A 72,089-nucleotide genomic window follows, 5' to 3' on the forward strand; every position below is an offset into this window, starting at 1 on the left:
GCGAGAGAGAGGGGGGGCGCGCGAGAGGAGAGAGGGGGGGCGCGCGAGAGAGAGGGGGGGCGCGCGAGAGAGAGGGGGGGCGCGCGAGAGAGGGGGGGCGCGCGAGAGAGAGGGGGGGCGCGAGAGAGAGGGGGGGCGCGCGAGAGAGAGGGGGGCGCGCGAGAGAGAGGGGGGGCGCGCGAGAGAGAGGGGGGCGCGCGAGAGAGAGGGGGGCGCGCGAGAGAGAGGGGGGCGGCGAGAGAGAGGGGGGCGCGCGAGAGAGAGGGGGGCGCGCGAGAGAGAGGGGGGCGCGCGAGAGAGAGGGGGGCGCGCGAGAGAGAGGGGGGCGCGCGAGAGAGAGGGGGGGCGCGCGAGAGAGAGGGGGGCGCGCGGAGAGAGGGGGCGCGCGAGAGAGGGGGGGCGCGCGAGAGAGAGGGGGCGCGCGAGAGGGGGGGCGCGCGAGAGAGGGGGGCGCGCGAGAGGGGGGCGCGCAGAGAGGGGGGGCGCGCGAGAGGGGGGGCGCGCGAGAGGGGGGGGGCGCGCGAGAGGAGGGGGCGCGCGAGAGAGAGGGGGGGCGCGCGAGAGGGGGGGCGCGCGAGAGGGGGGCGCGCGAGAGGGGGGGCGCGCGAGAGGGGGGGCGCGCGAGAGGGGGGGCGCGCGAGAGGGGGGGCGCGCGAGAGGGGGGGGGCGCGCGAGAGGGGGGCGCGCGAGAGGGGGGCGCGCGAGAGGGGGGGCGCGCGAGAGGGGGGGCGCGCGAGAGGGGGGGCGCGCGAGAGGGGCGCGCGAGAGGGGGGGCGCGCGAGAGGGGGGCGCGCGAGAGGGGGGCGCGCGCGAGAGGGGGGCGCGCGAGAGGGGGGGCGCGCGAGAGGGGGGCGCGCGAGAGGGGGGCGCGCGAGAGGGGGGCGCGCGAGAGGGGGCGCGCGCGAGAGGGGCGCGCGCGAGAGGGGGCGCGCGCGAGAGGGGGCGCGCGAGAGGGGGCGCGCGCGAGAGGGGGCGCGCGCGAGAGGGGGCGCGCGCGAGAGGGGGCGCGCGAGAGAGGGGGCGCGCGCGAGAGGGGGCGCGCGCGAGAGGGGGCGCGCGCGAGAGGGGGCGCGCGCGAGAGGGGGCGCGCGCGAGAGGGGGCGCGCGCGAGAGGGGGCGCGCGCGAGAGGGGGCGCGCGCGAGAGGGGGCGCGCGCGAGAGGGGGCGCGCGCGAGAGGGGGCGCGCGCGAGAGGGGCGCGCGCGAGAGGGGGCGCGCGCGAGAGGGGGCGCGCGCGAGAGGGGGCGCGCGCGAGAGGGGGCGCGCGCGCGGGCGCGCGAGAGGGGGCGCGCGCGAGAGGGGGCGCGCGCGAGAGGGGGCGCGCGCGAGAGAGGGCGCGCGCGAGAGAGGGCGCGCGCGAGAGAGGGCGCGCGAGAGAGGGGGCGCGCGAGAGAGGGGCGCGCGCGAGAGAGGGGCGCGCGAGAGAGGGCGCGCGAGAGAGGGCGCGCGCGAGAGAGGGCGCGCGAGAGAGGGCGCGCGAGAGAGAGAGCGCGAGAGAGAGGCGCGAGAGAGAGCGCGAGAGAGAGCGCGCGAGAGAGAGAGCGCGAGCGAGAGAGCGCGAGAGAGAGAGCGCGAGAGAGAGAGCGCGAGAGAGAGAGCGAGCGAGCGAGAGAGAGCGCGAGAGAGAAGAGAGCGCGAGAGAGAGAGAGAGAGCGCGAGAGAGAGAGAGAGCGCGAGAGAGAGAGAGCGCGAGAGAGAGAGCGCGAGAGAGAGAGGCGGAGAGAGAGAGAGCGCGAGAGAGAGAGAGCGAGAGAGAGAGCGCGAGAGAGAGAGAGCGCGAGAGAGAGAGCGCGAGAGGGTGGGGGCGGCGCGGCAGTGGGAGAGGGGCGGAGCCATAAACGCACCTTCAATCAGTTACCCTTCCCCGTCTCACAACTTCGATCAGCGACCTTACCCCTCGGGACACATCATAACACTCAAACCCTGAAACAATACTGATCTCACCTTAATTATCTCTACAAGCTGGTCCACACCACTGTCACCTGGAAAAATGGGCTGCCCGAGCAGGAGTTCTGCAAGCACACAGCCAGCCGACCAGACGTCTGGAAGAAAGAAAATCCATGTCATCGTTTGAAGCACTCGCATTCGGCAAGCTGAGTGATGCAAGTGCTGGTCAACTCCACCACACGGCAGCCTCAATCACCAGCAAACACTCCCAGGGTAAGGTACTCTCTGCACTGTCCCGTCAGGGAAAAGGGCCAGTGTGTAAATGAACAGGTACTGTGATGGGTTAAGGGGCACTGTCCGAATGGACATGTGCAAGGGACCGTGTATAAACAGACGTGGGTAAGAGATAGTGTGCAAATCGACAGTTACTGCAGAAGGTTCTCAAGTCAAGAGACAGTGTGTCAATGCCCAGTTAATGTAGCGGTAAGGGACTGTGTAAATCACTACGTAATTGGCGTGGCGGGGCCGCGCGCAAATGGGCACGGGCAAGGGGCCGCGTGCAAATGGGCACGGGCAAGGGGCCGCGTGCAAACGGGCACGGGGCCGCGTGCAAACGGGCACGGGCAAGGGGCCGCGTGCAAACGGGCATGGAGCCGTGCATAAATGGACAGGGGTAAATGCCAGGGTTGTCAGGAACGCTGGGGACGATTCGGGACTGAAATGGAGATCTATTGGTGGCACAGCGAGGCGTGTCTGACTTATTAAGTGAGTACTTTGCATCAGTGTTTCCCAAGGAAGTGGACTTTGCCACAACTGCCGTAAACGCAGAGGTAACCAGGATACTGGATGAAATAAAAATAGATAAAGGAGGGACTAGGAAGGCTGTTAAAGGGGATAAGTCGCTCGGTCCAGGTGCGACACATCGTAGCTGGCCGAGGAAAGTAAGGGCAGAAATTGCCGAGGTGGTGGTCACAATCTCCCAATCCTCCTTCGACATGGGTAGGGCCAGAGGACTGGAAGATTGCAGATGTTACTCCCTTGTTCAGAAAAGGGGCGAAGGATAACCCAATACAGGCCAGTCAGTTTAACGTCAATAAAGGGGAAGCTTTTCGAAACAATAATCTGGGAAAAAATTAACAGCCACTTGGACAAGCAGGACTAATAAAGGAGAGCCAGCACGGATTTGTTAAGGGCAAATCGTGATTGGTTAACGTAATGAGTTTTTTGATGAGGTAACAGAGAAGGTGGATGAGGACAATACAGCTGATGTCGTGTGCATCAACCTTTAAAAGGTGTTTGCTGAAGTACCACATATTGGGCACGTTTGCAAAATTGAAGCTCATGGGATAATAGGGGCAGTAGCAGCATGGATACAAACTTGGCAAAGGGACAGAAAACAGAATTGTGGTGAATGGCTGGTTTTCAGACTGGGGGGAGGTAGACAGTGATGTTTCCCAGGGTTCAGTTCTGGGACCATTGCTGTTTTTAATATACATGACATTGACTTGGGAGTACAGGGCCCAAGCTCAACATTTGCAGATGACACAAAACTTGCAAGTATAATAAACAGTGTAATGCACATGGTAAGTGTATAAAGGACAGTGTGTTAATGGACTAGTACAGACCAGACTAATGGACATGGGTAAGGGAAGGGGCCAGCATGTAAACTGACACACACAAGGGACTGTATGTAAATGGACAGTTACTGTGGAGATAAGGGGCAGTGTGTCAATAGACAGGTACTGTGGAGATAAGGGACCATGTGTAAATAGACAGGTACTGTGGAGATAAGGGACCGTGTGTAAATAGACAGGTACTGTGGGGATAAGGGACAGTGTATAAATAGACAGGTACTGTGGGGATAAGGGACAGTGTATAAATAGACAGGTACTGTGGAGATAAGGGACCGTGTGTAAATAGACAGGTACTGTGGAGATAAGGGACAGTGTATAAATAGACAGGTACTGTGGAGATAAGGGACCGTGTATAAATAGACAGGTACTGTGGGGATAAGGGACCGTGTGTAAATAGACACGTACTGTGGGGATAAGGGACCGTGTATGAACGATCAGTTAAAAATGGAGGTCTAAGGGATAGTGTGTAAATCAACACGGGTAAAGGACAATGTGTAAATGTATATTGCTAAGGGACAGTGTGCAAATAGATATGAGTAAGGGACAGTGTGTAAATCAACATGAGTAAGAGAGAGTGAGTAAATGTATATGTGCAACGGGAACTGTGTAAACGGTCAGTTAATGTAGAGGAGTAAGGGACAGCGTGTAAATGAGAAGGTGCTGTGATGTGCAATTAGTTGTCACCCGGGGGGGGCGTGTCACCCCGGGGACCGGCGGGGGGGGGGGGGGGGGGGGGGGCGTGTCACCCCAGGGGAGGGCGGGGGCTGGAGGGCTACGTCACCCCGGGACGGGTCGGTCAGCGGGCTGTGTTCCCAGTCCCCTCCCTCTGATCGCTCACCGATATTTGACGTGTAGTCTGTCGCTCCGAAGATGAGTTCTGGCGCTCGGTAATACCGCGAGCAGATGTACGATACATTCGGTTCTCCTCTCACCAGCTGCTTCGCACTGCAATCAACACAAAGCACAACTTAAGACGGCTTTAGTGGCCGGGCGTTATCCTGCGGTCACAACAACGGCGACTCACCAATGAAACCACGTTGCACAGAAGCGAGGTTTCGTTGCTGCTCAGCAGGCGGGTGAGTTGCAGAATCACCAGCCCCCATCCTGTCTCTGCCTCGGGACCATTGCTTGAGATGAAGCCTGTCAGCAAGGCGGGGTGGAGGGAGCACGAGCTCAGTGAAATCACCATCCGATATCGTTCTCATCAGCCTCCAGCTGAGAGGAGTGATCACAGGCAGAGTACTTCCCCATTATATTGTGTAACACGGGACATGCGGTCGAACAGATCGGAGGGGGAGCAGGATTCTTTTCCAAACACTGCAGCATCTCACTGCTTAGCAGAACATAATTCGTGGAGCATTATATTGAGGAACTCGGATCATAATGTGCAAGGGGAGCATTCCCACTTATTCCACATCGAGACACCCCCTTTATCCCCCCGTCGAGGCGCGCCCTCATCTCAGGCATGTGATGCCAGCGACAAGACAGGTAGTCCTTTGCTGCCCCATTCCGAATGCCATGATGCCCAGCCTTTAGTTTGGTGACACAACGGTACACAACACTGATTGAGACGAGCCAAATCCATATCTCACACATAGGGCTCCAGAGACAGGGGGCTCCAGAGACAGGGGGCTCCAGAGACAGGGGGAGGACAGGGGGCTCCAGAGACAGGGGGAGGACAGGGGGGCTCCAGAGACAGGGAGAGGACAGGGGGGCTCCAGAGACAGGGAGAGGACAGGGGGGGCTCCAGAGACAGGGAGAGGACAGGGGGGGCTCCAGAGACAGGGAGAGGACAGGGGGGGCTCCAGAGACAGGGAGAGGACAGGGGGGCTCCAGAGACAGGGAGAGGACAGGGGGGGCTCCAGAGACAGGGAGAGGACAGGGGGGGCTCCAGAGATAGACGGGGTGCGAACCTGAGAGTCAGCCATGGTTCAGTGGACAGCACCCTGGCCTTTGAGTCAGAAGGTTGCCGGTTCAATGCCCACTCCAGAGACTTGAGCGCAAACAATATGCAGTACTGAGGAACTGCTGCAATGTCGGAGGTGCCGTCTTGAGATGAGACATTAAAGCGAGACACCGGTACTGTTTCGAAGAGCTGGGGTGTTATTGCCGGTGTCCTATCCAAGATCAATCCCTCAACCAACAACGCTAAAAAGCAGATGATCTGGTCATCATCACTGCTGTTTGTGGGAGCTAGCTGTGCGCAAATCAGCTGCTGCGTTTCCCACATTACAACAATGGCTACACTTCAGGAAGTACTTCATTGGCTGCAAAGCGCTTTGGGATGTCCCAAGGTTGTGAAAAGCGCGACAGAAATAGTGTTTTCTTTTTTCTTCCTTTACATCCCTTCCACGTGGGCGGTGCCAGCTCCTTAATGAGCAGAAAACTCCCCATTCGCCATTGAACCCAGCAATGGGTACACGCCCACACCACCGAATCTGCCCCCGCCCCCCCCCACCCCCCCGAGCCCCAAATCCCTGATCCCCCACCCGAGCCATCGACCCAGAGACCATCCTCGAGCCACCCCATCCCAAGCAGAGAACGCCTCGAGCCCCGCCCTGAGCCCCCCACCCACTCCAGATGCCCCCTCGAGGCCCCCCCCACCCACACCAAATGCCCCCTCGAGCACCCCCCCACCCACACCAGATGCCCCCCCCCCCCCCCCCACTCACACCAGATGTCCCCTCGAGCTCCTCCCCAGGACCCACTCCAGATGCCCCCTCTAGCCCCCCCACCCCCACTCACACAGATGCCCCCCCGACCCACTCGATGCCCCCTCGAGCCCCTCGCCCACTCCAGATGCCCCCTCGAGCCCCCCCCCCCCCCACTCACACCAGATGCCCCCTCGAGCCCCTCCCCGGACCCACTCCAGATGCCCCCTCGAGCCCCTCCCCCGGACCCACTCCAGATGCCCCCTCGAGCCCCTCCTCCGGACCCACTCCAGATGCCCCCTCAAGCCCCCCACCCACACCAGATGCCCCCTCGACCCCCCCCACCCACACCAGATGCCCCCTCGACCCCCCACCCACACCGGATGCCCACTCCAGATGCCCCCCCTACCCACTCCAGATGCCCCCTCGAGCACCCCGCCCACCCACACCAGATGCCCCCTCGAACACCCCCCCACCCACACCAGATGCCCCCTCGAACACCCCCCACCCACACCAGATGCCCCCTCGAACACCCCCCCACCCACACCAGATGCCCCCTCGAACACCCCCCCACCCACACCAGATGCCCCCTCGAACACCCCCCCACCCACACCAGATGCCCCCTCGAAACCCCCCCACACCAGATGCCCCCTCGAACCCCCCCCCACACCAGATGCCCCCTCGAACCCCCCCCACACCAGATGCCCCCTCGAACCCCCCCCCACACCAGATGCCCCCTCGAACCCCCCCCACACCAGATGCCCCCCTCGAACTCCCCCCCCACACCAGATGCCCCCTCGAACTCCCCCCCACACCAGATGCCCCCTCGAACCCCCCACACCAGATGCCCCCTCGAACACCCCCCCCCCGCCCCCACCAGATGTCCCCTCGGGCCCCGCCTGCCCCCACCACCCCGAGACCCCCAGCGACAGACTGACCTACCTCCCAAAGTCGCAGAGCTTCAGGACAGCTGTCTCCGGATCCACCAGCAAATTCTGAGGTTTGATGTCGCGGTGACACACGCCCTGGGAATGGATGTACGCTAAACTTCGGAATAACTGGTATATGTACACCTGTGAGGGCAGGCCGAGAGTTGACTTCTCACACACAGACATCGATGAATGCGCGACAATATGTACCACCTCAAAATCCGACAATGGAGCCAATAACTCTCCAATCATTCTCCGAACACACACCGCAAAGTCCAGCACCTGCAAGTGTTGTCACAGCTTTGGCCGTAGCTCAGTGAGTTGCACTCTTACCAGAGTCAGTAGGTTTTGGGGTTCAAGTCCCACTCCAGGGGCTTGAGCACATAAATCTAGGCTGACACTCTGGGCGGTGCCGAGGGAGCGCCGCACCGTCGGAGGGTGAATGCAAAAGTTCTCACGGTCACTATTGGAAGAGCAGGGGAGTACTTCCCGGTGTCCTGGGCCAATATTTATCCCTCAAACACCATCACTGAAACAGATGATCTGGTTATTTATCCCACTGCTTATGGTGGGACTTCACTGATGGCAGAAACTGGCGGTTCCCCACATTCCAGTGACTGGGAAGATATGCGATGCCGAGGGTGTGAAAGGTGCTTTTTAAATACAAGCTCTTTCTCTACATCCTGTAGCATCACTCAGCATAATAACTCCCCTGCTCTTCTTCGAAATAGTACCTTGGGATCTTTTACGCCCACTTGAGAGCAGACGGGACCTCGGTTTAACGTCTCATCCGAAAGACTGTACCTCAGACAGTGCAGCACTCCCTCAGTACTGCCCCTCCGACAGTGCGGCGCTCCCTCAGTACTGACCCTCCGACAGTGCGGCGCTCCCTCGGTATTGCCCCTCCGACAGTGCGGCGCTCCCTCAGTACTGCCCCTCCGACAGTGCGGCGCTCCCTCAGTACCGCCCCTCCGACAGTGCGGCGCTCCCTCAGTACCGCCCCTCCGACAGTGCGGCGCTCCCTCAGTACTGCCCCTCCGACAGTGCGGCGCTCCCTCAGTACTGCCCCTCCGACAGTGCGGCGCTCCCTCAGTACTGCCCCTCCGACAGTGCGGCGCTCCCTCAGTACTGTCCCTCCGACAGTGCGGCGCTCCCTCAGTACTGCCCCTCCGACAGTGCGGCGCTCCCTCAGTACTGTCCCTCCGACAGTGCGGCGCTCCCTCAGTACTGCCCCTCCGACAGTGCGGCGCTCCCTCAGTACTGCCCCTCCGACAGTGCGGCGCTCCCTCAGTACTGCCCCTCCGACAGTGCGGCGCTCCCTCAGTATTGCACTGGGAGTGTCAGCCTAGATGTATGTGCTCAAGCCCCTGGAGTGGGACTTGAACCCACAACCTTCTGACTCGAGAGTGCTATCCAGTGAGCCACAACGGACACTCACTATAAAAGAAATGGAGAGTACACTCCACACTGAAACCGGCTGTAACCGAGTGAAACTTGCACCGCGTGTACAGGCGACATGTCACAGAACGATGCACTCCCAACCACCACCGAAGCTCATACATTCCCTCCAACCCTCGCCGCAGCTCATACACTCTCACCACCCCAGAATCTGCAGAGACCACCAGTACTCACCTTGACGTAGATCATGGGGATGGGCTGCTTGGCCTTGCTGAAGTGCCGGGCGACTCGGTAAACCGTCTCCGGAACGTAGTCTAGAACCAGATTTAAGTAAACCTCATCTTTCTGTTGGACACAAAAAACATCTGCAGTATTTCCCCACAGACACCCGGGTCCACTAACAGAGGGGCAATGCCCGGTAACCCACTGTCCCCACACACAGGGCAATGCCCGGTAACCCACTGTCCCCACACACAGGGCAATGCCCGGTAACCTACTGTCCCCACACACAGGGCAATGCCCAGTAACCCACTGCCCCCTACACACGGGGCAATGCCCGGTAACCCACTGTCCCCACACACAGGGCAATGCCCGGTAACCCACTGTCCCCACACAGGGCAATGCCCGGTAACCCACTGTCCCCACACACAGGGCAATGCCCGGTAACCCACTGTCCCCACACACAGGGCAATGCCCGGTAACCTACTGTCCCCACACACAGGGCAATGCCCGGTAACCTACTGTCCCCACACACAGGGCAATGCCCGGTAACCCACTGTCCCCACACACAGGGCAATGCCCGGTAACCCACTGCCACCACACACAGGGCAATGCCCAGTCACCCACTGGGCAATGCCCGGTAACCCACTGCTCCCCCACAGGGCAATGCCCGGTAACCCACTGCCCCCACACACAGGGCAATGCCCAGTAACCCACTGCTCCCACAGGGCAATGCGCGGTAACCCACTGCCCCCACAGGGCATTCCCTAAATACCCCAACAGTGCCCCTCAATGTGTCCACACTTTCACGAGTGCCCCCTCAATGTGCCCACACTCGAGTGCCCCCTCAGTCTGTGCCCACACATGCACTCACTTGCTATGCGTACCTTTTCTCCGCTGGAGTAGAAGAAGTATCGGAGCCGGACGATGTTACCGTGATCTAGTTTCCGCATGATCTGCAGCTCGCGGTTCTGCAGAGAGTGGAAGGAGTATATAAGCGTATAATATAGCCGTACAGAACTGGACTGGCCACATTAACTATTTTCGGCGTGCGGTCCCTGTCAGTGCCTGTGTGACCCATTCAAGTTTTCACGCATGCATTGATTCTTCCATTTAAAAGCTGGTGAGCAGCCTGCACAGGACCTCCAGACCACGCAGCTTCGTGGGAATATTACACAGAAATACTGCGGCAACAAGAGCAGGTCAGAGGCTGGGTATTCTGCGGTGAGTGTCTCACCTCCTGACTCCCCAAAGACTTTCCACCATCGACAAGACACAAGTCAGGAGTGTGATGGAACACTCTCCACTTGGCAGCTCCAACAACACTCGAAGCTCGACACGATCCAGGACAAAGCAGCCCGCTTAATTGGCACCCCATCCACCACCTTAAACACTCACTCCCTCCACCACTGGCGCACCGTGGCTGCAGTGTGTACCATCGACAAGACGCACTGCAGCAACTCACCCCGGCTTCTTCCAAGCATCTCCCAAGCCTGCAACCTCTCCCGCCTCGTCATCAGCGAAATCGAGGGAGACTTGCTTCCACTCTAAAAGTGAATTCGTAGGCGACGGAACAGTCCAATATGGGAATTACAGGCTCTGTCACAGGCGGGACAGACAGTGGTTGAAGGAAAGGGTGGGTGGGTGGGACTGGTTTGCCGCACACTCCTTCCGCTGCCTGGAAGGACAAGGGCAGCAGGCACATGGGAACAGCACCACCTCCATGTTCCCCTCCAAGTCACGTACCACCCTGACTTGGAAATGTATCAGCATTCTTTCATCGTCGCTGGGTCAAAGTCCTGGAATCCCTTCCCGAACAGCACTCTGGGAGCACCTTCACCACACGGACTGCAGCTGTTCAAGGCAGCGGCTCACCACCACCTTCTTGAGGGCAATTAGGGATGGGCAGTCAATGCCAGCGACACCCACATCCCAGGAACGAATATGGGGGAAAACAACGTCACACACTGGGGTCTGATTCACAGCCCCCAGCGAGGAGGGAGATAGAGTGAAGGAGGGAGGTTACACTGCCCACCGACACCACCACCCGGCCCCCCTCCCCCACCGACCACCCAGCTCGCATATCCCCTCACCTTGAACCGCTTGTCTTGCAAGACCTTCTTGATAGCGACCAGCTCTCCCGTGTCCACCAGTTTGGCCTGGTACACCACCCCAAAGGAGCCATTGCCGATGACTTTAATATCGGTGTAGGACACCTCCTTGGGGTTGTCAGGCCCCTGCCCGGGTGTGGCCACTACCGTCGTGACCTTGCTACCATCTCCTGTGGGGGGAAAACAAGCCGGCGTTAGGCACCGCGAAAAGGAGAGCCTCAATCGGACACACGGGCTCCTGATGCCAACCTGCGCAGAACTTTACATGAAGCAGTGCGGAATCGGGTGCAAACCGGGCTGGAGCAGGTGAAGAGCAGGCGATCGGCTGTGGCCTGGGGAGGTCAGACAAGCCTGGGGCTTGCCTCACCTCACGTCAGGCTCAGACAGCTTGTGTGTGACCCAGCTCCGTTCCCTCTTCTGTCCCAACAACACCCCTCGAAAACCCAAGTTCATCGACGGATTGACTCCTGCTCCCATATCTGGGAGCTTCCAACCTTTCTCAGATTCCTTGCTCAAGTAGATCGTTGGACCACTGTATCTCCCCCGCCTCCAACCCCCCTCCCCCGCCTCCATCCAACCCCCCTCCCCCGCCTCCAACCTCCCCAAGCCTCCAACCCCTCCCCCCGCCTCCAACCCCTCCCCCCGCCTCTCACCTTTTCTCCTAGTGGTCAGTGCTCTGAAATTTCCTCTCTGCTGCCTCCCAAGTTCTCGATTCCCCAGTGCATAATCGACCCTCGCTGCACTAATAAACTCAAGAGCATAAGAATTAGGGGCAGGAGTCGGCCATTCGACCTCCCCAGCCTGCTCTGCCATTCAATAAGATCATGGCTGAACTTCGACCTCAGCTCCACTTTCCCGTCCGATCCCCATAGCACTTGATTCCCCTCGAGTCCACAAACCTATCGATCTCAGTCTTGAATATACTCAGAGACTCAGCATCCACAGCCCTTTGGGGTGGAGAATTCCAAAGACTCACAACCCTCAGTGAAGAAATTCCTCCTCATCTGTGTTAAATGGCCAACCCCTTATTCCGAGACAGTGCCCCCTGACTCTCTAGCCAGGGGAAACAACCTCCAAGCATCTACCCTCTCAAACCCCCTCAGAATCTGATCATCTCATCTCCAACCCTCACTATACATCGACCCTCATTGTACTGACAGAAACTCAGTTCCTCCTTTATCCTTTTCAAGACCCCAAGCTCACACAACGACTGGACTTGAAAGGCCGTATATCTCCACCGCGTCTCCAACCTTGCACATTGTGAGCTTCATTGTCACTGAAGTTACACGGTGCCAGGAACACAAACTCCTGCTCCAGGCCTGCGCAACCAACGAGTGAGCCCGTGAAGGTTGTGTGCGCGAGGAGGGGTCCAAAACCTCAGCCCTGCTCCAGGCCTGGCTCAGCTGGGCCGCTTGCAGCGCTGGGTGCTCTCCGCGCCCGCTCACCGCTGAGCTGGTGCAGTCAGATCTCCCCCAGATTGAGGGAGCCTCCGCCAGTCACAGGCAGTGTCCAGCAGACATCGCCCGCCAACCAGGTGAATCACAGCGAGGACACAAAATGGATCCCACAAGCCCCAGACAGCCTCGACGCTCCCCTCCATTCCTCTATAATCCCCTCTTACCCCATCACCCCCGCCCCCCCCCCCCCCCACCCACCGGATTACCAATATTCCTCAACTACCAAATGACCTCCTGGGACCAAGAGGAGCTTCAACCAGCACGAATCGAGGAGCTCCACTCCAGAAAGAAAGACTCGTGTTTATATAGCGCCCTTCACAACCTCAGGACGTCCCAAAACATTTTACAGCCAATGAAGTGCTTTTTGAAGTGTAGTCACTGTTGTAACGTAGGAAACGCAGCAGCCAATTTCTGCACAGCAAGCTCCCACAAACAGCAATGTGATAATGACCCAGATAATCTGTTTTTAGATGTTGGTTGAGGGCTAACTATCGGGCAGGACATCGGGGAATAACTCCCCCCCCCCCCCCACCGCTATTCTTCCAAATAGTACCCTGGGATCTTTTCCGCCCACGTGAGGGGGCAGACGGGGCCTTGGTTTAATGTCTCATTTGAAAGGTGCCACCTCCGACAGTGCGGCACTCCCTCAGCACTGCGCTAGGAGTTTCGGCCTGGATTGGGACTTGAAACCACGACCTTCTGACTCAAAGGCGCGCGAGAGAGAGAGAGAGAGAGAGAGAGAGAGAGAGACCCGCTGAGTGAGGAGCTGCCACTTCTGTTTAAGAGTTGAGCAGAGGCGGCTTTAAGAGAGCGAGCGAGAAGGACAAATGGAGTCTCTCTCTTGACGCAGACGAATACAAGATACAGCGCGGCAATACATTTCCCCGACACCAGAGCCCCCCACGAAAACATTGTTCAAACTTTCCTTCCAAGAGAGGCATCCTACTCGAGCAGCCAAGCCATCCTGTCCAATAATCCTGGACAATCGACAGCTCTCAGCTCCTCTATGACATCAACATGTTCCTCTGTTAGGCATTGGTCATAAAACAATGAAGACTGCAGTCTGTTACACAGGTCCACATATGGGCTGCGGTGCGATACACGCAGGACCGGACACGGGCTGCGGTGCGATACACGCAGGACCGGACACGGGCTGCGGTGCGATACACGCAGGACCGGACACGGGCTGCGGTGCGATACACGCAGGACCGGACACGGGCTGCGGTGCGATACACGCAGGACCGGACACGGGCTGCGGTGCGATACACGCAGGACCGGACACGGGCTGCGGTGCGATACACGCAGGACCGGACACGGGCTGCGGTGCGATACACGCAGGACCGGACACGGGCTGCGGTGCGATACACGCAGGACCGGACACGGGCTGCGGTGCGATACACGCAGGACCGGACACGGGCTGCGGTGCGATACACGCAGGACCGGACACGGGCTGCGGTGCGATACACGCAGGACCGGACACGGGCTGCGGTGCGATACACGCAGGACCGGACACGGGCTGCGGTGCGATACACGCAGGACCGGACACGGGCTGCGGTGCGATACACGCAGGACCGGACACGGGCTGCGGTGCGATACACGCAGGACCGGACACGGGCTGCGGTGCGATACACGCAGGACCGGACACGGGCTGCGGTGCGATACACGCAGGACCGGACACGGGCTGCGGTGCGATACACGCAGGACCGGACACGGGCTGCGGTGCGATACACGCAGGACCGGACACGGGCTGCGGTGCGATACACGCAGGACCGGACACGGGCTGCGGTGCGATACACGCAGGACCGGACACGGGCTGCGGTGCGATACACGCAGGACCGGACACGGGCTGCGGTGCGATACACGCAGGACCGGACACGGGCTGCGGTGCGATACACGCAGGACCGGACACGGGCTGCGGTGCGATACACGCAGGACCGGACACGGGCTGCGGTGCGATACACGCAGGACCGGACACGGGCTGCGGTGCGATACACGCAGGACCGGACACGGGCTGCGGTGCGATACACGCAGGACCGGACACGGGCTGCGGTGCGATACACGCAGGACCGGACACGGGCTGCGGTGCGATACACGCAGGACCGGACACGGGCTGCGGTGCGATACACGCAGGACCGGACACGGGCTGCGGTGCGATACACGCAGGACCGGACACGGGCTGCGGTGCGATACACGCAGGACCGGACACGGGCTGCGGTGCGATACACGCAGGACCGGACACGGGCTGCGGTGCGATACACGCAGGACCGGACACGGGCTGCGGTGCGATACACGCAGGACCGGACACGGGCTGCGGTGCGATACACGCAGGACCGGACACGGGCTGCGGTGCGATACACGCAGGACCGGACACGGGCTGCGGTGCGATACACGCAGGACCGGACACGGGCTGCGGTGCGATACACGCAGGACCGGACACGGGCTGCGGTGCGATACACGCAGGACCGGACATAGAAACATAGAAACATAGAAAATAGGTGCAGGAGCAGGCCATTCAGCCCTTCTAGCCTACACCACCATTCAATGAGTTCATGGCTGAACATGAAACTTCAGTACCCCCTTCCTGCTTTCTCACCATACCCCTTGATCCCCGAGTAGTAAGGACTTCATCTAACTCCCTTTTGAATATATTTAGTGAATTGGCCTCAACTACTTTCTGTGGTAGAGAATTCCACAGGTTCACCACTCTCTGGGTGAAGAAGTTTCTCCTCATCTCGGTCCTAAATGGCTTACCCCTTATCCTCAGACTGTGACCACTGGTTCTGGACTTCCCCAACATTGGGAACATTCTTTCTGCATCTAACCTGTCTAAACCCGTCAGAATTTTAAACGTTTCTATGAGGTCCCCTCTCATTCTTCTGAACTCCAGTGAATACAAGCCCAGTTGATCCAGTCTTTCTTGATAGGTCAGTCCCGCCATCCCGGGAATCAGTCTGGTGAATCTTCGCTGCACTCCCTCAATAGCAAGAATGTCCTTCCTCAAGTTAGGAGACCAAAACTGTACACAATACTCCAGGTGTGGCCTCACCAAGGCCCTGTACAACTGTAGCAACACCTCCCTGCCCCTGTATTCAAATCCCCTCGCTATGAAGGCCAACATGCCATTTGCTTTCTTAACCGCCTGCTGTACCTGCATGCTAACCTTCAATGACTGATGTACCATGACACCCAGGTCTCGTTGCACCTTCCCTTTTCCTAATCTGTCACCATTCAGATAATAGTCTGTCTCTCTGTTTTTACCACCAAAGTGGATAACCTCATATTTATCCACATTATACTTCATCTGCCATGCATTTGCCCACTCACCTAACCTATCCAAATCACTCTGCAGCCTAATAGCATCCTCCTCGCAGCTCACACTGCCACCCAACTTAGTGTCATCCGCAAATTTGGAGATACTGCATTTAATCCCCTCGTCTAAATCATTAATGTACAATGTAAACAGCTGGGGCCCCAGCACAGAACCTTGCGGCACCCCACTAGTCACTGCCTGCCATTCTGAAAAGTACCCGTTTACTCCTACTCTTTGCTTCCTGTCTGACAACCAGTTCTCAATCCACGTCAGCACACTACCCCCAATCCCATGTGCTTTAACTTTGCACATTAATCTCTTGTGTGGGACCTTGTCGAAAGCCTTCTGAAAGTCCAAATATACCACATCAACTGGTTCTCCTTTGTCCACTTTACTGGAAACATCCTCAAAAAATTCCAGAAGATTTGTCAAGCATGATTTCCCTTTCACAAATCCATGCTGACTTGGACCTATCATGTCACCATTTTCCAGATGCACTGCGATGACATCCTTAATAATTGATTCCATCATTTTACCCACTACTGAGGTCAGGCTGACCGGTCTATAATTCCCTGTTTTCTCTCTACCTCCTTTTTTAAAAAGTGGGGTTACATTGGCTACCCTCCACTCCATAGGAACTGATCCAGAGTCAATGGAATGTTGGAAAATGACTGTCAATGCATCCGCTATTTCCAAGGCCACCTCCTTAAGTACTCTGGGATGCAGTCCATCAGGCCCTGGGGATTTATCGGCCTTCAATCCCATCAATTTCCCCAACACAATTTCCCGACTAATAAAGATTTCCTTCAGTTCCCCCTCCTTACTAGACCCTCTGACCCCTTTTATATCCGGAAGGTTGTTTGTATCCTCCTTAGTGAATACCGAACCAAAGTACTTGTTCAATTGGTCTGCCATTTCTTTGTTCCCCGTTATGACTTCCCCTGATTCTGACTGCAGGGGACCTACGTTTGTCTTTACTAACCTTTTTCTCTTTACATACCTATAGAAACTTTTGCAATCCACCTTAATGTTCCCTGCAAGCTTCTTCTCGTAGTCCATTTTCCCTACCCGAATCAAACCCTTTGTCCTCCTCTGCTGAGTTCTAAATTTCTCCCAGTCCCCAGGTTCGCTGCTATTTCTGGCCAATTTGTATGCCACTTCCTTGGCTTTAATACTGTCCCTGATTTCCCTAGATAGCCACGGTTGAGCCACCTTCCCTTTTTTATTTTTACGCCAGACAGGAATGTACAATTGTTGTAATTCATCCATGCGGTCTCTAAATGTCTGCCATTGCCCATCCACAGTCAACCCCTTCAGTATCATTCGCCAATCTATCCTAGCCAATTCACGCCTCATACCTTCAAAGTTACCCTTCTTTAAGTTCTGGACCATGGTCTCTGAATTTACTGTTTCATTCTCCATCCTAATGCAGAATTCCACCATATTATGGTCACTCTTCCCCAAAGGGCCTCGCACAATAAGATTGCTAATTAATCCTCTCTCATTACACAACACCCATTCTAAGATGGCCTCCCCCCTAGTTGGTTCCTCAACATATTGGTCTAGAAAACCATCCCTTATGCACTCCAGGAAATCCTCCTCCACCGTATTGCTTCCAGTTTGGCTTGCCCAATCTATGTGCATATTAAAGTCACCCATTATAACTGCTACACCTTTATTGCATGCACCCCTAATTTCCTGTTTGATGCCCTCCCCAACATCCCTATTACTGTTTGGAGGTCTGTACACAACTCCTACTAACGTTTTTTGCCCTTTGGTGTTCTGCAGCTCTACCCATATCGATTCCACATCATCCAAGCTAATGTCTTTCTTAACTATTGCATTAATCTCCTCTTTAACCAACAATGCTACCCCACCTCCTTTTCCTTTTATTCTATCCTTCCTGAATGTTGAGTTCCCAGCCCTGATCATCCTGGAGCCACGTCTCCGTAATCCCAATCACATCATATTTGTTAACATCTATTTGCACAATTAATTCATCCACCTTATTGCGGATACTCCTTGCATTAAGACACAAAGCCTTCAGGCTTGTTTTTTTAACACCCTTTGTCCTTTTAGAATTTTGCTGGACAGTGGCCCTTTTTGTTCTTTGCCTTGGGTTTCTCCGCCCTCCACTTTTCCTCATCTCCTTTCTGTCTTTTGCTTTTGCCTCCTTTTTGTTTCCCTCTGTCTCCCTGCATTGGTTCCCATCCCCCTGCCATATTAGTTTAAATCCTCCCCAACAGCACTAGCAAACACTCCCCCGAGGACATTGGTTCCGGTCCTGCCCAGGTGCAGACCGTCCGGTTTGTACTGGTCCCACCTCCCCCAGAACCGGTCCCAATGCCACAGGAATTTGAATCCCTCCCTGCTGCACCACTGCTCAAGCCACGTATTCATCTGCGCTATCCTGCGATTCCTACTCTGACTATCACGTGGCACTGGTAGCAATCCCGAGATTACTACTTTTGAGGTCCTACTTTTTAATTTAGCTCCTAGCTCCTTAAATTCGTTTCGTAGGACCTCATCCCTTTTTTTACCTATGTCGTTGGTACCAATGTGCACCACGACAACTGGCTGTTCTCCCTCCCATTTCAGAATGTCCTGCACCCGCTCCGAGACATCCTTGACCCTTGCACCAGGGAGGCAACATACCATCCTGGAGTCTCGGTCGCGGCCGCAGAAACGTCTATCTATTCCCCTCACCATTGAATCCCCTATCACTATTGCTGTCCCACTCTTTTTCTTGCCCTCCTGTGCAGCAGAGCCAGCCACGGTGCCATGAACTTGGCTGTTGCTGCCCTCCCCTGATGAGTCATCCCCCTCAACAGTACTCAAAACAGTGTATCTGTTTTGCAGGGGGATGACCACAGGGGACCCCTGCACTACCTTCCATGCACTACTCTTCCTGCTGGTCTTCCATTCCCTAGCTGGCTGTGGACCCTTTCCCTGTGGCAAGACCAACTCACTACACGTGATACTCACGTCATTCTCAGCATCGTGGATGCACCAGAGCGAATCCACCCTCAGCTCCAACTCCGCAACGCGGTCGGTCAGGAGCTGGAGGCGGATACACTTCCCGCACACGTAGTCGTCAGGGACACCGGAAGTGTCCCTGAGTTCCCACATGGTACAGGAGGAGCATAACACCCGACCTAGCTCTCCTGCCATGACTTAACCCTTAGATACACTTAAATTGGCAACAACAATGTTAAAAGTTACTGACTAATATAAGAAGAAAAAGAAAAACTACTCACCAATCACCAGCCAATCACTTACCCCCCAGGCTGTGACGTCACCTTTGTTTCTTTCTTTGCCTTCTCCCTGTAGCTGCACCGGTACGCGTCTCGCCGACCCCGGACTCGCGCTGCTCCGAGCTCCCGCCTCCTCGACTGACTGCTCGAACTGCTCGACTCCCGCTGGTCTTTATAGGCCTCTCGCCGACCCCGGACTCGCGCTGCTCCGAGCTCCCGCTTCCTCGACTGACTGCTCGAACTGCTCGACTCCCGCTGGCCTTTATAGGCCTCTCGCCGACCCCGGACTCGCGCTGCTCCGAGCTCCCGCTTCCTCGACTGACTGCTCGAACTGCTCGACTCCAGCTGGCCTTTATAGGCCTCTCGCCGACCCCGGACTCGCGCTGCTCCGAGCTCCCGCCTCCTCGACCTGCTCGACTCCCGCTGGCCTTTATAGGCCTCTCGCTGACCCCGGACTCGCGCTGCTCCGAGCTCCCGCCTCCTCGACTGATACACGCAGGGCCGGACACGGGCTGCGGCGCGATACACGCAGGACCGGACACGGGCTGCGGCGCGATACACGCAGGACCGGACACGGGCTGCGGCGCGATACACGCAGGACCGGACACGGGCTGCGGCGCGATACACGCAGGACCGGACACGGGCTGCGGTGCGATACCTTTAGAGAAGAGTGACCATAATATTATAGAATTTTATATTGAGTTAGAAAGAGATTTCGTTAAATCCGAAACTAGGGACTCAAATCTAAACAAAGCAAACTTCGCAGGTATGAGGGGAGAGTTGGCTACAGTAGATTAGGAAACTACATTAAAAGATATGACGGTAGAAAAGCAATGGCTAGCATTTGAAGAATTTATACAGAATTTACAACAAATACACATTCCTTTAAGGCACAAAAACCCCACAGGAAAAGTGGTCCAACTGTAGCTAACAAGAGCAGTTAAAGATAGCATTAGATCAAAGGAAGAGACTTATAAAAAGAGCAGTGAGCCTGAGGATTGAGGGGATTTTAGAATTCAGCAAAGGAGGACCAAGAAATTGATAGAGAAAATAGAATGAGAGTAAACTAGTGAGAGACATAAAAACAGACGGTAAAAGCTTCTACAGTTATGTAAAAAGGAAAAGATTAGCGAAAGTAAATGTGAGTCCCTTACAGGCTGAGACAGGAGCAATTATAATGGGGAATTAGGAAATGGCAGTGAAATTAAACAAATACTTTGTGTCTGTCTTCACGGAAGAATACACAAAAAACTTCCCAGAAATAATGGAGAACCAAATGTCTAGCGAGAATGAAGAACTGAAAGAAATTAGTATTAGTAAAAAAAAATATTGCAGGAGAAATTAATGGGACTGAAAGTCGATAAATCCCCTGGACCTGGTGGCCTACATGCTAGGGTTTTGAAAGTGGTGGCTTTCGAGATAGTGGATGCATTAATTGTCCTCCAAAATTCCATAAATTCTAAAACAGTTCCCGCAGAATGGAAAGTAGTTAATGTAACTATTTAAGAAAGGAGGGAGAGAGAAAACGGGGAACGACAGACCAGTTAGCCTGACATCAATAGTAGGGAAAATGCTAGAATCTATTATTAAGGGTGTGGTAACTTGGCACTTAGAAAATAGTAGGTTTAGGCAGAGTAAACACAGATTTATGAAAGGGAAATCATATTTGACAAATCTGTTGGGAGTTTTTTTTGAGGTTATAACTAGCAGAATAGATAAGGCGGGGTGGGGGGGCGGTGGGGATGTGACCTGTGGATGTGGTGTATTTTGATTTTCAGAAGACATTCGATAAGGTGCCACACAAGAGGTTATCGAACAAAATTTGGGCTCATGGGATTGGGGGCACTATGGATTGAGGATTGGTTAACGGACAGAAAACAGAGAGTAGGAATAAACGAGTCATTTTCGGGTTGGCGGGCTGTAACTAGTGGTATGCCACAAGGCCCCAGCTATTCACAATCTAGATCAATAATTTGGATCAGGGGACCAAAATGTAATATATCCAAGTTTGCTGATGATACAAAGCTAGGTGGGAAGGAGTTGTAAGTTGCGAGGAGGATACAAAGAGGCTTCAAGGGGATACAGACAGGGTAAGTGAATAGACAAGAACATGGGAAATGGGATCTAATGGGGAGAAATGTGAAGTTATCCACTTTGGTAGAACAAATAGAAAAGCAGAATATTTTTTAAATGGTGAGAGATTGGGACTCTCAAAGGGACCTGGGTGTCCTTGTACACGAATCACTGAAAGTTAATAGGCAGGTGCAGCAGCAATTAAGAAAGGAAATGGTATAGAAACATAGAAAATAGGGGCAGTAGGCCATTCGGCCCTTCTAGCCTGCACCGCCATTCAATGAGTTCATGGCTGAACATTCAACTTCAGTACCCCATTCCTGCTTTCCCACCATACCACTTGATCCCCCGAGTAGTAAGGACTTCATCTAACTCCTTTTTGAATATATTTAGTGAATTGGCCTCAACAACTTTCTGTGGTAGAGAATTCCACAGGTTCACCACTCTCTGGGTGAAGAAGTTTCTCCTCATCTCAGTCCTAAATGGCTTACCCCTTATCCTTAGACTGTGATCCCTAGTTCTGGACTTGCCCAACATTGGGAACATTCTTCCTGCATCTAACCTGTCTAACCCCGTCAGAATTTTAAATGTTTCTATGAGGTCCCCTCTCATTCTTCTGAACTCCAGTGAATACAAGTCCAGTTGATCCAGTCTTTCTTGATAGGTCAGTCCCGCCATCCCGGGAATCAGTCTGGTGAACCTTCGCTGCACTCCCTCAATAGCAAGAATGTCCTTCCTCAGGTTAGGAGACCAAAACTGTACACAATACTCCAGGTGTGGCCTCACCAATGCCCTGTACAACTGTAGCAACACCTCCCTGCCCCTGTACTCAAATCCACTTGCTATGAAGGCCAACATGCCATTTGCTTTCATAACCGCCTGCTGTACCTGTATGTCAACCTTCAATGACTGATGTACCATGACACCCAGGTCTCTTTGCACCTCCCCTTTTTCTAATCTGTCACCATTCAGATAATAGTCTGTCTCTCTGTTTTTACCACCAAAGTGGATAACCTCACATTTATCCACATTATACTTCATCTGCCATGCATTTGCCCACTCACCTAACCTACCCAAGTCACTCTGCAGCATCACAGCATCCTCCTCGCAGCTCACACTGCCACCCAACTTAGTGTCATCCGCAAATTTGGAGATACGACATTTAATCCCCTCATCTAAATCATTAATGTACAGTGTAAACAGCTGGGGCCCCAGCACAGAACCTTGCGGTACCCCACTAGTCACTGCCTGCCATTCTGAAAAGTACCCATTTACTCCTACTCTTTGCTTCCTGTCTGACAACCAGTTCTCAATCCATGTCAGTACACTACCCCCAATCCCATGTGCTCTAACTTTGCACATCAATCTCTTGTGTGGGACCTTGTCGAACGCCTTCTGAAAGTCCAAATATACCACATCAACTGGTTCTCCCTTGTCCACTCTACTGGAAACATCCTCAAAAAATTCCAGAAGATTTGTCAAGCATGATTTCCCTTTCACAAATCCATGCTGACTTGGACCTATCGTGTCACCTCTTTCCAAATGCACTGCTATGACATCCTTAATAATTGACTCCATCATTTTACCCACTACCGATGTCAGGCTGACCGGTTTATAATTCCCTGTTTTCTCTCTCCCTCCTTTTTTAAAAAGTGGGGTTACATTGGCTACCCTCCACTCTATAGGAACTGATCCAGAGTCAATGGAATGTTGGAAAATGACTGTCAATGCATCCACTATTTCCAAGGCCACCTCCTTAAGTACTCTGGGATGCAGTCCATCAGGCTCTGGGGATTTATCGGCCTTCAATCCCATCAATTTCCCCAACACAATTTCCCGGCTAATAAGGATTTCCCTCAGTTCCTCCTCCTTACGAGACCCCCCGACCCCTTTTATAACCGGAAGGTTGTTCGTGTCCTCCTTCGTGAATACCGAACCAAAGTACTTGTTCAATTGGTCCGCCATTTCTTTGTTCCCCGTTATGACTTCCCCTGATTCTGACTGCAGGGGACCTACGTTTGTCTTTACTAACCTTTTTCTCTTTACATATCTATAGAAACTTTTGCAATCCGTCTTAATGTTCCCTGCAAGCTTCTTCTCATACTCCATTTTCCCTGCCCTAATCAAACCCTTTGTCCTCCTCTGCTGAGTTCTAAATTTCTCCCAGTCCCCAGGTTCGCTGCTATTTCTGGCCAATTTGTATGCCACTTCCTTGGCTTTAATACTATCCCTGATTTCCCTTGATAGCCACGGTTGAGCCACCTTCCCTTTTTTATTTTTATGCCAGACAGGAATGTACAATTGTTGTAGTTCATCCATGCGGTCTCTAAATGTCTGCCATTGCCCATCCACAGTCAACCCCTTCAGTATCATTCGCCAATCCATCCCAGCCAATTCACGCCTCATACCTTCAAAGTTAGCCTTCTTTAAGTTCTGGACCATGGTCTCTGAATTAACTGTTTCATTCTCCATCCCAATGCAGAATTCCACCATATTATGGTCACTCTTCCCCAAGGGGCCTCGCACAACGAGATTGCTAATTAATCCTCTCTCATTACATAACACCCAGTCTAAGATGGCCTCCCCCCTAGTTGGTTCCTCGACATATTGGTCTAAAAAACCATCCCTTATGCACTCCAGGAAATCCTCCTCCACCGTATTGCTTCCAGTTTGGTTAGCCCAATCTATGTGCATATTAAAGTCACCCATTATAACTGCTGCACCTTTATTGCACGCACCCCTAATTTCATGTTTGATGCCCTCCCCAACATCACTACTACTGTTTGGAGGTCTGTACACAACTCCCACTAACGTTTTTTGCCCTTTGGTGTTCTGCAGCTCTACCCATATAGATTCCACATCATCCAAGCTAATGTCCTTCCTAACTATTGCCTTAATCTCCTCCTTAACCAGCAATGCTACCCCACCTCCTTTTCCTTTTATTCTATCCTTCCTGAATGTTGAATACCCCTGGATGTTGAGTTCCCAGCCCTGATCATCCTGGAGCCACGTCTCCGTAATCTCAATCACATCATATTTGTTTACATCTATTTGCACAGTTAATTCATCCACCTTATTGCGGATACTCCTTGCATTAAGACACAGAGCCTTCAGGCTTGTTTTTTTTTTTAACACCCTCTGTCCTTTTAGAATTTTGTTATACAATGGCCCTTTTTGTTCTTTGCCTTGGGTTTCTCTGCCCTCCACTTTTCCTCATCTCCTTTCTGTCTTTTGCTTTTGCCTCCTTTTTGTTTCCCTCTATCTCCCTGCATTGGTTCCCATCCTCCTGCCATATTAGTTTAACTCCTCCCCAACAGCACGAGCAAACACTCCCCCGAGGACATTGGTTCCGGTCCTGCCCAGGTGCAGACCGTCCGGATTGTACTGGTCCCACCTCCCCCAGAACCGGTTCCAATGCCCCAGGAATTTGAATCCCTCCCTGCTGCACCATTGCTCAAGCCACGTATTCATCTGAGCCGTCCTGCGATTCCTACTCTGACTATCACGTGGCACTGGTAGCAATCCCGAGATTACTACTTTTGAGGTCCTACTTTTTAATTTAGCTCCTAGCTCCTTAAATTCATTTCGTAGGACCTCATCCCTTTTTTTACCTATGTCGTTGGTACCAACGTGCACCACGACAACTGGCTGTTCTCCCTCCCATTTCAGAATGTCCTGCACCCGCTCCGAGACATTCTTGACCCTTGCACCAGGGAGGCAACATACCATCCTGGAGTCTCGGTTGCGGCCGCAGAAACACCCATCTATTCCCCTTACAATTGAATCCCCTATCACTATCGCTCGCCCACTCTTTTTCCTGCCCTCCTGTGCAACAGAGCCAGCCACGGTGCCATGAACTTGGCTGCTGCTGCCCTCTCCTGATGAATCATCCCCCTCAACAGCACTCAAAGCAGTGTATCTGTTTTGCAGTGGGATGACCACAGGGGACCCCTGCACTACCTTCCTTGCACTACTCTTCCTGCTGGTCTTCCATTCCCTCGCTGGCTGTGGTAAGACCAACTCGCTCCACGTGCTACTCACATCATTCTCAGCATCGTGGATGCTCCAGAGTGAATCCACCCTCAGCTCCAACTCCGCAACGCGGACCGTCAGGAGCCGGAGGTGGATACACTTCCCGCACACGTAGTCGTCAGGGACACTGGTGTTGTCCCCGTGTTCCCACATGGTACAGGAGGAGCATATCACGTGACCGAGCTGTCCTGCCATGACTTAACCTTTAGATACACTTAAATTGGCGACAACAATGTTAAAAGTTACTGACTAATAAAGAAAAAGAAAAACTACTCACCAATCACCAGCCAATCACTTACCACGTTGGCTGTGACGTCACCTTTTGATTTCTTTCTACTTCTTTTTTGCCTTCTCTCAGCTGGAGCTGCACCGGTACGCCTCTCTCGACTCCCGCCTCTCTCGACGCTCCCCGGACTGCTGAGCCTTTTATAGGCCGCTGCCTCTCTCGACTCCCGCCTCTCTCGATGCTCCCCGGACTGCTGAGCCTTTTATAGGCCGCCGCCTCTCTCGACACCCGCCTCTCTCGACGCTCCCCGGACTGCTGAGCCTTTTATAGGCCGCTGCCTCTCTCGACGCTCCCCGGACTGCTGAGCCTTTTATAGGCCGCTGCCTCTCTCGACTCCCGCATCTCTCGACGCTCCCCGGACTGCTGAGCCTTTTATAGGCCGCTGCCTCTCTCGACTCCTTTATTATAAGAGGATTTGAGCATAAGAGTAAAGATGTCCGACTGCAATTATATCGGGCCCTGGTGAGACCACACCTGGAGTACTGTGTGCAGTTTTGGTCTCCTTACCCAAGGAAGGATATACTTGCCATAGAGGGAGTTCAACGAAGGTTCGCCAGACTAATTCCTGGGATGGGGGGGGATTGTCCTATGAGGAGAGATGGAGTAGACTAGGCCGAAAGTGGCTGGAGTTTAGAAGAATGAGAGGTGATCTCATTGAGATGTACAAAATTCTTAGAGGGCTTGACGGGGTAGATGCAGAGAGGATGTTTCCCCCCTGGCTGGGGAGTGTCGAACCGGGGGTCACAGTCTCAGAATAAGGGGTCGGTGATTTAGGACTGCGATGAGCAGAATCTTTTTCACTCCGAGGGTGGTAAATCTTTGGAATTCTCCCCAGAGAGCTGTGGATGCTCAGTCTTTGAGTATATTCAAGACGGAGATCGATAGATTTTTGGACATTAAGGTAATCAAGGAATATGGAGATCAGGTGGGGAAGTGGAAACATAGAAACATAGATAATAGGTGCAGGAGTAGGCCATTCGGCCCTTCGAGCCTGCACCACCATTCAATATGATCAGGTTGATCATGCACTTAAGTACCCCATTCCTGCTTTCTCTCCGTACCCCTTGATCCCTTTAGCCGTAAGGGCCGCATGTAACTTCCTTTTGAATATATCTAACGGACTGGCCTCAACAACTTTCTGTGGTAGAGAATTCCACATGCTCACAACTCTCTGAAGAAGTTTCTCCTTATCTCGGTCCTAAATGGCTTACCCCTTGTCCTCAGACAGTGATTGCTTAACCCTTGCCACTGGACCAAGACCTAGCTCTGTCAAGCTCGTGTGGTGGCTGGTGTGCAACGGCCACCACATGTTAAAAAAAATCCAAGCACAGGCATCTTCCACCCTCCAAGATGTAGTTCGGGTTCAGGAATATTAGGTCCTTTATTGAAACACCTGTGAACTAATCCCTTTTTGGCGTGGAAGCAAGTCATCCTCGCTTCGAGGGACTGTCTATGAAGATGAGACTGTGACCACTGGTTCTGGACTTCCCCAACATCGGGAACATTCTTCCTGCCTCTAACCTGTCCAATCCCATCAGAATTTTATATGTTTCTATGAGATCCCTTCTCATCCTTCTAAACTCCAAGCCTAGTTGATCCAGTCTCTCCTCTTATGTCAGTCCAGCCATTCCTGGAATCAGTCTGGTGAACCTTCACTGCACTCCTCAACAGCAAGAATGCCCTTCCTCAGATTAGGAGACCAAAACTGTACATCATATTCAAGGTGTGGCCTCACCAAGGCCCTGTACAACTTCAGTAAGACCTCCCTGTTCCTATACTCAAATCCTCTCTCTATGAAGGCCAACATACCATTTGCCTTCTTCACCACCTGTTGTACCTGCATGCCAACTTTCAATGACTGATGAACCATGACACCCAGGTCTCGTTGCACCTCCCCTTTTCTTAATCTGTCATCATTTAGATAATAATCTGCCTTCCTGTTTTTACCACCAAAGTGGATAACCTCACATTTATCTACATTATCTGCAATGTATTTGCCCATTTACCTAACCTGTCCAAATCACCCTGCAGCCTCTTAGCATCCTCCTCACAGCTCACACCGCCACCCAGCTTAGTGTCATCTGCAAACTTGGAGATACTACATTCAATTCTTTCATCGAAATCATTAAATGTATATTGTAAATAGGTGGGGTCCCAGCACTGAACCTTGCGGTACCCCACTAGTCACTGCCTGCCATTCTGAAAAGGGCCCGTTTATTCCTACTCTTGGCTTCCTGTCTGCCAACCAATTCTCTATCCATGTCAGTACATTACCCCCAATACCATGTGCTTTAATTTTGCACAACAATCTCTTGTGCGAGACCTTGTCAAAAGCCTTTTGAAAGTCGAAATACACCACATCCACTGGCTCCCCCTTGTCCACTCTACTAGTTACATCCTCAAAAAATTCTGGAAGATTTGTCAAGCATGATTTCCCTTTCATAAATCCATGTTGACTTGGACCGATCCTGTCACTGCTTTCCAAATGCACTGCTATTACATCTTTAATAATTGATTCCAACATTTTCCCCACCGATGTCTGGCTGACCGGTCTATAATTCCGTTTTCTCTCTCTCCTTTTTTAAAAAGTGGGGTTACATCAGCTACCCTCCAGTCTAAAGGAACGGATCGAGTCTATAGAATGTTGGAAAATGACCACCAATGCATCCACTATTTCTAGGGCCACTTCCTGAAGTACTCTGGGATGCAGACTATCAGGCCCCGGGGATTTATCGGCCCTTCAATCCCATCAATTTCCCTAACATAATTTGCTGACTAATAAGGATTTCCTTTAGTTCCTCCTTCTCGCTAGACCCTCACTCCGAGTATTTCCGGAAAGTTATTTGTGTCTTCCTTAGTGAAGACGGAACCAAAGTATTTGTTCAATTGGTCTGCCATTTCTTTGTTCGCCATTATAAATTCGCGTGTAAGGGACACACATTAGTCTTCACTAATCTTTTTCTCTTCACGTATCTGTAGAAGCTTTTGCAGTCAGTTTTTATGTTCCCTGCAAGCTTACTCTCATTCTGTTTTCCCCCTCCTAATTAAACCCTTGAGGTAGATCAGCCATGATCTCATTGAATGGCGTAGCAGGGTTGAGGGGCCGAATGGCCTACTCCGCTCCTAGTTCTTATGTTACACAGGACCAGACACAGACAGCGGTGTGATACACAGGATCAGACACGGGCCGCAGTGTGTTACACAGGATCAGACACTGATTGCAGTGCGATACACAAACAGAAATGTGATAATGACCCAGATAATCTGTTTTTAGATGTTGGTTGAGGGCTAACTGTCGGGCAGGACATCGGGGAATAACTCCCTTCCCTTCCCTCCCCTCCCCCCCCCCCACTGCTATTCTTCCAAATAGTACCCTGGTATCTTTTACGCCCACGTGAGGGGGCAGACGGGGCCTTGGTTTAATGTCTCATTTGAAAGGTGCCACCTCCGACAGTGCGGCACTCCCTCAGCACTGCGCTAGGAGTTTCGGCCTGGATTGGGACTTGAACCCACGACCTTCTGACTCAGAGGCGCGAGAGAGAAAGAGAGAGAGAGAGAGAGAGAGAGACCCGCTGAGTGAGGAGCTGCCACTTCTGTTTAAGAGTTGAGCAGAGGCGGCTTTAAGAGAGCGAGCGAGAAGGACAAATGGAGTCTCTCTCTTGACGCAGACGAATACAAGATACAGCGCGGCAATACATTTCCCCGACACCAAAGCCCCCCCGAAAACATTGTTCAAACTTTCCTTCCAAGAAAGGCATCCTACTCGAGCAGCCAAGCCATCCTGTCCAATAATCCTGGACAATCGACAGCTCTCAGCTCCTCTATGACATCAACATGTTCCTCTGTTAGGCATTGGTCATAAAACAATGAAGACTGCAGTCTGTTACACAGGTCCACATACGGGCTGCGGCGCGATACACGCAGGACCGGACACGGGCTGCGGCGCGATACACGCGGGACCGGACACGGGCTGCGGCGCGATACACGCAGGTCCGGACACGGGCTGCGGCGCGATACACGCAGGACCGGACACGGGCTGCGGCGCGATACACGCAGGACCGGACACGGGCTGCGGCGCGATACACGCAGGACCGGACACGGGCTGCGGCGCGATACACGCAGGACCGGACACGGGCTGCGGCGCGATACACGCAGGACCGGACACGGGCTGCGGTGCGATACCTTTAGGGAAGAGTGACCATAATATTATAGAATTTTATATTGAGTTAGAAAGAGATTTCGTTAAATCCGAAACTAGGGACTCAAATCTAAACAAAGCAAACTTCGCAGGTATGAGGGGAGAGTTGGCTACAGTAGATTAGGAAACTACATTAAAAGATATGACGGTAGAAAAGCAATGGCTAGCATTTGAAGAATTTATACAGAATTTACAACAAATACACATTCCTTTAAGGCACAAAAACCCCACAGGAAAAGTGGTCCAACTGTAGCTAACAAGAGCAGTTAAAGATAGCATTAGATCAAAGGAAGAGACTTATAAAAAGAGCAGTGAGCCTGAGGATTGAGGGGATTTTAGAATTCAGCAAAGGAGGACCAAGAAATTGATAGAGAAAATAGAATGAGAGTAAACTAGTGAGAGACATAAAAACAGACGGTAAAAGCTTCTACAGTTATGTAAAAAGGAAAAGATTAGCGAAAGTAAATGTGAGTCCCTTACAGGCTGAGACAGGAGCAATTATAATGGGGAATTAGGAAATGGCAGTGAAATTAAACAAATACTTTGTGTCTGTCTTCACGGAAGAATACACAAAAAACTTCCCAGAAATAATGGAGAACCAAATGTCTAGCGAGAATGAAGAACTGAAAGAAATTAGTATTAGTAAAAAAAAATATTGCAGGAGAAATTAATGGGACTGAAAGTCGATAAATCCCCTGGACCTGGTGGCCTACATGCTAGGGTTTTGAAAGTGGTGGCTTTCGAGATAGTGGATGCATTGGTTGTCCTCCAAAATTCCATAAATTCTAAAACAGTTCCCGCAGAATGGAAGGTAGTTAATGTAACTATTTAAGAAAGGAGGGAAGAGAGAAAACGGGGAACGACAGACCAGTTAGCCTGACATCAATAGTAGGGAAAATGCTAGAATCTATTATTAAGGGTGTGGTAACTTGGCACTTAGAAAATAGTAGGTTTAGGCAGAGTCAACACAGATTTATGAAAGGGAAATCATGTTTGACAAATCTATTGGGAGTTTTTTTTGAGGTTATAACTAGCAGAATAGATAAGGCGGGGTGGGGGGGCGGTGGGGATGTGACCTGTGGATGTGGTGTATTTGGATTTTCAGAAGACATTCGATAAGGTGCCACACAAGAGGTTATCGAACAAAATTTGGGCTCATGGGATTGGGGGCACTATGGATTGAGGATTGGTTAACGGACAGAAAACAGAGAGTAGGAATAAACGAGTCATTTTCGGGTTGGCGGGCTGTAACTAGTGGTATGCCACAAGGCCCCAGCTATTCACAATCTAGATCAATAATTTGGATCAGGGGACCAAAATGTAATATATCCAAGTTTGCTGATGATACAAAGCTAGGTGGGAAGGAGTTGTAAGTTGCGAGGAGGATACAAAGAGGCTTCAAGGGGATACAGACAGGGTAAGTGAATAGGCAAGAACATGGGAAATGGGATATAATGGGGAGAAATGTGAAGTTATCCACTTTGGTAGAACAAATAGAAAAGCAGAATATTCTTTAAATGGTGAGAGATTGGGACTCTCAAAGGGACCTGGGTGTCCTTGTACACGAAACTCTTTTAGGGTGAGAGATGAACTCTTGGCTGGGATCAGTTGGAGTGCAAGTGTTGGCTGCACCCACATTAAAAATTGCCTTTAGCAGAGGATGGTTTCGATCCATCGACCTCTGGGTTATGGGCCCAGCAGGCTTCCGCTGCGCCACTCTGCTGCTGGTAAAATCTCGATAGGCACAGATGGAGGTCGAACCCATGATCTGCGGTTTACGAGACGGACGCCTTAACACTTGGCCACTGCGCCCTTGAACACGAATCACTGAAAGTTAATAGGCAGGTGCAGCAGCAATTAAGAAAGGAAATGGTATGTTGGCCTTTATTACAAGAGGATTTGAGTATAAGAGTAAAGATGTCCGACTGCAATTATATCGGGCCCTGGTGAGACCACACCTGGAGTACTGTGTGCAGTTTTGGTCTCCTTACCCAAGGAAGGATATACTTGCCATTGAGGGAGTTCAACGAAGGTTCGCCAGACTAATTCCTGGGATGGGGGGGGATTGTCCTATGAGGAGAGATGGAGTAGACTAGGCCGAAAGTGGCTAGAGTTTAGAAGAATGAGAGGTGATCTCATTGAGATGTACAAAATTCTTAGAGGCCTTGACGGGGTAGATGCAGAGAGGATGTTTCCCCCCTGGCTGGGGAGTCTCGAACCGGGGGTCACAGTCTCAGAATAAGGGGTCGGTGATTTAGGACTGCGATGAGCAGAATCTTTTTCACTCCGAGGGTGATAAATCTTTGGAATTCTCCCCAGAGAGCTGTGGATGCTCAGTCTTTGAGTATATTCAAGATGGAGATCGCTAGATTTTTGGACATTAAGGTAATCAAGGAATATGGAGATCAGGTGGGAAAGTGGAAACATAGAAACATAGATAATAGGTGCAGGAGTAGGCCATTCGGCCCTTCGAGCCTGCACCACCATTCAATATGATCAGGTTGATCATGCACTTAAGTACCCCATTCCTGCTTTCTCTCCGTACCCCTTGATCCCTTTAGCCGTAAGGGCCGCATGTAACTTCCTTTTGAATATATCTAACGGACTGGCCTCAACAACTTTCTGTGGTAGAGAATTCCACATGCTCACAACTCTCTGAAGAAGTTTCTCCTTATCTCGGTCCTAAATGGCTTACCCCTTGTCCTCAGACAGTGATTGCTTAACCCTTGCCACTGGACCAAGACCTAGCTCTGTCAAGCTCGTGTGGTGGCTGGTGTGCAACGGCCACCACATGTTAAAAAAAATCCAAGCACAGGCATCTTCCACCCTCCAAGATGTAGTTCGGGTTCAGGAATATTAGGTCCTTTATTGAAACACCTGTGAACTTATCCCTTTTTGGCGTGGAAGCAAGTCATCCTCGCTTCGAGGGACTGTCTATGAAGATGAGACTGTGACCACTGGTTCTGGACTTCCCCAACATCGGGAACATTCTTCCTGCCTCTAACCTGTCCAATCCCATCAGAATTTTATATGTTTCTATGAGATCCCTTCTCATCCTTCTAAACTCCAAGCCTAGTTGATCCAGTCTCTCCTCTTATGTCAGTCCAGCCATTCCTGGAATCAGTCTGGTGAACCTTCACTGCACTCCTCAACAGCAAGAATGCCCTTCCTCAGATTAGGAGACCAAAACTGTACATCATATTCAAGGTGTGGCCTCACCAAGGCCCTGTACAACTTCCCTGTTCCTATATTCAAACCCTCTCTCTATGAAGGCCAACATACCATTTGCCTTCTTCACCACCTGTTGTACCTGCATGCCAACTTTCAATGACTGATGAACCATGACACCCAGGTCTCGTTGCACCTCCCCTTTTCTTAATCTGTCATCATTCAGATAATAATCTGCCTTCCTGTTTTTACCACCAAAGTGGATAACCTCACATTTATCTACATTATCTGCAATGTATTTGCCCATTTACCTAACCTGTCCAAATTACCCTGCAGCCTCTTAGCATCCTCCTCACAGCTCACACCGCCACCCAGCTTAGTGTCATCTGCAAACTTGGAGATACTACATTCAATTCTTTCATCAAAATCATTAAATGTATATTGTAAATAGGTGGGGTCCCAGCACTGAACCTTGCGGTACCCCACTAGTCACTGCCTGCCATTCTGAAAAGGGCCCGTTTATTCCTACTCTTGGCTTCCTGTCTGCCAACCAATTCTCTATCCATGTCAGTACATTACCCCCAATACCATGTGCTTTAATTTTGCACACCAATCTCTTGTGTGAGACCTTGTCAAAAGCCTTTTGAAAGTCGAAATACACCACATCCACTGGCTCCCCCTTGTCCACTCTACTAGTTACATCCTCAAAAAATTCTGGAAGATTTGTCAAGCATGATTTCCCCTTCATAAATCCATGTTGACTTGGATCGATCCTGTCACTGCTTTCCAAATGCACTGCTATTACATCTTTAATAATTGATTCCAACATTTTCCCCACCGATGTCTATAATTCCGTTTTCTCTCTCTCCTTTTTTAAAAAGTGGGGTTACATCAGCTACCCTCCAGTCTAAAGGAACGGATCGAGTCTATAGAATGTTGGAAAATGACCACCAATACATCCACTATTTCTAGGGCCACTTCCTTAAGTACTCTGGGATGCAGACTATCAGGCCCTGGAGATTTATCGGCCCTTCAATCCCATCAATTTCCCTAACATAATTTGCTGACTAATAAGGATTTCCTTTAGTTCCTCCTTCTCGCTAGACCCTCACTCGAGTATTTCCGGAAAGTTATTTGTGTCTTCCTTAGTGAAGACGGAACCAAAGTATTTGTTCAATTGGTCTGCCATGTCTTTGTTCCCCATTATAAATTCGCGTGTAACGGACACACATTAGTCTTCACTAATCTTTTTCTCTTCACGCATCTGTAGAAGCTTTTGCAGTCAGTTTTTATGCTCCCTGCAAGCTTACTCTCATTCTGTTTTCCCCCTCCTAATTAAACCCTTGAGGTAGATCAGCCATGATCTCATTGAATGGCGGAGCAGGCTTGAGGGGCCGAATGGCCTACTCCGCTCCTAGTTCTTATGTTACACAGGACCAGACACAGACAGCGGTGTGATACACAGGATCAGACACGGGCCGCAGTGTGTTACACAGGATCAGACACGGATTGCAGTGCGATACAAAGGACCAGTCACAGGCCGCAGTATGAAACACAGGACTAGACACGGGCCGCAGTGCGTTACACAGGACCAGTCACAGACTGCAGTGCGATACACTGGACCAGTCACAGCCTGCAGTGCGATACACTGGACCAGACACAGGCCGCAGTATGAGACACAGGCTGCAGTATGAAACACAGGCCCAGACACAGACCACAGTGTGATGCACAGGATCAGTCACAGACTGCAGTGCGATACACAGGATCAGACACGGATTGCAGTGCGATACACAGGACCAGTCACAGACTGCAGTGCGATACACAGGACCAGACACAGACTGCAGTGCAATACACAGGATCAGACACAGACTGCAGTGCGATACACAGGATCAGACACGGATTGCAGTGCGATACACAGGACCAGACACGGATTGCAGTGCGATACACAGGACCAGACACGGGCCGCAGTGCGATACACAGGACCAGACACGGGCCGCAGTGCGATACACAAAGCTCATGCAGTAGGCCAGACACAGTCCCAGTTCCCACACTGAACACGTGTGGCATGCTTGCCATACACGTCCCTTCACATTGAGCACGCGCAGCCCCCTGGTCCCTGATCACAGATTAAGCTCGCAAGTGCTCGGGACGGAGATCATTCCCTCTCTAAACCTGACACAGCAAGGGCAGCAACTCCTCCTGGGGGCGGTTCACCAGCGATGAGAGATGTTTGACTAAACCAAGCGCGAAGGAAGGGAGTCGGATCCACATGCGGGTAAATAAATCTGTTTAATGATCTTGGGCTGCGAGTCCGGCGTCCGGTGAGGACAGGTTGGGGGGGGGGGGGGGGGGACGAGGACGCAGTCTCGGCGAGGCTTGAGCACGCAGTGGAGGGTCCGTCAGCAGCACGGGCGGTTCGGCGAGTCGGGCGAGCAGCAGCTCAGCAGCTCCAGGACGGCGTTGAGCACGAGGAGGCTGGCGAGGACGTGGGCCAGGGTGCTTCCCAGGTCGGCGCGGCGGGAGCTGGGCACCGGCAGGCGGAAGGCGGAGGCAGGCCGGCCGCGGTACAGGCCCCAGTCGGCGGGGGCGGCCCGGGCGATGCGGTAGGCGGTGCCGCCGCCGGTCAGCGGGTCCAGCGAGCAGGTGGCGGGGGGCCCAGGCCGGAGCAGGGCCGCTCGGGTCAGCCGCACCCCGCCGCACTGCCAGGAGACCAGGGCCCGGCGGGCGAAGAGGCCAACAGTCCCCGGGCCCGGCGGGGCGGGCTGGGCCAGGCCGGCAGTCGAGGTGCGGAGCCGCCCCGCGCCCGGCATCTCCACCCGGTACAGGCTCGAGTCACCCGGCCGGGCCCCGCCAATCTCCAGCCCCGCCCGGCCGCGCAGCTTCAGGGCCTCGAGGGGGCCGCAGACGGCCCAGGGTCCCGCGATGGTCTGCCGCCGGCTCGCCAGCACCTCGACGGACTGCCAATGGGCCCGTCCGCCGCCCGGGCACAGCAGGGCGGCGGGGTTGCAGGAGACGAAGCTCAGCCGGACCCAGGCGGCGATGACGACGGCAGCGGCTGGTGTTTCTTGCTCCTGCACCAATCGGGGAATGGTGCCGAGCACGGCCAGAGCAGTCAGGCTCACCAGGACACACACTTGGCCAGACATGGATAGTGGGTCTGATCTAGCGTCCCTTTACTCCCCCCGCCCCCCCCCCAGCTGTGAGGCTGGGATTGTGACATCGCCAGTGTCAGAGGGACAATGGCAATTCTCGCCCTCCTCTTCAAATCCCTCCGTGGTCTCGCCCACATCTCTGTAATCCACCCCTGCCCCAACACCCCTCAGACACCTCTGCGTTCCTCCAACTCTGGCGTCTTTGAGCACCCTTGGTTTTACTCGCTACACCACTGGTGGCCGTGCCTTCAGCTGCCTGGGCCCTAAACTCTGGAATTCCCTCCCTAACTCTCTCTCTTCTCCTTTAAGACGCTCCTGAAAACCTACCTCTTTGACCAAGCTATTGGTCACCTGTCCTAATATATCCTTATGTGGCTCGGTGTGAAATTTTGGTTGATAATCGCTCCTGTGAAGTGCATTGGGACGTTTTACGATGTTAAAGGTGCTATTTTGATGAACTAAATGGTACAATTTTAAAGCGGGTGCAGGAAGAGAGAGGCCTGGGGGTGTATGTACATAAATGTTTGAAGGTGGCAGGGACAGGTTGAGAAAGCTGTTAAAAACCATACGGGATATCCTGGGCTTCATAAACAGAGGAAGAGAGTCCAAAAGCAAGGAAGTTATGCTAAACCTTTATAAAACAATGGTTATGCTCCAGTTAGAAATTGTGAGGAGGACACAAAAAATCTGCAAAGGGATATAGACAGGCTAAGTGAGTGGGCAAAAATTTGGCAGATGGAGTATAATGTGGGAAACCGTGAGGTTATTCACTTTGGCAGGAAAAAAATAGAAAAGCAAATTATAAGTTAAATGTAGAAAAATTGCAAAGTGCTGCAGTAGAGACACACCTGGGGATCCTGGTGCATGAAACACAAAGTTAGTATGCAGGTACAGCAAGTGATCAGGAAGGCTAATGGAATGTTGGCCTTTATTGCAAGGGGGTTGGAGTATAAAAGCAAGAGAAGTCCTGCTACAACTGTACAGGGTATTGGTGAGGCCACACCTGGAGTACTGTGTACAGTTTTTAAAGGAAGGATATACTTGCATTGGAGACTGTTGAGAAGGTTCACTAGGTTGATTCCGGAGATGAGGGGATTGACTTATATGTTGAACCTCTACTCATTGGAGTTAAGAATGAGAGATGATCTGATTGAAACTTACAAGATAATGAGTGGGGCTCGACAAGGTGGCTAAAACTAGGGGACATAGTCTTAGAATAAAGGGCCGCCCATTTAAAACTGAGATGAGGAGAAATTCCTTCCGAGGGTTATAAATCTGTGGGATTCTATACCCAAGAGAGCTGTGGAGACTGGGTCATTGAATATATTTAAGGTAGAGAGACATAGATTTTTGAGCAATAAGGGAGTAAAGGGTTATGGGGAGCGGGCAGGGAAGTGGAACTGAGTCCATGATCAGATCAACCATGATCTTATTGAATGGCGAAGCAGGCTCGAGGGGCCAAATGGTCGACTCCTGGTCCTATTTCCTATGTCCAATTGTGGACACCACACTTTAGAAGAGATGTCAAGGCCTTGGAGTGGGTGCAGAGGAGATTGGCCAGAATGGCAATAGGATGAGGGACTTCAGTTACAGAGAGAGACTGGAGAAGCTGGGGTTGTTCTCCTTACAGCAGAGAAGGTTCTAGGGATGTTTAATAGAGGTATTAAAAATCATAAGTTTTAAAAAGATTGGATAGGGGAAAATTGTTTCCAAAGACAGGAAGGTCAGTAACCAGAGGACACCGGATTTAAGGTAATTGACAAAAGAGCTAGAGAGGGAGATCAGAAAACTACTTTCAGCAACCAAGGATGCATTCCATCTGGACCAGGTGACTGACTAACTTTCAGTAATGCTAATTTTTTTGATACATCTTTATCTATTACTACCCTGTCCATAACGTCCCTCTCCTCTTTTCACATCCTCTGCTTCCTTTGTGAAGACAGATGCAAAGTGCTCATTTAATACTTCACCCATATCCTCTGCCTCTATATGAAGATTTCCCTTCGGGTCCTTAATAGGCTCAACTTTTTCACGATCTAACCGCTTACACTTTTGTATTCTCCTTTCAGACGGCAACTTTATATGTTTATAAAATGTTTTAGGATTCAATTTAATGTTGCCTGCTAATCTTTTCTCATAACCTCGCTGTGCCTCCCGTATTAACTTTTTCAATTCCCTCCTGCAATTTCCATAATCTTCCTGGTTAGTAACAGAATCTTGCTTCTGGCATTTGTCATAAGCCGCCTTTTTCGGTTTCATTTTAACTTTTATTTCCTTTGCCATCCAGGACGCATTTGCTTTGGGTGCTCTGCCTTTTCCCTTCAGAGGAATATGCCTAGTTTGTACCTGACCTGTCTCTCCCCTGAATGCCATCCATTGCTCTGTTACTGCTGCACCCTCCCCCGCCCATTCACCTTTCCCAATGGACCTGTGCAGGGTCCCTTCCTAAATCACTGAAATTAGCTCTTTCCCAGTAGAGTATTTTACCTTCGATATTTTCTGGTCTCTTTCCCGAATTACTCTAAACCAAATTAGCTTGATGATCTCCTACTGTAACACACTCCATTCCACTAATTAATTTCTCAGGACCAGATTCAACCACAGCTTCCTTCCTTGTTGAACTGGAGACATATCGATCGAGAAAGTTTGCCTGTACATGGATCAGAAATTCTTCTCCTCCTCTACCCTTAGCATTGTTTTTCCCAATCTATACTAGGGTAATTAAAGTCTAATATTACTACTCTCTTGCATAACCTCTCAGCATCTACCCTGTCAATCCCCCTCAGAATCTTGTACGTTTCAAAACTCCAGAGCGTATAGGCCCATTCTACACAAACTCTCCTCATAGGACAGCCCTCTCAACCCAGGGATCAACCCAGTGAACCTTTGCTGCACCGCCTCCAAGGCAAGTATATCCTTCCTTAGATAAGGAGACCCAAACTGTGCATAGTACTCCAGGCATCGTCTCACCAAGGCCCTGTACAATGGCACAAGCATTTATAATTGAGATACGCACATACACACAGACGGTATGACTAAGACTCCATTACATCTGCGATCCTGGCCAATTATTGCCTGCCCGCTAACCTGCGTCACCTGAAAACTGCATGGGAGATCGACCAGTTCGTACATCAAACTCAATACAGGTTGAACCTCCCTGATCCAGAACTCTCTTATCCAGAACCACCCCTCGTCCATAACCATTCCCGGCCACCGGGTGGCGCATGCGCAGAACTTCGACATGAACAAATTGAAGTCCTTCCTCGCTGCTGACTCCTGCAATCGCTGGCCTGACCCCGCGATCCACCCCCCCACCCCACCCCCATGATCTCTCTGCCGCACTCCCAGCCCCTATATCCCCTTGCTCAATACCTGCACCATCCAATTTAACGTGACCACCCCTCGTCTGGAAAAATCCCTTATCCGGAACAGGGCAGGTCCCGAGGATGCTGGATAAGGGGAGGTGCAACCTGTACACAGGCAGATATGCAGAGACCCCTCTCCCAGTATCAGGGATCTCCGGTCAGACACTCGATGAGCTTTGGACAGGCACCAGGTGCAGCTTCACATTGACATTTGAGCAGCAAGTTAGATCAATTACACTTCCCCCTCCACAGAGGCTTAAGCCCCGCAAATCCAGGCCAACACTCCAGTGCAGTACTGAGGGAGCACTGCACTGTCAGATGAAACATTAAACCGATGCCCCGCCTGGCCTCGCAGGTGGACACAAAAGGTCCCGCGGCCACTATTTCAAGAAGAGCAGGGGAGTTCTCCCTGGTGGCCTGGGCCGATATTGATCCCTCAAACACCTCGGAACAGGAGGAGGCCATTCAGCCCCTCGAGCCTCTTCCATCATTTGACAGATCATCTGGTCATTGTCACAATGCTGTTTGTGGGAGCTTGTGCGCAAATTGGCTGCCGCGTTTCCCACATTACAACAGTGAGCACACTTCAAAAGGACTTCATTGCCTGTCAAGTCCGTTGGGACATCCTGTGGTTGAGACAGGTGCTTTCACTTAGCATTTCAGCACCATAAGAGCAGAGCAAGAAAAAGTGACAAAATACGTGTCGCCTCGCCCATTACTCACCCTGGGTATCCAGGATTCCCCTCACACACCCGAACATGGTCTCTCACCCGGCCCCCCGTCTCGCTCTCCCATACCCTAGCATGGTCTCTCCCCCAGCCCCCCATCTCGCTCTCCCATACCCTAGCATGGTCTCTCCCCCAGCCCCCCATCTCGCTCTCCCATACCCTAGCATGGTCTCTCCCCCAGCCCCCCATCTCGCTCTCTCATACCCTACCATGGTCTCTCCCCCGGCCCCCCGCCTCGCTCTCCCATACCCTACCATGGTCTCTCCCCCAGCCCCCCATCTCGCTCTCTCATACCCTACCATGGTCTCTCCCCCAGCCCCCCATCTCGCTCTCCCATACCCTAGCATGGTCTCTCCCCCAGCCCCCCATCTCGCTCTCCCATACCCTACCATGGTCTCTCCCCCGGCCCCCCATCTCGTTCTCTCATACCCTACCATGGTCTCTCCCCCGGCCCCCCGCCTCGCTCTCCCATACCCTACCATGGTCTCTCTCCCGGCCCCCGTCTCTCTACCAGCCCGTGTCTCACTCTCCAGACCCCAGTCTCGCTCCCTCCCTCGAGACTGACACTTCCAGTGTGGCACTGAGGGAGTGTCGCAATGTTGGAGGTAGAAACATAGAAAATAGGTGCAGGAGTAGGCCATTCAGCCCTTCTAGCCTGCACCGCCATTCAATGAGTTCATGGCTGAACTTGCAACTTCAGTACCCCATTCCTGCTTTCTCACCATACCCCTTGATCCCCCGAGTAGTAAGGACTTCATCTAACTCCTTTTTGAATATATTTAGTGAATTGGCCTCAACAACTTTCTATGGTAGAGAATTCCACAGGTTCACCACTCTCTGGGTGAAGAAATTCCTCCTCATCTCGGTCCTAAATGGCTTCCCCCTTATCCTTAGACTGTGTCCCCTGGTTCTGGACTTCCCCAACATTGGGAACATTCTTCCTGCATCTAACCTGTCTAACCCCGTCAGAATTTTAAACATTTCTATGAGGTCCCCTCTCATTCTTCTGAACTCCAGTGAATACAAGCCCAGTTGATCCAGTCTTTCTTGATAGGTCAGTCCCGCCATCCCGGGAATCAGTCTGGTGAACCTTCGCTGCACTCCCTCAATAGCAAGAATGTCCTTCCTCAGGTTAGGAGACCAAAACTGTACACAATACTCCAGGTGTGGCCTCACCAAGGCCCTGTACAACTGTAGCAACACCTCCCTGCCCTTGTACTCAAATCCCCTCGCTATGAAGGCCAACATGCCATTTGCTTTCTTAACCGCCTGCTGTACCTGCATGCCAACCTTCAATGACTGATGTACCATGACACCCAGGTCTCTTTGCACCTCCCCTTTTCCTAATCTGTCACCATTCAGATAATAGTCTGTCTCTCTGTTTTTACCACCAAAGTGGATAACCTCACATTTATCCACATTATACTTCATCTGCCATGCATTTGCCCACTCACCTAACCTATCCAAGTCGCTCTGCAGCCTCATAGAATCCTCCTTGCAGCTCACACTGCCACCCAACTTAGTGTCATCCGCAAATTTGGAGATACTACATTTAATCCCCTCGTCTAAATCATTAATGTACAATGTAAACAGCTGGGGCCCCAGCACAGAACCTTGTGGTACCCCACTAGTCACTGCCTGCCATTCTGAAAAGTCCCCATTTACTCCTACTCTTTGCTTCCTGTCTGACAACCAGTTCTCAATCCATGTCAGCACACTACCCCCAATCCCATGTGCTTTAACTTTGCACATTAATCTCTTGTGTGGGACCTTGTCGAAAGCCTTCTGAAAGTCCAAATATACCACATCAACTGGTTCTCCCTTGTCCACTCTACTGGAAACATCCTCAAAAAATTCCAGAAGATTTGTCAAGCATGATTTCCCTTTCACAAATCCATGCTGACTTGGACCTATCATATTACCTCTTTCCAAATGCACTGCTATGACATCCTTAATAATTGATTCCATCATTTTACCCACTACCGATGTCAGGCTGACTGGTCTATAATTCCCTGTTTTCTCTCTCCCTCCTTTTTTAAAAAGTGGGGTTACATTGGCTACCCTCCACTCCATAGGAACTGATCCAGAGTCAATGGAATGTTGGAAAATGACTGTCAATGCATCCACTATTTCCAAGGCCACCTCCTTAAGTACTCTGGGATGCAGTCCATCAGGCCCTGGGGATTTATCGGCCTTCAATCCCATCAATTTCCCCAACACAATTTCCCGACTAATAAGGATTTCCCTCAGTTCCTCCTCCTTACTAGACCCTCCGACCCCTTTTATATCCGGAAGGTTGTTTGTGTCCTCCTCAGTGAATACCGAACCAAAGTACTTGTTCAATTGGTCCGCCATTTCTTTGTTCCCCGTTATGACTTCCCCTGATTCTGACTGCAGGGGACCTACGTTTGTCTTTACTAACCTTTTTCTCTTTACATATCTATAGAAACTTTTGCAATCCGTCTTAATGTTCCCTGCAAGCTTCTTCTCGTACTCCATTTTCCCTGCCCTAATCAAACCCTTTGTCCTCCTCTGCTGAGTTCTTTCGGATGTCTTTCGGATGAGACGCTAAACTGACACCCTGTCTGCTCTCTCAGGTGGACGTAAAAGATCCCGTGACACTATTTCGAAGAAAAGCAGGGAGTTCTCCCCGGTATTCTGCGACCAATATTTATCCCTCAATCAACATCACTAAAACAGAGAACCTGGTCATTATCACATTGCTGTTTGTGGAAGCTTGCCATGTGCAAATTGGCAGCTGCGTTTTCTACATTACAGAGAGCACACTTCAAAAGCACTTCATTGGCTGTAAAGCGTTTGAGGTCGGAAAAGGTGCTATAGAAATGCAAGTCTTTCTTTTCTTTCCATCTCCCTCCCTCTCAGTCTCGGTCTCACTTCCCCTCTCCCTCCCTCCTCTGCCTCACCCTCTATCTCTCCCTTTCTCTCGTCCCGTCCCTCTTAAACTCCCCGTGTCTCTCTCACCTTCCCCTCTCCTTCTCCCCCCATCCCTCTCACTGTGTCTGTTTCCCCCTCTCCTTCTCTTCCCCCCCCCAAAACTGTCTGTCTGTCTCCCACTCTCCTCCTCCTTCTCCCCACCATCCAACTCCCCCTCTCTTTTTGCTCCCCCTCTCACTGTCCGTCTCCCCCCCCCCTCCTTCTACCTCCCCCCTCCTCCTCCCCCACCCCCACTATCTGTCTCCCCCCTCCTCTCCGTCCGTCCGCCTCCCCCCTCACTGTCTGTCTGTTTCCCCCCCCCCCGTCCCTCTCTTTTGTCTCCCCCTCATTCATCTCCCCTTTCCTTCTCATCCATTCTCCTCTCACTGTCTGTCTCCTCCCTCCTTCTCTCCCCCTCACTGTCTGTCTCTCCTTCCCACCCCACCCCCCCAGTCTGTCTGTCTCTGTCCCCTCCTCTGTCCGTCTCCCCCCTGTCTGTCTGTCTCCCCCTCGCCCCCCGTCTCTCCCTCTCCTTCCCCCCCCCCCCCCCCGTCCCTCTCGCTGTCTGTCTCCCCTTCTCCCCCCGTCTCTCTCACTGTCATCTTTTCACCTCTCCTTCTCCCCCTGTCTGTCTCCCCCTCTCGCTGTCTGTCTCCCCTTCCTCCCCCCGGTCCCCCTCAGTGTGTCCATCTCCCCCTCTCCTCCTCCCCCTCTCTCGCTGTCTGTCTCCCCTTCTCCCCCCGTCCCTCTCACTGTCATCTCTTCACCTCTCCTTCTCCCCCTGTCTGTCTCCCCCTCTCGCTGTCTGTCTCCCCTTCTCCCCCCGGTCCCTCTCAGTGTGTCCATCTCCCCTCCTCCTCCCCCTCTCCCTCTCTCGCTGTCTGTCTCCCCTTCTCCCTCTCAGTGTGTCCATCTCCCCCGCTCCTTCTCCCCCTCTCTCTGTCTGTCTCCCCTCTTCTTCTCTTCCCTTTGCATAGAATCATAGAAATTTACAGCACAGAAGGAGGCCATTTCGGACCATCGTGTCTGTGCCGGCCGACCAAGAGCTATCTTGCCTAATCCCACTTTCCAGCTCTCGGTCCGTAGCCCTGTAGGTTATGGCATTTTAAGTGCACATCCAAGTACTTTTTAAATGTTATGAGGGCTTCTGGCTCTACCACCCTTTCAGGCAGTGAGTTCCAGACCCCCACCACCCTCTGGGTGAAGAAATTTCCCCCCATATCCCCTCTAAACCTCCCCCCAATTAATTTACATCTATGCCCCTTGGTTCTTGACCCCCCCCCGCTAATGGAAACAGGTCCTCCCTGTCCAGGCCACTCAATGTTATGCACCTTAATCAGGCCTCCTCTGTACCAAAGAAAACAGACCCAGCATCTTCAATCTTTCCTCAGACAAAATTCTCCAGTCCAGGCAACATTCTTGTAAATCTCCTCTGCACCCTTTCCAGTGCAATCACATCTTTCCTATAATTTGGTGACCAGAACTGCATGCAGTACTCCAGCTGTAGCCTAACCAGTGTTTTATACAGTTCAAGCATAACCCTCCCACTGCCCTTGTATTCCATGCCCCGACTAATAAAGGCAAGTATTCCATATGCCTACTTAATGGAAGTTCCGTAAGCACTTCCTTAAGAATCTGCTACATTTCAAACTTTTGCCAGTTCTGACAAAGGGCTATCGACCTGAAACGTTTCCTCTGTTTCTCTCCCCACGGATGCTGCTTGACCTGCTGAGATTTCCAGCATTTTCTGCTTTTATTCCCTCTCTCCCACTGTCCGTCTCCCCCATCCCGCCAACTCTGCCCGTCTCCCCTCTACAAATCACTGCTCTCTCTAATCAGCTCCTATTTGACCAAGTGCTGTTACTCTGTCTCCAGTAGATTCCAGTAACTTCCCCACAACAGACTTTCGATCAGGAGTGGCGTGATTGCATTTGAAAGGGTGCAGAGATTTACGAGAATGTAGCCAGGACTGGAAAACTTTAGCGATGAGGAAAGATTGGATAGGCTGGGTTCGTTTTCTTTGGAAGAGAGGAGGCCGAGGGGAGATTTAATTATAAAATTGAGGGGCCTAGATGGAGTGAATAGGAAGGATCTATTTCCCTTAGCAGAGGGGTCAAAAACATAATAGAAGTCGTCGGCCATTTGGCCCCTCGAGCCTGCTCCGTCATTCAATAAGATCGTGGCTGATCTGATCTTAGGCTCAACTCCACTTCCCTGCCCACTCCCCATAACCCTTGACTCCCTTATCATTCAAAAATCTGTCTATCGCCACCTTAAATATATTCAATGAGCTAGCCTCCACAGCTCTCTGGGGTAGAGAATTCCAAAGACAACCAGTGGGCATAGATTTAAAGTAGTTTGTAGAAGGTTTAGAGAGATGAGATGAGGAAACATTACTTCACCCAGAGGGTGGTGGGGGTCTGGAACTCACTGCCTGAAAGGGTGGTAGAGGCAGAAACCCTCATCACAGTTTAAAAAGTACTTGGATGTGCACGTGAAGTGCCATAACCTGCAGGGCTACGGACCGAGAGCTGGAAGGTGGGGTTAGGCTGGTTAGCTCTTTGTCGACCATCACGGACATGATGGGCAGAAATGGCCTCTGTGCGTCATAATTTTTTGATGATTATATAATGATCTATCATTTCTCGAATTATCGCTTAAAGAATGGTGTGACATTGGCAATTTTCCAATCCAACGGGACAATTCCAAAATCAGGAGAGTGTCGGAAGGTCATGACTGAAGCAGTCACAATTTCCTCATCTACTTCTTACAATACACAATCTGGCATCAGGTCCGGGAAATCTGTCCATGTTTAATTCGTCTATTCCTCCTCCCTCTCACTATTCCTCTCCCGGTTTGTCTCCCCCTTACCTCCTCCCCATCCCTCCCACTGCCTGTCTCCCTCCCCATCTGTCTCCTCTCCTTCTCCACCTCTCCCACTGTCTCCCCCGCCCACCATCCGTCTCCCCCTCCCCTCCTCCCCCCTGCCCATGATCTGCACCTTAACTGACATCACCCCTGAACTCTAATTTTAAGGTTCTACCCCCTTGTTCGAGACTCCCCCCACCAGAGGAAATAGTTTCTCTCTATCTCAAGTGGACGTGAAAGATCCCATGGCTCTATTTCGAAGAAGAGCAGTGGCGTTCTCCCCTGTGCCTTGGCAAATACTTATCCCTCAATCAACATAACAAAAACAGATGATCTGGTCATTATCACATCGCTGTTTGTGGGAGCTTGCTTGTGCGCAAGTTGGCTGCCGCGTTTCCCACATTACAACAGTGACTACGCTCCAAAATTACTTAATTGGCTGTAAAGCGCTTTGAGACGTCTGGTGTTCGTGAAAGGCGCTATATAAATCAAAGTCTTTCTTTACCCTATAAACTCCTTAGCCATCTTAAACACCTTGACTAGCTCATTCCTTAATCTTCTACATTTGAGAGATCACAATCCTAGTCTGTGCAGCTTGGTTAATTTAATTTAACCCTCTATGACCCGATATCATTCTGGTGAATCTGCACTGCACCCTCTCCCAAGGCCAGTATATCCTTCCTGAGTTGTGGGGCCCAGAACTGAACACAGTGACTCCAGATGGGGTCTAACCAGGGCTCTGTACAACCACAACATATTTTCCACCTCTATGTATTCCAGCTCTTGAAATAACGGCCAGCATTCCATCCTCTTTTAAATTGTTTGTACCAGCTTTTAGTGATTTCTGGACTTGGTCCCCTAAATCTCTCATCACCTCCTGTTCCCAACTTCACACCATCTAGAAAATACTCTGATCTATTTTTCTTGGGTTAAGTGGATGACTTCACAATTCCCCACGTTGAACTGCATCTGCCACCGCTTTGCCCACTCACAATCTCTCAATGACCCTTTGCAACTTCCATCTACACTATTGACCGTGCCAGCTAACTTGATGCCATCAGCAAACCTTCATTCCTCCCTCTCTCCCGAGACACTCTGTTCCTTCACATTTATAAATAAATAGTGAAAAGCTGAGGCCCCAGTACAGATCCTTGCAGGTAACCACAAGTCACATCCTGCATATTGGGAGTACACACCCATTCTCCTCTTCTTAGTCAGTGACTCGGAGTCAAGGATGACTTGCTTCCACACGAACATGAGTTCTAAGGTCCAATGCGGGATCTACAGTCTCTGTCACAGGTGGGGCAGACGGTGGTTGAGGGGATGGGTGGATGGGTGGGGTGTTTGGGTTGTCGTGTGCTCCTTCCGCTGTTTTTCCTTGGTCTCCGTTTGCTCCCATACGAAGAGACGCGAGGTGCTGGGCGCCTTCGCGGATGCTTCTCCTCCACTTTGAGCTGTTTTGTGCCAGGGATTCCCTGGGGATATTGCACTTTGTCCAAGGAGGCTTCGAGAGTGTCCTTGAAGCGTTTCAACTGCCCACCTGGGGCTCACTTGCCGTGTCAGAGCTCCGAGTAGAGCGCTTGTTCGGGGAGTCGAGTATCGGGCATGCGGACAATGCGGCCCGCCCATCGGAGCTGATCGAGCACGGTCAATGCCTCGATGCTGGGGATGTTGGCCTGAGCGAGAGCATTAACGTTGGTGCGCCTATCCTGCCAATGGATTTGCAGGATCTTGCGCAGGCAGCATTGGTGGTACTTCTCCGGTACTTTGAGGTGCCTGCTATACATAGTCCATGTCTCTGAAGCATATAGGAGGACACTATGTCTCCTACCTCCCAACCAACCCGCTATCCAAGCCAATAGGTTGCCTCCAATCCCATGCGCTGTAATTTTGTTAACCGTTTATGTGGAACCTTATTTATATGGATTTCCAGAAGGCATTCAACAACATTTATATCATCATTGTAGGGTGTCCCTCGAAATCGAGGAAGACTAGCTTTCACACTCAAAGTGAGCTCTCAGCTGACTGAACAGTCCAATACAGGAATTACAGTCTCTGTCGCAGGTGGGACAGACAGTGGTTGAGGGAAAGGGTGGGTGGGGAGTCTGGTTTGCCGCACGCTCATTCCGCTGCCTGCGCTCATTTTCTGCATGATCTCGGCGACGAGACTCGAGGTGCTCAGCGCCCTCCCGGATGCTCTTCCTCCACTTAGGGCGGTCTTGGGCCAGAGACTCCCAGGTGTCGGTGGGGTTGTTGCACTTTATCAAGGAGACTCAGAGTGTGTCCTTGAAACGTTTCCTCTGCCCACCTGGGGCCCGCCTGCTGTATAGGAGTTCCGAGTAGAGCGCTTGCTTTGGGAGTCTTACATAGAAACATAGAAAATAGGTGCCGGAGTAGGCCATTTGGCCCTTCGAGCCTGCACCGCCATTCAATAAGATCATGGCTGATCATTCCCTCAGTACCCCTTTCCTGCTTTCTCTCCATACCCCTTAATCCCCTTAGCCGTAAGGGCCATATCTAACTCCCTCTTGAATATATCCAATGAACTGGCATCAACAACTCTCTGCGGCAGGGAATTCCACAGGTTAACAACTCTCTGAATGAAGAAGTTTCTCCTCATCTCAGTTCTTAATGGCCTACCCCTTATCCTAAGACTGTGTCCCCTGGTTCTGGACTTCAACAGCGGGAACAATCTACCCGCATCTAACCTGTCCAGTCCCGTCATGTTTCTATGAGATCCCCTCTCATCCTTCTAAACTCCAGTGAATAAAGACCCAGTTGATCCAGTCTCTCCTCATATAACAGTCCAGCCATCCCAGGAATCAGTCTGGTGAACGTTCGCTGCACTCCCTCAATAGCAAGAACGTCCTTCCTCAGATTAGGAGACCAAAACTGAACACAATATTCCAGGTGAGGCCTCACCAAGGCCCTGTACAACTGCAGTAAGACCTCCCTGCTCCAATACTCAAATCCCCTAGCTATGAAGGCCAACATACCATTTGCCTTCTTCACTGCCTGCTGTACCTGCATGCCCACTTTCAATGACTGATGAACCATGACATCCAGGTCTCGATGCACCTCCCCTTTTCCTAATCTGCCGCCATCCAGATAATATTCTGCCTTCATGTTTTTGCCCCCAAAATGGATAACCTCACATTTATCCACATTATACTGCATCTGCCATGCATTTGCCCACTCACCTAACCTGTCCAAGTCACCCTGCAGCCTCTTAGCGTCCTCCTCACAGCTCACACCACCACCCAGTTTAGTGTCATCCGCAAACTTGGAGATATTGCACTCAATTCCTTCGTCTAAATCGTTAATGTATATTGTAAAGAGCTGGGGTCCCAGCACTGAGCCCTGCGGCATTCCACTCGTCACTGCCTGCCATTCTGAAAAGGACCCGATTATCCCGACTCTCTGCTTTTTGTCTGCCAACCAGTTCTCTATCCACGTCAGTACATTACCCCCAATACCACGTGCTTTAATTTTGCACACCAATCGCTTGTGCGGGAGGGACCTTGTCAAAAGCCTTTTGAAAGTCCAAATACACCACATCCACTGGTTCTCCCTTGTCCACTCTGCTAGTTACATCCTCAAAAAATTCCAGAAGATTCGTCAAGCATGATTTCCCTTTCATAAATCCATGCTGACTTGGACTGATCCTGTCACTGCTTTCCAAATGCGCTGCTATTTCATCCTTAATGATTGATTCCAACATTTTCTGCACCACTGATGTCAGGGTAACCAGTCTATAATTACCCATTTTCTCTCCCTCCTTTTTTAAAAAGTGGTATTGCATTAGCTACCCTCCAGTCCATAGGAACTGATCCAGAGTCATTAGACTGTTGGAAAATGATTACCAATGCATCCACTATTTCTATGGCCACTTCCTTAAGTACTCTGGGATGCAGACTATCAGGCCCCGGGGATTTATCGGCCTTCAATCCCATCAATTTCCCTAACACAATTTCCACCTGATAAGGATATCCTTCAGTTCCTCCTTCTCACTAGACCTACTGTCCCCTAGTACATTCGGAAGGTTATTTGTGTCTTCCTTCGTGAAGACAGAACCGAAGTATTTGTTCAATTGGTCTGCCATTTCTTTGTTCCCCATTATAAATTCACCTGAATCCAACTGCAAGGGACCTACGTTTGTCTTCACTAATCTTTTTCTCTTCACATATATTTATAGAACCTTTTGCAGTCAGTTTTTATGTTCCCTGCAAGTTTCCTTTCGTACTCTATTTTCCCCCTCTTAATTAAATCCTTCGTCTTCCTCTGTTGAATTCTAAATTTCTCCCAGGCCTCAGGTTTGTTGCTTTTTCTAGCCAAATTATATGCCTCTTCCTTGGCTTTAACACTATCCTTAATTTCCCTTGTTAGCCATGGTTGAGCCACCTTCCCCGTATTATTTTTACTCCAGACAGGGATGTACAATTGCTGAAGTTCATCCATGTGATCTTTAAATGTTTGCCATTGCTTATCCATCGTCAACTCTTTAAGTATCTTTTGCCAGTCTATTCTCGCCAATTCACGCCTCATAACGTCGAAGTTACCTTTCCTTAAGTTCAGGACCCTAGTTTCTGAATTAACTGTGTCACTCTCCATCTTAATAAAGAATTCTACCATATTATGGTCACTCTTCCCCAAGGGGCCTCGCACAACAAGATTGCTAATTAGTCCCTTCTCATTATTTGAGTACAGGGGCAGGGAGGTATTGCTACAGTGGCCTTGGTGAGGCCACACCTGAGTATTGTGTACAGTTTTGGTCTCCTAACTTGAGGAAGGACATTCTTGCTATTGAGGGAGTGCAGCGAAGGTTCACCAGACTGATTCCCGGGATGGCGGGACTGACCTATCAAGAAAGACTGGATCAACTGGGCTTGTATTCACTGGAGTTCAGAAGAATGAGAGGGGATCTCATAGAAACGTTTAAAATTCTGACGGGTTTAGACAGGTTAGATGCAGGAAGAATGTTCCCAATGTTGGGCAAGTCCAGAACTAGGGATCACAGTCTAAGGATAAGGGGTAAGCCATTTAGGACTGAGATGAGGAGAAACTTCTTCACCCAGAGAGTGGTGAACCTGTGGAATTCTCTATCACAGAAAGTTGTTGAGGCCAATTCACTAAATATATTCAAAAAGGAGTTAAATGTAGTCCTTACTACTTGGGGGATCAAGGGGTATGGCGAGAAAGCAGGAAAGGGGTACTGAGGTTGCATGTTCAGCCATGAACTCATTGAATGGCGGTGCAGGCTCGAAGGGCTGAATGGCCTACTCCTGCACCTATTTTCTATGTTTCTATGACACATCACCCAGTCTAGGATGGCCAGCTCTCTAGTTGGATCCTCGACATATTGGTCTAGAAAACCATCCCTAATACACTCCAGGAAATCCTCCTCCACCGCATTGCTACCAGTTTGGTTAGCCCAATCTATATGTACATTAAAGTCGCCCATGATAACTGCTGTACCTTTATTGCACACATCCCTTATTTCTTGTTTGATGCTGTCCCCAACCTCACTACTACTGTTTGGTGGTCTGTACACAACTCCCACTGGTGTTTTCTGCCCTTTGGAATTCCGCAGCTCCACCCATACCGATTCCACATCATCCAGGCTAATGTCCCTCCTTACTATTGCATTAATTCCCTCTTTAACCAGCAACGCCACCCCACCTCCTTTTCCTTTCTGTCTATCCTTCCTAAATGTTGAATACCCTTGGATGTTGAGTTCCCAGCCTTGGTCACCCTGGAGCCATGTCTCCATGATGCCAATTACATCATATCCGTTAACTGCTGTCTGCGCAGTTAATTCGTCCACCTTATTCCGAATACTCCTCGCATTGAGGCACAGAGCCTTCAGGCTTGTCTTTTTAACACACTTTGCCCCTTTAGAATTTTGCTGTAATGTGGCCCTTTTTGTCTTAGGTTTCTGTGCCCTCCACTTTTACTATTCTCCTTTCTATCTTTTGCTTCTGACTCCATTTTATTTCCCTGTCTCCCTGCATAGGTTCCCATTCCCCTGCCATATTAGTTTAACTCCTCCCCAACAGCACGAGCAAACACTCTCCCTAGGACATTGGTTCCAGTCCTGCCCAGGTGTAGACTGTCCGGTTTGTACTGGTCCCACCTCCCCCAGAACCGGTTCCAATGTCCCAAGAATTTGAATCCCTCCCTTTTGCACCACTCCTCAAGCCATGTATTCATCTGAGTTATCCTACGATTCCTACTCTGACCAGCACATGGCACTGGTAGCAATCCTGAGAGCCTACTTTTTAAATTTAACTCCTAGCTCCCTAAATTCGTCTCGTAGGACCTCATCCCGTTTTTTTACCTATATCGTTGGTACCTATATGCACCACGACAACTGGCTGCTCACCCTCCCTTTTCAGAATGTCCTGAACCCGCTCCGAGACATCCTTGACCCTTGCACCAGGAAGGCAACATACCATCCTGGAGTCTCGGTTGCGGCCGCAGAAACACCTATCTATTCCCCTTACAATTGAATCTCCCATCATTATCGCTCTGCCACTCTTTTTCCTGCCCTCCTGTGCAGCAGAGCCAGCCACGGTGCCATGAACATGGCTGCTGCTGCTCCCCCCTGATGAGTCATCCCCCTCAACAGTACCCAAAGCGGTGTATCTGTCTTGTGTCGGGCATGCGGACGATGTGGCCCGCCCAGCAGAGCTGGTCGAGTGTCGTCAGTGCTTCGATGCTGGGGATGTTGGCCTGATCGAGAACACTGATGTAGGTGCGTCTATCCTCCCAGGGGATTTGTAGGATCTTGTGGAGACAATGTTGGTGGTATTTCTCCAGTGATTTGAGATGTTTACTGTATATGTATGGTCCATGTCTCTGAGCCATGCAGGAGGGCAGGTATCACTACTGCCCTCTCGATCATAAGCTTGGGGCCAGATTTGAGGACCTGGTCTTCGAACACTCTCTCCCTCAGACGACCGAAGACTGTGCTGGCGCACTGAAGGTGGTGTTGGACATTTATAGACACTCCCTTATCTACATTAGTGTTCTAAAACATCCAATTGGTTCGATACACATAACGTAACCGTTACAATTCGATGCCAGCTCTCTCTGATCAGCTCATCTTTGTCATAATGCTTAGTCACCCTGTCGCTAATAGATTCCAGTAACTTCCCCTCAACAGACGTTAGACTAATCGTCTATCATTTCCCAAGTTATCCTCCTACACTTCTTCAATAATGGAGTGACATTGGTCATTTTCCAATCCAAGGGGGACAATTCCTGAATCAGGATAAGAAAGACTTGCATGTATATAGTGCCTTTCACAACCCCACGATGTCCCAAATGAAGCCAATGAAGCATTTTTTGAAGCGCAGTCTCTGTTGTAATGTGGGAAACGCGGCAGCTAATTGTGCAAAGCAAGCTCCCACAACCAGCAACGTAATAATGACCAGATAATCTGTCTTTGTTATGCTGATTGAGGGAAAAGTATTGCCCCAGGACACCACGGAGAACTCTCCTGCGCCTCAATATTTTACATCCTCTCTCCCTATCTCCACCCCTCTTCCCACCCGCCATGTTCCCATCCCCCTTCCCCTGGTACTCTCTCCGTCTCTCTTCTTTCCCCCCCTTTAACTACCTGTCTCCCCGCCGCCCCCCATCTCTCCCTCTTAACCTTTCCCCCCCCACCCCCGTCTCTCCCTCCTCCCCACTCTCCCCCTCACAGTCTCTCTCTCTCCCTCCCCCCCGCCGCACAGTCTCTCTCTCTTCTCCACCTCCCCCACCCTCTCCCCCTGGCTCCCCTTGTTTCTCTCTCCTCCCATCTCATCCCTCATCTATCCCTCGCTGCTTCGCATGCCAGTCTCTCTCGGCCCTCCCTCTCACCAGCCTCCCCACCCCCCGGGTCTCTCTCGGCACGCCCAGTCTCCCTGCCTGTCTCTCCTCCCCACCCCACCCCCTGGTCTATCGCGCACTCTCTCCCTCCTCCTCGCCCCTTCTCCCTTCTCTCCCCCACACTCCTCTCTCTCTCGCTACCCCCCCCTCGCGCTCTCCCCGTCTCTCACTCTCTCACTCTCTCACTCTCTCACTCTCTCACTCTCTCACTCTCTCACTCTCTCACTCTCTCACTCTCTCACTCTTCCCCCCTCTTTCTCTCTCTCACTCTCCCACCCCCCCCTCACGCTCTCCCCATCTCTCTCTCTCTCGCACTCACTCTTCCCCTCTTTCTCTCTCTCACTCTTCCCCCCCTCGCCCCGTCTCTCGCTTCCCCCCTCTTTCTCCCTCACTCACTCTCCCCCCCCCCCCCGCTCACTCTCGCTTCCCCCCTCTTTCTCTCTCACTCACTCTTCCCCCCCCCCCCCCCCGTCTCTCGCTCACTCTCTCTCCCCCCTCTCGCGCTCTCCCCATTTCTCTCTCTCGGCTCTCCCCCTCGCCCAGTCTCTCTCTCGCTCTCTTCCCCCCTCGCCCCGTCTCTCTCCTCCCCCCCCCCTCCTCTCGACCAGTCTCTCTCTCTCACCACCCCCCTCGCCCCGTCTCTCTCTCTCTCTCTCTCTCTCTCTCTCTCTCTTTCACCCCTCCTCTCTCCCCCTCGCCCCGTCTCTCTCTCACTCTTCCCTTTCCCCCCCCTTGCCCCGCCTCTCTCCCTTCCCTTTCCCCCCCCTCGCCCCGCCTCTCTCCCTTCCCTTTCCCCCCCCTCGCCCCGCCTCTCTCTCTTCCCCCCCTCGCCCCGCCTCTCTCTCTTCCCCCCCTCGCCCCGCCTCTCTCTCTTCCCCCCCTCTCTTCCCCCCCTCTCTTCCCCGCCCTCGCCCCGCCTCTCTCTTCCCCCCCTCGCCCCGCCTCTCTCTCTTCCCCCCCCTTGCCCCGCCTCTCTCTCTCCCCCCCCCTCTCTCTCACTCTTCCCCCCCCCCCTCGCCCCACTCTCTCTCACTCCCTCCCCCTCTCTCTCTGTCTGTCTCTTACTCCCTCTCTCTCACTCCCTCTCTCTGTCTCTCTCTCTCTCCCTCTCTCTCACTCCCTCTCTCTCACTCCCTCTCTCTCACTCCCTCTCTCTCACTCCCTCTCTCTCACTCCCTCTCTCTCTCTCTCTCTGTCTCTCTCTGTCTCTCTCTGTCTCTCTCTCTCCCTCTCTCACTCCCTCTCTCTCTCACTCCCTCTCTCTCTCACTCCCTCTCTCTCTCACTCCCTCTCTCTCTCACTCCCTCTCTCTCTCTCTGTCTGTCTCTCTCACTCCCTCTCTCTCTCTGTCTGTCTGTCTCTCTCACTCCATCTCTCTCTCTGTCTGTCTCTCTCACTCCATCTCTCTGTCTGTCTCACTCCCTCTCTCTGTCTGTCTCTCTCACTCCCTCTCTCTCTGTCTGTCTCTCTCACTCCCTCTCTCTCTCACTCCCTCTCTCTCTCTCTCCCTCTCTCTCTCTGTCTGTCTCTCTCACTCCCTCTCTCTGTCTCTCTCACTCCCTCTCTCCCTCTCTCTCTCTCTCTGTCTCTCTCACTCCCTCTCTCTGTCTGTCTCTCTCTCTCCCTCTCTCTCTCTGTCTGTCTCTCTCACTCCCTCTCTCTCTCTCTGTGTCTCTCTCACTCCCTCTCCGTCTCACTCACTCTCTGTCTGTCTGTCTCTCTCACTCCCTCTCTCTCTCTGTCTGTCTGTCTCTCTCACTCCATCTCTCTCTCACTCTGTCTCTCTCTCTCTGTCTCTCTCTCTGTCTCTCTCTCTGTCTGTCTCTCTCACTCCCTCTCTCACTCCCTCTCTCTCTCACTCCCTCTCTCTCTCTGTCTGTCTCTCTCACTCCCTCTCTCTCTCTCTGTGTCTCTCTCACTCCCTCTCCGTCTCACTCACTCTCTCTGTCTGTCTGTCTCTCTCACTGCCCCGCCGCCCGGTACTCACGGGATTTGCTGTTGCCGGGCCCGGGTGAAGCCGGCACTTTGCCCGCCGACGAGCTGGAGCCGGAGGCCCCCGCCGCCTCCACGAACGATGTGGTGCGGGGCCGGCTGCTGCTCATGGTGGTGGGGGCCGGCGGCCCGGGCTGGTGGGGCGCTCCGCTGCTCGGTGTGTGGCGCTGAGGCGTCTCTTTCCCCTCAGCGGCTGGCGCCCAACGCCAGGCTCCGCATCCCACGACTGGGCCTCGCTCCTCGGTCTCTCCGCCCGCGCCGCCTGCCGGGACCTGTAGTCCGCCGCCCCGGCCGCTCCCGCCAGCCGACAGCGCGCATGCCCCCCGGCCGGACTACAACTCCCGGCGGTCCCCGCGGCGCGCAGGCTCCCCGGCGTCCGCTTTCCCACACCCGCACGCGCGGCCCGACGGGAAATGCAGGCCGCCTACAGCTCCCGGCCTGCACCGCGCCGCAACTGTCCAGGGCAAGGGGAGGGGCCGCTCGGCCCGACGGGAAATGTAGGCCGCCTCCAACTCCCGGCGTGCGCTGCGCGGCGCCGCCACACGCGCGGACGACGGTTGGGGGTCACGTGGGCTCCCGCCGCACGCAGCGAAGGGGGAGGCAATCCCTCCTGGGCAGGGTCAGGGGGAATGGGCGGGGTCAGTGGGAATGGGGTCGGAGAATGGGCGGGGTCAGGGGGAATGGGCTCAGGGTCAGAGAGAATGGGGTCAGGGGGAATGGGGTCGGAGAATGGGCGGGGTCAGTGGGAATGAGCGGGGTCAGTGGGAATGGGGTCGGAGAATGGGCGGGGTCAGGGAGAATGGGGTCGGAGAATGGGCGGGGTCAGGGAGAATGGGGTCGGGGAATGGGCGGGGTCAGTGGGAATGAGCGGGGTCAGTGGGAATGGGGTCGGAGAATGGGCGGGGTCAGGGGGAATGGGCTCAGGGTCAGGGAGAATGGGGTCAGGGAGAATGCGGTCAGGGGGAATGGGGTCGGAGAATGGGCGGGGTCAGGGGGAATGGGCGTGGTCAGGGGGAATGGGGTCGGGGGAATGAGCAGGGTCAGTGGGAATGGGGTCGGAGAATGGGCGGGGTCAGGGGGAATGGGCGGGGTCAGTGGGAATGGGTGGGGTCAGGGGGAATGGGTCAAGTGAAATGGGCGGGGTCAGGGGGAATGGGCGGGGTCAGGGGGAATGGGCGGGGGAATGGGGTCAAGGGGAATGAGCGGGGTCAGTGGGAATGGGGTCGGAGAATGGGCGGGGTCAGGGAGAATGGGGTCAGGGGGAATGAGCGGGGTCAGTGGGAATGGGGTTGGAGAATGGGCGGGGTCAGGGAGAATGGGGTCGGAGAATGGGCGGGGTCAGTGGGAATGGGCGGGGTCAGGGGGAATGGGGTCGGGGAATGAGCAGGGTCAGTGGGAATGGGGTCAGGGGGAATGAGCAGGGTCAGTGGGAATGGGGTCGGAGAATGGGCGGGGTCAGTGGGAATGGGGTCGGAGAATGGGCGGGGTCAGGGGGAATGGGCGGGGTCAGGGGGAATGGGGTCAGGGGGAATGAGCAGGGTCAGTGGGAATGGGGTCGGAGAATGGGCGGGGTCAGTGGGAATGAGCGGGGTCAGTGGGAATGGGGTCGGAGAATGGGCGGGGTCAGGGAGAATGGGGTCAGGGGGAATGAGCGGGGTCAGGGGGAATGAGCAGGGTCAGTGGGAGTGGGGTCGGAGAATGGGCGGGGTCAGTGGGAATGGGGTCGGAGAATGGGCGGGGTCAGGGGGAATGAGCAGGGTCAGTGGGAATGGGGTCGGAGAATGGGCGGGGTCAGTGGGAATGGGCTCGGGGGAATGGGCGGGGTCAGGGGGAATGGGTCAAGTGAAATGGGCGGGGTCAGGGGGAATGGATGGGGTCAGGGGGAATGAGCGGGGTCAGTGGGAATGGGGTCGGAGAATGGGCGGGGTCAGGGAGAATGGGGTCAGGGGGAATGAGCGGGGTCAGTGGGAATGGGGTCGGAGAATGGGCGGGGTCAGGGAGAATGGGGTCGGGGAATGGGGTCGGAGAATGGGCGGGGTCAGGGGGAATGAGCAGGGTCAGTGGGAATGGGGTCGGAGAATGGGCGGGGTCAGTGGGAATGGGGTCGGAGAATGGGCGGGGTCAGGGTGAATGAGCAGGGTCAGTGGGAATGGGGTCGGAGAATGGGCGGGGTCAGGGGGAATGGGCGGGGTCAGGGGGAATGGGGTCGGGGGAATGGGCGGGGTCAGGGGGAATGGGTCAAGTGAAATGGGCGGGGTCAGGGGGAATGGGGCCGGCGAATGGACGGGGTCAGGGGGAATGGGAGGGGGAATGGGGTCAGGGGGAATGAGTGGGGTCAGTGGGAATGGGGTCGGAGAATGGGCGGGGTCAGGGAGAATGGGGTCAGGGCGAATGAGCGGGGTCAGGGGGAATGGGCTCAGGGTCAGGGAGAATGGGGTCAGGGGGAATGAGCGGGGTCACGGGGAATGGGCGGGGTCAGGGAGAATGGGGTCAGGGGGAATGAGCGGGGTCAGGGAGAATGGGCGGGGTCAGGGGGAATGAGCGGGGTCAGGGGGAATGGGCGGGGTCAGGGGGAATGTGGTCAGGGGGAATGAGCAGGGTCAGTGGGAATGGGGTCGGAGAATGGGCGGGGTCAGGGGGAATGGGCTCAGGGTCAGAGAGAATGGGGTCGGAGAATGGGCGGGGTCAGTGGGAATGAGCGGGGTCAGTGGGAATGGGGTCGGAGAATGGGCGGGGTCAGGGGGAATGGGCTCAGGGTCAGGGAGAATGGGGTCAGGGAGAATGCGGTCAGGGGGAATGGGGTCGGAGAATGGGCGGGGTCAGGGGGAATGGGCGTGGTCAGGGGGAATGGGGTCAAGGGGAATGAGCGGGGTCAGTGGGAATGGGGTCGGAGAATGGGCGGGGTCAGGGAGAATGGGGTCAGGGGGAATGAGCGGGGTCAGTGGGAATGGGGTTGGAGAATGGGCGGGGTCAGGGGGAATGGGCGGGGTCAGGGGGAATGGGGTCGGGGAATGAGCAGGGTCAGTGGGAATGGGGTCGGAGAATGGGCGGGGTCAGTGGGAATGGGGTCGGAGAATGGGCGGGGTCAGGGGGAATGAGCAGGGTCAGTGGGAATGGGGTCGGAGAATGGGCGGGGTCAGGGGGAATGGGGTCGGAGAATGGGCGGGGTCAGGGGGAATGGGGTCGGAGAATGGGCGGGGTCAGTGGGAATGGAGTCGGAGAATGGGCGGGGTCAGTGGGAATGGGGTCGGAGAATGAGCAGGGTCAGTGGGAGTGGGGTCGGAGAATGGGCGGGGTCAGTGGGAATGGGGTCGGAGAATGGGCGGGGTCAGTGGGAATGGGGTCGGAGAATGGGCGGGGTCAGGGGGAATGGGCGGGGTCAGGGGGAATGAGCAGGGTCAGTGGGAATGGGGTCGGAGAATGGGCGGGGTCAGGGGGAATGGGCGGGGTCAGTGGGAATGGGGTCGGGGGAATGGGCGGGGTCAGGGGGAATGGGTCAAGTGAAATGGGCGGGGTCAGGGGGAATGGGCGGGGTCAGGGGGAATGAGCAGGGTCAGTGGGAATGGGGTCGGAGAATGGGCGGGGTCAGTGGGAATGGGCTCGGGGGAATGGGCGGGGTCAGGGGGAATGGATCAAGTTAAATGGGCGGGGTCAGGGGGAATGGGCGTGGTCAGGGGGAATGGGGTCAGGGGGAATGAGCGGGGTCAGTGGGAATGGGGTCGGAGAATGGGCGGGGTCAGGGAGAATGGGGTCGGGGAATGGGCGGGGTCAGGGGGAATGGGGTCAGGGGGAATGAGCAGGGTCAGTGGGAATGGGGTCGGAGAATGGGCGGGGTCAGTGGGAATGGGGTCGGAGAATGGGCGGGGTCAGGGGGAATGGGGTCAGGGGGAATGAGCAGTTTCAGTGGGAATGGGGTCGGAGAATTGGCGGGGTCAGGGGGAATGGGCGGGGTCAGGGGGAATGGGGTCGGGGGAATGGGCGGGGTCAGGGGGAATGGGTCAAGTGAAATGGGCGGGGTCAGGGGGAATGGGGCCGGCGAATGGGCGGGGTCAGGGGGAATGGGCGGGGGAATGGGGTCAGGGGGAATGAGCGGGGTCAGTGGGAATGGGGTCGGAGAATGGGCGGGGTCAGGGAGAATGGGGTCAGGGGGAATGAGCGGGGTCAGGGGGAATGGGCTCAGGGTCAGGGAGAATGGGGTCAGGGGGAATGAGCGGGGTCACGGGGAATGGGCGGGGTCAGGGAGAATGGGGTCAGGGGGAATGGGGTCAGGGAGAATGGGCGGGGTCAGGGGGAATGAGCGGGGTCAGGGGGAATGGGGTCGGGGAATGAGCGGGGTCAGGGGGAATGAGCGTGGTCAGGGAGAATGGGGTCAGGGAGAATGGGGTCAGGGGGAATGAGCGGGGTCAGGGGGAATGGGCGGGGTCAGGGGGAATGAGCGGGGTCAGTGGGAATGGGGTCAGGGGGAATGAGCGGGGTCAGGGGGAATGGGGTCGGGGAATGGGCGGGGTCAGGGGGAATGAGCGTGGTCAGGGAGAACGGGGTCAGGGGGAATGAGCGGGGTCAGGGGGAATGGGCGGGGTCAGGGGGAATGAGCGGGGTCAGTGGGAATGGGGTCGGGGAATGGGAGGGGTGAGCGGGAATGGGCGGGGTCAGGGGGAATGAGCGGGGTCAGTGGGAATGGGGTCGGGGAATGGGCAGGGTCAGGGGCTATGGGAGGGGGAATGAGTGGGATCAGTGGGAATGGGGTCGGGGAATTGGCGGGGTCAGGGGGAAATGGTCAGGGGAATGGGCGGGGTCAGGGCAGGGTCAGCGGAATGGGGCTCAAGTGAAATGGGCAGGGTCGGGGGAATGGGGTCGGGGGAATGGGTGGGGTCAGGGGGAATGGGCGGGGTCGGGGGAATGGGTGGGGTCACGGAGAATGGGGTCGGGGGAATGGGCGGGGTCAGGAGGAATGGGGTCAGGGAGAATGGGTGGGGGCAGGGAGAATGGGTGGGATCGGGGGGGGGAATCAGACAAGTTGGGTTGCAATTAACTGAGACGCGTCCTCAGCCAACGCTTGATGAATAATTCAGCAGGTATGTACCCTGTTGTAGAGTGAGGTGTATTTGAAATGAAAATTCGCTAACCTGTGCTTCGTGGTCACCGATGATCCAGTCTGCAGAACCTGTTTCCGCAAAGCCTTCTTGACAACCCTGACCGACCTTTCAGCTGCACCATTCGAAGCAGGATGATATGGTGCTACCAACGTGTGTTTGATACCGTTGTGTCTGGAAACATTTACAAATAGCATGGAACGAAATTGCAGCCCATTATCTGACACCATTTCTTCGGGCAGGCCTTGGCATGCAAAAATGTCCCGTAATTCATCCAATGTACACTCTGTAGTCATAGGTGACCCCATTTGCCGTACTTGTAGCCATTTTGAACAGCTATCGATCAGAACCAGAAAATTAGCACTGCCCCTCTCGCAAAAGTCAATGTATTCTTTGGAATGTTCTCGTTGGCCAAGTCCATGTTTGCAGCAGCCTTTGAGCGGTATGGTTCTGCAGTCTTGACAGACAGGACACTTACTTACTAATACGTCTCAGTCTTTATCCAACCAAGGCCAATAAACAAAACTTTGGGCCATCGCGTTCATGCCTACGATGCCAGTATGCCCACCGAGAATTTCCGTCAAACTTTTATCCCGTAGTGCACTGGGAATAACTTCTCTCAGGCCCCACTTTAGACATACCAGCTCACATGATAAGTCATGCCAGTGATGATAAAAGGGCTTTATCCCTTTAGCTAAAGGCATCTGATCTTCAGACCACCCGCGCAGGTTGTGCTCATCGGCCCGCTGTAACGTGGTGACCAGCAAGTCCTCATCAACGACACCGAGAGTGAAGATTGGCGGTTCGCGGCCAATTGCAGAATCTTCATGAGGCAACCTTGAAAGGGCATCCATTACTGCATTCTGCTTCGACGTGCGATACTCGATTCTGCAACCATACGGAGACAATAAAATAGCCCTTCTTTGCATCCTGGAAGCTGCCATAGATGGAATTGCTGACTTTGGGCCTAGGTTAGCTAGTAACAGTTTGTGTTTGGTTACTAGCGTGAATTGGCATCCCAAAAGAAACTGGTGAAACCTTTTATTACCAAATATAATTGCCAAAGCCTCTTTCTCAATCTGGGCATCATTTTGTTCTCTTTTGTTGAGCATATGGGATGCAAAGGCAACCGGTGTTTCACATGGCTGATCACTGCTCTCACACCATGCCCAGAGACTGATCACTGCTCCCACACCATACCCAGAGACTGATCACTGCTCCCACACCATGCCCAGAGACTGATCACTGCTCCCACACCATACCCAGAGACTGATCACTGCTCTCACACCATGCCCAGAGACTGATCACTGCTCCCACACCATACCCAGAGACTGATCACTGCTCCCACACCATACCCAGAGACTGATCACTGCTCTCACACCATACCCAGAGACAGATCACTGCTCTCACACCATACCCAGAGGCTGATCACTGCTCTCACACCATACCCAGAGGCTGATCACTGCTTCCACACCATACCCAGAGACTGATCACTGCTCCCACACCATACCCAGAGACTGATCACTGCTCCCACACCATACCCAGAGACTGATCACTGCTCCCACACCACACCCAGAGACTGATCACTGCTCCCACACCATGCCCAGAGACTGATCACTGCTCCCACACCATATCCAGAGACTGATCACTGCTCCCACACCATACCCAGAGGCTGATCACTGCTCTCACACCATACCCAGAGGCTGATCACTGCTCCCACAGCATACCCAGAGACTGATCACTGCTCCCACACCATACCCAGGGACTGATCACTGCTCCCACACCATGCCCAGAGACTGATCACTGCTCCCACAGCATACCCAGAGACTGATCACTGCTCCCACACCATACCCAGAGACTGATCACTGCTCCCACACCATGCCCAGAGGCTGATCACTGCTCCCACAGCATACCCAGAGACTGATCACTGCTCCCACACCATACCCAGAGACTGATCACTGCTCCCACACCATACCCAGAGACTGATCACTGCTCCCACACCATACCCAGAGACTGATCACTGCTCCCACACCATGCCCAGAGACTGATCACTGCTCCCACACCATACCCAGAGACTGATCACTGTTCTCACACCATACCCAGAGACTGATCACTGCTCCCACACCATACCCAGAGACTGATCACTGCTCCCACACCATGCCCAGAGACTGATCACTGCTCCCACACCATACCCAGAGACTGATCACTGTTCTCACACCATACCCAGAGACTGATCACTGCTCCCACACCATACCCAGAGACTGATCACTGCTCCCACACCATGCCCAGAGGCTGATCACTGCTCCCACACCATACCCAGGGGCTGATCACTGCTCCCACACCATACCCAGAGGCTGATCACTGCTCCCACACCATACCCAGAGACTGATCACTGCTCCCACACCATGCCCAGAGACTGATCACTGCTCCCACACCATACCCAGAGACTGATCACTGCTCCCACACCATACCCAGAGGCTGATCACTGCTCCCACACCATGCCCAGAGACTGATCACTGCTCCCACACCATACCCAGAGACTGATCACTGCTCCCACACCATACCCAGAGACCGATTACTGCTCTCACACCATACCCAGAGACTGATCACTGCTCTCACACCATACCCAGAGACTGATCACTGCTCTCACACCATACCCAGAGACTGATCACTGCTCCCACACCATGCCCAGAGACTGATCACTGCTCTCACACCATACCCAGAGACTGATCACTGCTCCCACACCATGCCCAGAGGCTGATCACTGCTCCCACACCATACCCAGAGACTGATCACTGCTCCCACACCATGCCCAGAGGCTGATCACTGCTCCCACACCATACCCAGAGACTGATCACTGCTCCCACACCATGACCAGAGACTGATCACTGCTCCGACACCGTACCCAGAGGCTGATCACTGCTCCCACACCATACCCAGAGACTGATCACTGCTCCCACACCATGACCAGAGACTGATCATTGCTCCGACACCGTACCCAGAGACTGATCACTGTTCCCACACCATACCCAGAGGCTGATCATTGCTCCCACACCATACCCAGAGGCTGATCACTGCTCCCACACCATACCCAGAGGCTGATCACTGCTCCCACACCATGACCAGAGACTGATCACTGCTCCGACACCGTACTGCTAATAAGAACGTAAGAAATAGGAGCAGGAGTCGGCCATACGATCATGGACTCAGGTCCACTTCCCTGCTCTTTTCCCATAACCCCTTATTCCCTTATTGGTCAAGAAACTCTGTCTTAAATTTATTCAATGTCCCAGCTTCCACAGCTCCCTGAGGCAGCGAATTCCACAGATTTAAAACCCTCTGAGAGAAGAAATTTCTCCTCGTCTCAGTTTTGAATGGACGGTCCCTTATTCCAAGATTATGCCCCCTAGTTCTAGTCTCCCCTATCAGTGGAAACATCCTCTCTGCATCCACCTTGTCAAACCCCCTCATAATTTTACACGTTTCGATTTCACCTCATTCTTCTGAATTCCAATGTGTAGAGGCCCAACCTCCTCAACCTTTCCTCATAAGTCAACCCCCTCATCCCCGGAATCAACCTACTGTACCTTCTCTGAACTGTCTCTGTTGTGTATGCAATAACTGTTAGACTGAATACTGTTTAACTCCAAGAGGTATGACCTTGGCTCTGCTTTATTAAGGCCCAAAGTGACCAATATACAAAATGGCTGGCCTTTTATACTTGGGCTGCACACACGTGCGTGCAGCCCAATGGCCTCCAACAGTGACGCCATCTAGTGGCTAGTGATCCCAAAAATACATACATGACAATACCCGCCTCTGAGATATTAACACAGTCTTTTACGAATTGAGAATGTCCGGTGTTTTACGCTCCCGGGTTGACCGTCTCAGTTCAACTCCAGCCTTGGGTGAGTGTTCAGAGTCTGTTGTGACAGGTGGCTGGGTGGATGACCTGGTGGGAGTGGCAGTGGCCATGTCAGGGATTGAAAGGCCATTTTCATTGAACATGTCAGTGATTGAAAGTCCCAATTCACTGATGACCACTGAGTCCACTGATGACCACTGAGTCCTCTGATGACTGGGGGTAGGTTGGTTGGTCGTCGATTGTCTCTTCCTTCAACTGTTCCGGTTCGTCTGTGGGCCGCAGCTTTGTCTGATCCAAATGTTTCCTGTATGTGTGCCCATTTTTGAGCTTGACAATAAATACTCTGTTGCCCTCCTTGGCCATCACAGTACCAGCGATCCACTTGGGACCCTGACCATAATTCAGAACATATACAGGATCATTTACAGAAATATCGCGTGACACAGCAGCGCAATTGTGATACCCTTGCTGACTTTATCTTCTATATTCAACATGATTATTCAAGTCAGGATGTGCAAGAGATAGCTTGGTCTTAAGACCTCTCTTCATCATTAGTTCAGCAGGCGAGACCCCGGTAAACGTGTGTGGTCTTGTCCTGTAACTAAGCAGTATGCATGACAGGCGGGTCTGCAGTGACCCTTGGGTTACACGCTTCATACTCTGCTTTATGATTTGGACAGCACGTTCTGCTTGCCCATTGGATGCAGGTTTGAATGGTGCTGACCTTACATGTTTGATACCATTGAGTTTCATGAACTCTTGAAGCTCCTGACTGGTGAAGCATGATCCATTGTCATCAACAACGATGTCAGGCAGACCATGTGTCGCAAACATGACACTGAGTTTCTCAATGGTAGCTGTGGATGTGCTGGATGACATGAGTATACACTATCCACTTCGAATATGCATCTAACACAACTGAAAACGTCTTCTCCAGGAAAGGACCTGCAAAGTCTATGTGGATCCTGGATCATGGTTTGGACAGCCACGACCACAGACTCAGCGGCGATTCCGCTGGTGCTTTGCTGAGATAGAAGACAGGAAAGACAGGGTCTGTGGGCTTGACGTCGTGCAGCCCAGCATAGAAGGATTTGCTCATCCTCAGCATGTCGGGCTGCGAAGACGTCACAGAACCATCTTCTTCCTTTAGGCTGGTGATCATAGAGCTCCCCTGTGTACCTTTTGGAAGAAGAAACGCGAACACGTCTCATCCTGCTCAACTCTGGAGCGGAAGATGATTTTGGAGGATTCTGAGGCAAAGAGTGAGGCTTGCTGGCCCTTCACCTCTTGGAGATCCTCCACGACATCCACCCCCATCGACTGCAGCAGGAGCAGGTTTTGCATACTCTTCTGGAGTTGGGACAATTCCTTTTGTCTCCCTCTTGCCTCCTAACACTTTTGAGGATGAAGAACCTCTTGATGTTTGTCTTGATTGTTTCCCACCAGTGCATCGGGGAATCACAGAGGGGTTTTACGGTTCTCCAACCTTTGTAATCCCTCTTGAGTTCCTCAACGTTTTCCGGGGTCAACAGTTTCACGTTGAGCTTTCATGTCCCCCTGCCAACTTTCTGGTCTTCCTGTGGGAGGCAGTCGGCCAGTAGGAGGCAGTGGTCAGAGAAGAACACCGGCGTGACGTCGGTGGATCTGACCTTGAGCGTGTGGGACACAAACAGGAAGTTCCAGAGTACTTAAGGAGATGGCCTTGGAAATAGTGGATGCATTGACAGTCATTTTCCAACATTCCATTGACTCTGGATCAGTTCCTATGGAGTGGAGGGTAGCCAATGTAACCCCACTTTTTAAAAAAGGATGGAGAGAGAAAACAGGGAATTATAGACCGGTCAGCCTGACATCAGTCGTGGGTAAAATGATGTAATCAATTATTAAGGATGTCATAGCAGCGCATTTGGAAAGAGGTGACATGATAGGTCCAAGTCAGCATGGACTTGTGAAAGGGAAATCATGCGTGACAAATCTTCTGGAATTTTTTGAGGATGTTTCCAGTAGAGTGGACAAGGGAGAACCAGTTGATGTGGTGTTTTGGACTTTCAGAAGGCCTTCGACAAGGTCCCACACAAGAGATTAATGTGCAAAGTTAAAGCACATGGGATTGGGGGTAGTGTGCTGACGTGGATTGAGAACTGGTTGTCAGACAGGAAGCAAAGAGTAGGAGTAAACGGGTACTTTTCAGAATGGCAGGCAGTGACTAGTGGGGTACCGCAAGGTTCTGTGCTGGGGCCCCAGCTGTTTACACTGTACATTAATGATTTAGACAAGGGGATTAAATGTAGTATCTCCAAATTTGTGGATGACACTAAGTTGGGTGGCAGTGTGAGCTGCGAGGAGGATGCTATGAGGCTGCAGAGCGACTTGGATAGGTTAGGTGAGTGGGCAAATGCATGGCAGATGAAGTATAATATGGATAAATGTGAGGTTATCCACTTTGGTGGTAAAAACAGAGAGACAGACTATTATCTGAATGGTGACAGATTAGGAAAAGGGGAGGTGCAGCGAGACCTGGGTGTCATGGTACATCAGTCATTGAAGGTTGGCATGCAGGTACAGCAGGCGATTAAGAAAGCAAATGGCATGTTGGCCTTCATAGCGAGGGGATTTGAGTGCAGGGGCAGGGAGGTGTTACTACAGTTGTACAGGGTCTTGGTGAGGCCACACCTGGAGTATTGTGTACAGTTTTGGTCTCCTAACTTGAGGAAGGACATTCTTGCTATTGAGGGAGTGCAGTTCACCAGACTGATTCCCAGGATGGCGGGACTAACATATCAAGAAAGACTGGATCAACTGGGCTTGTATTCACTGGAGTTCAGAAGAATGAGAGGGGATCTCATAGAAACATTTAAAATTCTGACGGGTTTAGACAGGTTAGATGCAGGAAGAATGTTCCCAATGTTGGGGAAGTCCAGAACCAGGGGACACAGTCTGAGGATAAGGGGTAAGCCATTTAGGACCGAGATGAGGAGAAACTTCTTCACCCAGAGAGTGGTGAACCTGTGGAATTCTCTACCACAGGAAGTTGTTGAGGCCAATTCACTAAATATATTCAAAAGGGAGTTAGATGAAGTCCTTACTACTCGGGGAATCAAGGGGTATGGCGAGAAAGCAGGAATGGGGTACTGAAGTTGCATGTTCAGCCATGAGCTCATTGAATGGCGGTGCAGGCTCGAAGGGCCGAATGGCCTACTCCTGCACCTATTTTCTATGATTCTATGTTTCAATTCTGGAACGGACGGACCCGTCTGGTCTCGACCAGGTGTATCTGCGCGGTGCTCCGTCTGCAGGGTTGCTGAAGACGTCGCACAGCTTGGCATCTTTTACCGCGTCCATCAGGAGTCTGGACGTGGCGTCCAGTTTGCTGTCGGCTCTGCTGGATCGTCCAGCCGCATCGATGATGCAGTTGATGTCACCGCCCAGAACGATCGGTCTGGGTGTCGCCAGCAGCAGTGGGAGCTGCTGGAGGAGAGCGAGCCGCTCGCTTCTGAGAGGCGAGGCTTACACGTTACTTAGCCTTAGAGGAACATTTTTATACAATACGTGTGCTATGAGGAGGCGGCCGCCCACCAGCTCCTTAACTTCGGTGATGGTGAAGTGGCCTCCCCGCAGCAGAATGCCTAGGCCGGAGGAACGGCAACCGTTGCTTCCTGACCAGATGGGTGGTCTGTGGGACCCCCATTGCGACCACTGCCAGTAACTGCTGAAGTGCGGCAGGCCGCACTCCTGCAAGAACAGCAGGGCTGCCTTGACCTTGGCGAGGTACCCCAAGGTGGAAACACATCGCGTAGTCGACTTAATGCTACGCACGTTAATGGATTCAATCTATAGACCCATTTTTAAATTGGTGATTATACTCCAAACATTACATTTCGAACACGCAGTCCTTTGGCCCTGTGGCCTGTTCCCATATACATAGGTTAGCTTTAAACTTTTCTACTGCACCTTGGCTGAGACATGGGTTGTCCTCTGCCTTGGGGATGCTTCGACGAGGGGACGCCAGCAGTGTGGACTGGGGGTCCTCCATGTCGACTGGACTGCTCTCGCCTGGTGTTGGTTGTTCCTTGTGTGCATCCCCTGTGGTGCGGTCGCTCACAGCGTTCTGGAGCTGGGGTGTATCTGTCACTCCCGGAGATCCGGAGCGGGGGTGCATCGGTGACATCACTGCTCCCGGGGTCCCGGAGCTGGGCTGCGCTGGTCGCATTGGCATTTTGCCTCTTCTTCTGCTGGTGGTAGTGGGGGCTTTTGCCTCGCCCTTGTTCAGCGGAAGAGCTGCAGCCACTGCTGTCCTTCGTAGACGGTAGCCGTCTTTTGCCTCTCGTTTCTGCAGGAGGCCTCTTTTCCTTTGACTTGCGGGCCGCCTTCTTGGTGACACGTTGCCATTCCTGTTCCTCTTCTGCTTCTTCTCCCTCCTCTTCCCTGGACTCGGTGTCTCGGGGTGGGGGCGGGGGGGAGTTTCACTGCTGGGTGTTAGTGTCTGGCGGCTTGCTGTGGCAGACTTCCCTTCCTCCTCTCGGTCAGTGTCGACTAGGGCGGTGGTTTGTTCGCACGGTGTCTTGGTGGTTGCAAACAAGTCATCAGTCTTCGGTCACAGGTACTGATCCTGTTATGTCGATAATGTACTTATGAATGATTCCACGAGGCAATGTGTTGTACTCAAACTGTCGTGACCTTGGTCCTTTATTCCAAACTCCAGAGTGCCCCGCAAGCATGGTGTGCAGCCTTTTCTACAGGGCCCTGCCACCAGGGCAGGAAACCCCTGGTCTCCATCAGTTGCGCCCTCTAGTGGTGCCAGCATGTATGTGCACAGTGTAAACCTTATTGCTAATACATCAGGTAAACAAGTCTCTAACTTATAGAAACATAGAAACATAGAAAATAGGTGCAGGAGCAGGCCATTCAGCCCTTCTAGCCTGCACCGCCATTCAATGAGTTCATGGCTGGACATGAAACTTCAGTACCCCCTTCCTGCTTTCTCGCCATAACCCTTGATCCCCCGAGTAGTAAGGACTTCATCTAACTCCCTTTTGAATATATTTAGTGAATTGGCCTCAACAACTTTCTGTGGTAGAGAATTCCACAGGTTCACCACTCTCTGGGTGAAGAAGTTTCTCCTCATCTCGGTCCTAAATGGCTTACCCCTTATCCTCAGATTGTGACCCCTGGTTCTGGACTTCCCCAACATTGGGAACATTCTTCCTGCATCTAACCTGTCTAAACCCGTCAGAATTTTAAACGTTTCCATGAGGTCCCCTCTCATTCTTCTGAACTCCAGTGAATATAAGCCCAGTTGATCCAGTCTTTCTTGATAGGTCAGTCCCGCCATCCCGGGAATCAGTCTGGTGAATCTTCGCTGCACACCCAGGTCTCGTTGCACCTTCCCTTTTCCGAATCTGTCACCATTCAGATAATAGTCTGTCTCTCTGTTTTTACCACCAAAGTGGATAACCTCACATTTATCCACATTATACTTCATCTGCCATGCATTTGCCCACTCACCTAACCTATCCAAGTCACTCTGCAGCCTAATAGCATCCTCCTCGCAGCTCACACTGCCACCCAACTTAGTGTCATCCGCAAATTTGGAGATACTGCCTTTAATCCCCTCGTCTAAATCAGTAATGTACAATGTAAACAGCTGGGGCCCTAGCACAGAACCTTGCGGCACCCCACTAGTCACTGCCTGCCATTCTGAAAAGTACCCATTTACTCCTACTCTTTGCTTCCTGTCTGCCAACCAGTTCTCAATCCACGTCAGCACACTACCCCCAATCCCATGTGCTTTAACTTTGCACATTAATCTCTTGTGTGGGACCTTGTCGAAAGCCTTCTGAAAGTCCAAATATACCACATCAACTGGTTCTCCTTTGTCCACTTTACTGGAAACATCCTCAAAAAATTCCAGAAGATTTGTCAAGCATGATTTCCCTTTCACAAATCCATGCTGACTTGGACCTATCATGTCACCATTTTCCAGATGCACTGCTATGACATCCTTAATAATTGATTCCATCATTTTACCCACTACTGAGGTCAGGCTGACCGGTCTATAATTCCCTGTTTTCTCTCTCCCTCCTTTTTTAAAAAGTGGGGTTACATTGGCTACCCTCCACTCCATAGGAACTGATCCAGAGTCAATGGAATGTTGGAAAATGACTGTCAATGCATCCGCTATTTCCAAGGCCACCTCCTTAAGTACTCTGGGATGCAGTCCATCAGGCCCTGGGGATTTATCGGCCTTCAATCCCATCAATTTCCCCAACACAATTTCCCGACTAATAAAGATTTCCCTCAGTTCCCCCTCCTTACTAGACCCTCTGACCCCTTTTATATCCGGAAGGTTGTTTGTATCCTTCTTAGTGAATACCGAACCAAAGTACTTGTTCAATTGGTCTGCCATTTCTTTGTTCCCCGTTTTGACTTTCCCTGATTCTGACTGCATGGGACCTACATTTGTCTTTACTAACCTTTTTCTCTTTACATACCGATAGAAACTTTTGCAATCCGCCTTAATGTTCCCTGCAAGCTTCTTCTCGTACTCCATTTTCCCTGCCCTAATCAAACCCTTTGTCCTCCTCTGCTGAGTTCTAAATTTCTCCCAGTCCCCAGGTTCGCTGCTATTTCTGGCCAATTTGTATGCCACTTCCTTGGCTTTAATACTGTCCCTGATTTCCCTAGATAGCCACGGTTGAGCCACCTTCCCTTTTTTATTTTTACGCCAGACAGGAATGTACAATTGTTGTAGTTCATCCATGCGGTCTCTAAATGTCTGCCATTGCCCATCCACAGTCAACCCCCTAAGTATCATTCGCCAATCTATCCTAGCCAATTCACACCTCATACCTTCAAAGTTACCCTTCTTTAAGTTATGGATCATGGTCTCTGAATTTACTGTTTCATTCTCCATCCTAATGCAGAATTCCACCATATTATGGTCACTCTTCCCCAAGGGGCCTCGCACAATGAGATTGCTAATTAATCCTCTCTCATTACACAACACCCAGTCTAAGATGGCCTCCCCCCTAGTTGGTTCCTCAACATATTGGTCCAGAAAACCACCCCTTATGCACTCCAGGAAATCCTCCTCCACCATATTGCTTCCAGTTTGGCTAGCCCAATCTATGTGCATATTAAAGTCACCCATTATAACTGCTACACCTTTATTGCATGCACCCCTAATTTCCTGTTTGATGCCCTCCCCAACATCCTTATTACTGTTTGGAGGTCTGTACACAACTCCTACTAACGTTTTTTGCCCTTTGGTGTTCTGCAGCTCTACCCATATAGATTCCACATCATCCAAGCTAATGTCTTTCCTAACTATTGCATTAATCTCCTCTTTAACCAGCAATGCTACCCCACCTCCTTTTCCTTTTATTCTATCCTTCCTGAATGTTGAATACCCCTGAATGTTGAGTTCCCAGCCCTGATCATCCTGGAGCCACGTCTCCGTAATCCCAATCACATCATATTTGTTAACATCTATTTGCACAATTAATTCATCCACCTTATTGCGGATACTCATTGCATTAAGACACAAAGCCTTCAGGCTTGTTTTTTTAACACCCTTTGTCCTTTTAGAATTTTGCTGTACAGTGGCCCTTT

General features: G+C 52.6%; 1 protein-coding gene across 1 annotated transcript; it reads right to left on the reverse strand.

Moving 5' to 3' along the window:
* Positions 1-1,943: 1,943 nt before the first annotated feature.
* On the reverse strand, positions 1,944-55,775 carry LOC139250292 (glycogen synthase kinase-3 beta-like; the record flags this gene model as incomplete). Its single annotated transcript, XM_070872782.1, has 7 exons — positions 55,516-55,775; positions 10,811-10,998; positions 9,605-9,688; positions 8,733-8,843; positions 7,114-7,244; positions 4,359-4,465; positions 1,944-2,041 (listed from the first exon to the last, which is right to left on the reverse strand). Coding segments are annotated over exons 1-7 (834 nt in total), but the record flags the coding sequence as incomplete, so codon positions are not given.
* Between the last annotated feature and the right edge of the window lie 16,314 nt (positions 55,776-72,089).

This window comes from Pristiophorus japonicus, unplaced genomic scaffold (genome assembly GCF_044704955.1).
Source record: "Pristiophorus japonicus isolate sPriJap1 unplaced genomic scaffold, sPriJap1.hap1 HAP1_SCAFFOLD_366, whole genome shotgun sequence".
Lineage (NCBI taxonomy): Eukaryota > Metazoa > Chordata > Chondrichthyes > Pristiophoridae > Pristiophorus > Pristiophorus japonicus.